This window comes from Cajanus cajan, chromosome 6 (genome assembly GCF_000230855.2).
Source record: "Cajanus cajan strain Asha chromosome 6, NIPB_CcT2T_4, whole genome shotgun sequence".
NCBI lineage: Eukaryota > Viridiplantae > Streptophyta > Magnoliopsida > Fabales > Fabaceae > Cajanus > Cajanus cajan.
This window is the reverse complement of record NC_138522.1, coordinates 11115103-11187191: the sequence shown is the minus strand read 5'-3', so window position 1 is coordinate 11187191 and position 72089 is coordinate 11115103. Positions and strand designations below refer to the sequence as shown.

Genomic DNA, 72089 nt, shown 5'->3' with positions numbered 1-72089 from the left:
TGAGATCATCATAGTCCATATCATGGAAATATAAGGGTTAGCACATATAAAACCAATCATAGTATAAAATATCATTAAACAAATATTTATCCATAGTATTTATCCAGACCCCCAAGTTATTTCCAAGCTAAATATAAACCCATCAAAAATATAATGTATACACTTCCATGCCAATGCATACATATTTAATAAAGAATCCATAACCAATGTATACAATCCATAACATATGTATACATATTACACATCCAAAACAAAGTCACACCATTGTATAATCCATGATGTAACCAACACATCCAAACCAAATGTTGGCCTCAACACCATCCAAACCAAGTGTTGATACGGTGAAACATGTCAGCAACCCATGTCGCACACCTAACCTCTCATGGAAAGTATACAGTTGGATTACGTCATCACGTAACCCTGGTGGGGTCACCTTATCCATCGATATGACTCGGCCTAGACCCATACTGGTAGCAAATAGAATACTTAGAGGAGTACTTCAGAATCCACCTAACATCTGAAGTGGTTTATTATATAATCCTTGGAAAAGTTCCATATTGGAACCTCACCATAGGATTCCCAAATTCCATATTTTTCCAAAGATTATATCCTGATCACACCAAGAGGTCTCCCAATCTATAAGATAACCTTACTCCTCTAAGTCCTATTTACTTTTCCAAACCACATACATATAGTATATTTCATAATTATGTATAAACATAACCATAACCATGCCAAATTATCAATATAATAATATAAATAATTAAATATCCAATACAACCATCAACTTAAATAAATAACAATCTTCATATATAAACAAAATAGCATATTAAAAACTATACTACCCCTATCATGCTCATACATACTAGATTTAGTCTTATAAGTACTACCCTTACTTGGATAAACCTGAACCAAAACTGAGGCAGAACCTCCTCCTCTCTCTTCCTTAAATAAGAACCGAAACTCAGGTAGAACCTCCTCCTCCTCTCTCTCTTTTTTTCTCTCTCCTGGCAGAACCTCTTCTACTGGATTCCTCTTCCTCTCTTTCCTCTTTTCTTTCCCCTCTCTCCCTTTCTTTCTCTCTCTCTTCTTTCTCTCTCTAGAAATTCCTATCTCTCAAGTTGTGATTTTTCCTTAACCCCAAGCCCCTATTTATAGCATTCTGGCCGACCTAACTCAGAATGGCCGTTCCAAAAAGCAAAACGCCTGTTCTGGGCCAGAAAAATATACACAAAGATCTCAATTGGAACGGCCCATTCCAAAACTGGAATGGCCCGTTCTGGCTTATCAAGAACAACCCATTCTCCTTCCGGAACGACCGTTCTCCCTCCGGAACGGCCGTTCTCCCTCCGGAACGGCCCATTCCAAAATCAAAATATCTCGTTCTCCTTGTTGGAACTGCCCGTTTTGTACCTGTTCCCAACTTAAAATTTAGTTTAATTTTGGGGCTTGGAACGACCCGTTTCGCTTTTAGAACAACCCATTCCAAGTTACAAAAACACCCATCAAACTTTAACAAAATTGCGAAAATACCATTAATAATAATTTACAAATATACTCTTTTAAAAAAATGATTGTTACAGTTCCAAATCTACAATGGCCCATTCCAAAAACCAGCAGAACGGCTCGTTCTTCTTCTAGAATGGCCCGTTCTGCTTGTTCTCCAAACTAGAATGGCCCATTATGGGCAATCAAACTTAACACATTTAATAATCCAGAACTGCCCGTTCTAATTTTAAAATGGTCTTTTCTGGGCTACTTAAATATAATTTTTTTTCCAGGATGTTACAATTCTTCCCTCCTTTATGAAATTTTATCCCCGAAGTTTTTGCAATGGTACACTCCTCGTTTCTTACTTTCTAATTCTTATGCAACCTCACTACTTTATTCATGCGCAACTCTATCAATTTCATCAAAGGATATCTAAAGGTAAGACAAGTAAACTCGGGGAGCCTATTCACAAATAGAATCAATCTCTTAAGTGTCTCAGACAAACTTACAATTAAGGTTTATCTAATCACCATCTGACTTCCAAAATGGGATGTCTAAGTGCTACAAAATTCCAAAAGATCCCTAGCATACTAAACATGAGTATACAATTTCTCTACTTCTCTCTTCACTTTAGGTCACTACACTTCCGCTGCGCCACTCTGATACATCTTAGTAGCTCTTAAATGAATGTCAAGAGTACTCTTGTGTTCCTTCTCTAAAATCATCTTTCTTAATTCAATGTTACTAAGCACCTAAATTTGTTCTTGCACCTTAAAATAACATCGATTTCTACTCAGAAAAGGTTACCTATACTGTTACTAATCTTTTCCACTTGATTCCTTAAGAAAAAATCTAACTTCTAGGCTTCTCTAATCTCATCCGTTAATTCACTAGTCACTTTCAACATAATCAATTCAATGCTCCTAAGGATAATTTCACACACCAAGCATAAGTCTCTAAATTCTTAAATCAAATCCAACCTTTAAATCATCAAAAATGATATATTATAGGTCATCATAATCAAGGCATCTGCCATAATATTGGTTTTACTTCTGTGGCCTTTCCAAAGATCAAAACACAAACCAAAGATTAAATACTTAAGCCTAAGTTTACTAGGTACACATACCAGATCTTTAATTTCACCATTCTATCTACACCCAAGTCAAACTCTTATCCATCATCTTATCTTATAGCCTCATATTTTGTCACTAATTTGAATCAATTAATCAATCTATTTGTTACTCAAGTCATACTTAGTTTCACACTACTAAGGATAAGCTTATAAGCTAAACTTAAATCTCTAATTTGAGCTAAAAGATCCATCTCTCTAATCATAAGGAAAGGAAAATATAAAGGTCTCATACTTAAAGCATCAGTCACCAAAGTAGCTTTACTCAGATAACAACTAAGTTTGAAATACTAGTCCTCCAGAAATTTAAACTAGCTCTTTTTTCTTATAATTTAATTCCTTCAGTCAGTAGATAGTTAAGGCTGCAATGATCAATAAATACCTCAAGCTTAGAATCATATAAGTAGTGTCTCTAAATATTAATGCTAACTTAAAATCATAGGTAAGGTAATTCCTCTAATGAGTTTTCAATTTCCTAGAATTCCAAGCTACTACCTTTCCTTCCTGCGTCAACACTCCACCCAAACCTATCTTAGAAACATCAACCTATACCACAAAACGCTTACTAAGATCGGTCAATGCTTACACTAGTGCACTAGTCTATCTTTCCTTAAGGATTTGGAAACTACTCTCACACTTACTATCTCATACAAAAATAACACTCTTCTTAGTCAATCCATTCAAAGGTAATGCTATCTTAGGAAGTTACTCAACAAATATCCAACAACAACGAGCTAATCTAATAAAATTCTTAACCTCACTAACTAACTAAGTTATCTCCCACTTAAGCACAACTTCTACCTTAAATAGATCTATATAATACTTTAACTAGAAATTATAAGACCTATAAAAATCACTTCATGCAATCAAAAAATCATACTAATATAACTTAGCCTAAAGTTGTCTTGGATATATCTTCACCCTTAATTCTAATATGATGATTTCACATCCTAAGATAAATCTCCCTAAGCACGCAAACATTTACTAATTGATTCATAAGGTCATCTATCTTCTTATCAACATACATGCATATCAAATCATATTAGAAATACCTATTTAAACATTCATATATACCATTCCTGAGCATGTATGAATGAATCACCATTTACACCATATTGCATGTACATGAACCAACCTTACCACATAGCATCATACCATCTTAAACAACCTCTCAATGACAACACCTCAGAACATCATATCCAAATCAGTTTCTATCCTTGTTATGCCTAACAACTCCTGACACCATACGTATGCCTTCAATAATTGCCAAAGAGAATGATCCCTAGAGAGTTATACTCATCCACATTATCTCAAACGTATTTTAAAAGAAAGCTAAGAGAATAAGCTACAACCCTTATGAAGACATGGGATTCAGAAAAGATCATCTTCTTGGCTAAAAATTTCAAAAACCACAACAAATATACTCAGGGTTAACAAATATACTTCTAATCAGCAAAGTAACTATAATTGTAGTTTTGAACCTTCATTTTACCTGATTCTAGTGCCATTAGGAAGATAACATCTAAGGCTATAACTTTTATGAAGACCACCAGTCTAATTTATTATTATGATACTCATATTGGCACAACAGAACTGCAGCAAAAACATCCTTTACACTATACAAGAACATTATATCAACATCTAAAACCACGAAAATACCCCAATCCTTTCTGAACCCATTCATTTCCACCTCAAACTCATACCCAAGCATCTCACTACAATCCTAAACCAAAACAACTTACATATCCATCACAAAAGACTTAAAAAATAAAAGTCACATGTTACCTATACCATAAAAGGTAAACATGCAAGCATCAAACTCCAGAAATCATTAACACTTCAATCTTTCCTTAGAATACCAAAACTCCAATTCTCAACATACAACCTCCTTGTATTCAATTGCTACAACTATAGATTTCAAAAACTCCACTAATCTTAAACTCTTAATACACTCAACAAATGACTATGTCACCCGCATCCAAGGTTTTAATAGTTCTAGTTGTTAGCACAAGGCTTCGTCCATAACTATTGACACCTATACTCGCAACACAAGCGATACCACCAACCTCTACTTCTTGTGTAAGTTAAGAAGTATCAACACCAATGAGTAATCATCAACTAAGCTATATCTTGTCTTTCAGCCAAATTCTGAGAAAATAATACACAAGTAAGCACGACACTAACAACACAAGGGAAACATCATCATCATTATCATCATCCTCATCATAAAGCAAAACATTATTAGAGGACACATAAACAACAAATATAATTGTTCATCACTAGCACATCAATTAGTTCCACAATTCATTTCATCATTCATCTACCAACTAGCATAGTAGACTCATAACTCATGGTCGATTGGATTGACCTGCTCTGATACCACTAAATGTGACACCCTTACTACCCCCAACACATATATTGAAATTTTACAAATAAATATTTCTTTTTTTTGGTAAAAGGGTTCATAAGAGAAACATCAAAAATCTTTCTTCAATAACGACAATAAATATTTAAAAAATGAAACATAAGAGTTTACAAGTTATTTTTAAAATAATATTTACAATCCTGAATCTATATAAAAATTTTGTCCAAGAAATCCTCTGCCCCGATGTCACAATATCAAAGCATACCCCCAATTTAACTATTGGCATTCTAGATTCCACTTGCAGCTAGATATTCCTCACCTAAAACATCCAAAAATGGTACAGTGAGAAAAGAAAATATTTATATGTAAAGCACATACAAACACATAACAATGTAATCTCATTACAACTCAATACTTAACAAAATATTCATAAACATTTTAATATATCATAACTTTATCAATAGTACATCATCATCTCGTCAAAATCACACTAATCCATCGCAATCCACACAAATCTTATAATTAACACTATGCCATGGTCACGCCACCTTTGATACGTGTTAATTGTCTCACTCATCCAAGAGCATTTCAAGGGTACACTCATCCTTGAAATATCACCTACCTAGGGTTCGTATCATCCCTGTTCATACAAGAGTACGCTCATCCCTGAAGCATCACCTACCTAGGATTCTTATCATCCTTGATCATCCAGAAGTACACTGGTCCCTGAAGCATCACCTACCCAGGGTTCGTATCATCCTTGATCATCCTAGAGTGCACTCGTCCCTGAAGCATCACCTACCCAGGGTTCGTATCATCCCTGATCATTCAGGAGTACGCTCGTTGATCGAAGTCGTATCCGGTCAAATAAAAACAATGAAATGTAGTACTAGGAAGTTGTCCTAGGTCGTCTCTCAAGGACCATTTTTCTCTGTCAAAGGCTTAAACACACAAAGTGGGGGGGGAAGGTTTGGTTGTTCAGATTTTAAGTTTATAACACAATAAAATGCATATAACACAGTAAGTAAAATAGATTGGCTCCTTGTTCGGATTGTAACTCTCTTATCCTTGGTTCTCAATGAGATTACTCTATTAACCACTTAATCCTTGTTCCATCCGAGTTAACCAACTAAGCGAAGATTAACTCAAGATTTCTCTACATGAATTAAGCAAACTTATACAACATCAACCTCTTCATAGATTAAGCAACTGTGTCATTGAGCACAGCCCATTAAGCATGGACATATTGATATAGAGGTTAAACGAAGAAGAACAAAGCATAACAGAGATATACAAACATACCCAACCTTAAACAGAGATTACAATCCATAACAAGAAGCCAACCCAAGGGTTTTAGCCTTCCATTAAAATAGAAATGGAAATGAAAATGCAAGGAAAATGAAAATGCATTAAATCAAGTTAAAGAGTATTACAATCTAGCCTTCCATGGAGGAGGCAAAGAACAGAACTAAAATGCATACAAAAGGAAAGGATAGTAAAACATAAACTGCAACTACAAGAGAGAAAATAAACTTAAAGAAAACAAAGAGAAAGGAGGTAGAAGAACACCCAAGAGTAACTTATTTGAAGGTGTTTTTGGGATGGTTTACAATGGAGAAGTGAAGGCCTATTTATAGCCTTCATCTAACACAAAAGAAATATAAAATAATAGAAAAATGCTAAGACAAAACGAAATGGGATGAGTTGGTGTTGTTGGTGGGATAAGTTGGATGCCATATTCTTTTCCGCACCAATTTTTGACCATCAAATTTGACCTTCTAGATGAACGAATTTGCCAACGGCTCCTTCTGCAAATATTTAGGTCTGTCTCAGATTTCCAGGGCCACCGAGTTTGCACCATTTGGATCACCACAACCCAAGTTATGCCCTGAAAACCGAGACATGTTCATCAGCCTAAAAATAGCGAAAATTTATAATAATAATTCCCAACTATCCAATTAGGCCCAACAACACACATATCTATCTAAGTCCTATAATTAACTATGGATGGAATGTAAAATAGCTAAATTGAAGGAAAAGATAAATATCAAATTATGATTTATCAAATACCCCCACACTTAGCTTTTTGCACTCCTAGGCAAAATCAAGAAAGTAAAGCAAAGAACAATTCCAAAGATATCAAAGAAAGTGACAAAATAGGAAGAAACAGAGACAACAATACACACAAGAAAACAAACAGATTTACACAATCCTCAATGAATCCTGGGAAAAGAAAAGGAGTAGACAACATTCAACACATTAAGAGTCAGAGAAACCAGATACTTATGGAAATCATCCAAGCATTTCAAAACATAGCAAGACAATCGATTAGCTCAAGAGGTGATTCAAAAGCAACAAAACCTCACAAGATGCACTGTATCACTGTATCTCTCAAGTGTCTGGGCAACTGTATACTCTCAAAGTACTCATGAAAAACAAGCAACAGATAGACTTGTAGACCCCTAAAATTGTCCGGGTCGGAAATAAAGCTTGAAGACTCTCGAAGACTGAAGGATAACCAGCCAGAAGGACTCCTCGAAGACCCTAGGAGGGTTCTCTGTAGGTCTAGAGGTCTTAGAATAGCTCAAAATAAGAAAATGGAGGGAATGAAGCCCAATACGGCCGTACTGGACTTAATACGGCCGTATTGAAGTGTCAATACGGCCGCAGTGAACTCAATACGGCGTATTGAAGTTTCTGAAACTTCAATACGGCCGGACTGAAGTCAATACGCCCGTATTGACACTTCAATACACCCGCAGTGAACTCAATACAGGCGCATTGAAATTTCTGAACTTCAATACGGCCGTATTGAACTCAATACGACCGTATTGAAGTTCAAAAATTTCAATACGGCCGTATTGCTCCTGTAGGCCGTATTGCGCCTATTCCCTATAAATATGACGTCAATTGGACGTCATTCCACACTTTTCAACATAGTTTGAACCCTCTCCTTGAGTATTCTGGGGTTTTTGAGCAGTGTTCTGCCCTAGAAATCACTCGGAGAGTTGATCCGACGAAGTTCTTGAGCCCCGAGCCATTTTGCTTGAGGATCGAACCTAGTCGAGGGGAAATCTTTTTGATTCCCTTAGTTAAAATTTTGTTCTAGGAGAGCGAGGAGCGGGCTTGTAGAGCGAGGGAACGCCAAAACGCTTCCCAGTTCATTTTTTATAAAAAGCACGCTTCAAGAGGTTTCCCTTCAATCCTTCCTTTTACTGCTTTCTGTGTGCATATTTAAACTGTCATCATGTAGATAGTCAATTCATAATTGTTTAGAATAAATAGGGGTAATTTAGTAATTTCGCACTATTGTTTTTTAGAAAATAATCTGTCATAGGGAACCCGAAAGGGGCGTTGTGGGGTGCTAACACCTTCCTCACGCGTAACCGACTCCCTTGCCCAACTCTGGTTGTAATGACCAAAGTTGATTTTTAAATCAATTGCCTTATCCCTTTTTCCAATGTTTTGAGTAAAACATTGGTGGCGACTCCACAAACCCTCCTTTTATGAAAACCACTAATCCATGGAGGGTCCCGCTTGGGATTAATATGGATTAGTGAGCCTTTTAATAAAATTGCTCGTTTGACGAGGTCTCAGTTTGAGAATAAGTCATTCTAGCAATCCACATTTTTAAACAAATAATCGAGTCCAACCATCCTTCGCGAATGCCGAGAGCCCGTTTCGGGCCGGTGGCGACAGATGGCGACTCCACTGGGGAAGCCTCGAGAGTCAGTCCCATTTAGTGGCAGATTATTTTTAACAAATAATAGTTAAAATTACTTCATTACCCCTTGCTTGTATGATAACATGTTTATCTATTTGGCTTTAAATAACTGTTGTTTGTTTAAATTTCCGCAAATTGTTTGGAGTAAATTGCACACAAACCTTTGCACACAACAGTTCCCTCTATACCCGGGGGCATGAGTGGTAATCCATAGGGAGTGGATGTTAGTACGGCCGATTGATGGGTTTATAGGAGCCTATGAGACCGTTGTCGAAAAGCATCACTCAAGGTGATAACCATGAACTTGAGTCCGACGGTGCGTTGGAGCTTTCCATCGACCTACGACGAGAGGAATTGGGTCCCTATAATGGGGGCACCTTGGGGGCCTTTGACCAAGTGAGAACAGTTAGATCCTCCTTGAATATGCACTTTTCTGCAGGAGACCCCTACCTCGTAATTCGCTCGTGACTGTTCGTGGATGAGTGAATTGTCTGTGCATTGACTATGTGACATTGTATGAGCATACATTTGCATTCTTTAAACATACAACATCCCTAGTAAAATAAAAATAAATAGAAATAAGGATCTTCTAGTGCATGGTGTTAACATCTACCCTCATCACATTCATGTAGGTAGTTTCCCTTTTCACCCAAAAAATACAAAAATACAAAAAATGATATTTACCCAAACCAAGCAATATCGTGCATCATGTTAGGAAAATCCCAAGAAACATGATAATGCTTAGTTAAATAAACACTATGCATGCATATTCATCTCCATCATCTCATATCATGCATTTTACTGTAGATCATGGAGGGATCTAGGGGAGTGCAAGGGCAATTGAAGAAAGTGGACTTCTTATTATACCGTGCCGAGAGGTTGGATCACCTCTGTACCTTGATGCCACGAGAGGCTCGTTTGGAGTTTGAAAAATCCTATGGACGAGTTCTCGACTTGATGAAGATTTGTGTAGATCCATCCTTTCTGAGAGCATTGGTCCACTTTTGGAGTCTCGATCTACATTGTTTCGAGTTCCCCCAGTTTGACCTAGTTCCTACTCTTGAGGAATATGAGCTCATGCTACGATGGCCCAAATCAGCTGGGGTCTATATCTTTCATGATAACCATGTGGCCGTGGAGAGAGTTGCCACTCAGGTCAAGTTACCATCACGATCGGCTGCCTTGGTGGGGAACGGCAATATTAAAGGTTGGAAGCTTGCTATGATTGAAGACCATCTTTCTTCCTTGGCTGGTGAGGGAGATTGGTTAGCTTTCAACAAGACTCTAGCATTAGCTGTATTTGGGATGATCCTTTTCCCCTTCTACGCTAACACAGTGGACCATGCTGCAATGGACGCTTTCTTCGCTTGGGACGTACACATGAAGAGTCCCGTGCCTGCCATTCTTGCCGACACCTTGCTCTCTGTTCATTTGTCTCAACAGAAGCAAGGGAAAACCATTCGATGCTGCACCTCCTTGCTGTATGTATGGGGCATCACACACTTTTATGCCTCTAGTCATATGGGGACTTTGCCCGATCCTGTGAGAAGTTTTTCGAAGATCCCCGTACGCCGCCGGTATGCTTCCGAGTGGAAGGAAGAGATGGAACAATGGAGTATTGAGCACTTCACGTGGGTTTGTCCTTGGTTCCGTCCAAACAATGTATTGACAAGATGCGGCAATTATCCGAGTATACCATTAATGGGCCTCAGAGGTTGCATAGCTTATTCACCTAGATTGGCTATGAGGCAACTCATGAGGACTCAAATTGTTCCTACCAAAGAGGAGCTTGGAGGGTTGTGTTTCTCCTTTGATTCCGAACATCAGAGGGACATGCACGCAGTCATTAGAGCGTGGGAGAAACCAATCTATGAGGGAGATCGAGAGCTTGGAAAGCCTCGGGTATCCGCCTCCACCGACTACGAGATATGGAGGAGCGAGAGAGGGGTGTCTCAACCATCCACCTCTTGCGTAACCGCAGCGACAAGGAAGGCATTGCAAGAACAAGTCGACGCCTTGACCAAAAAGCTGGAAATTATCGGAGCTCAAATGAGAGTTCTTGAAGAGAAGAATGAAGAATCCAGTTTTACTATTGATGGTCTTCAAAGGCAATGCAAGAAGAAAGACCACGAGATAGAGCGGCTCAAGGATGAGTGTGCTAACCTCAATGAGGAGACTACTCAGGTATCCAAAATGCCAAAATTTGAACCGAGTAGTCAACTCCAAGAAGTCAACGCAAAGATAGCACACTTGGAAGCCGAACATGCAAGGCAGGCACAGTTGATCAAGAACATGCAAGAAGATCTGCTCTTGACTCGATCCGACGCACAAAAATGGCGGGAAGTTGCTCAACAACAAACCGCAAACCTTTCCGATTTCCGCAAAAAGGAAAGGGAGGGACTAGCACAAATAGCTAGACTCCGAGAAGAGAAGGATCGAGCCGAAGACGAGCTTAACGAGTTGCAGGCCATGATCAACTATTACACTCAAAAGGCGAAGGATGCTCAGAAAAGTAGTGACGATATGAGCCAAGCCGTCCATTTGCAAGTTGAAGCAATAGCACGCCATGTGGAGGAAGCCGAAGACGAATGGAGAAGAAAAATGAACCCGCCTGTGGGTTTTTACCGGCTTTTCTTATATTGTAAAAAATTGCTTCAAAGCATTGTATGATAAGTTGTACACTTTCTATGATCAATGAAATCAAGTGTTGTGATTTATGAAATCTCTCAATTGCCTTTGCATTTCATAGTCATTCATTTGCATTTATCTCTCCCGGTAATTTAATAATAAATGTTAATAAAAAGAAAGAAATAATCGATGCGTATGTTCAGAATGGATCGCACGCCATTGGTCATTAAATGCAAACCAACAACTGCACCAAGCAAGCACACGGCGACTCCGTTGTTGGTAATCAAGACAGACGAAAGGGAAGGTCCGACACCGTTAAGGATCATCGCTCCGAGGCCTTTCCCCTACAAAACAAATAAGGCTGTGCCATGGATATACGACGTCCATTCTTCTGCCGACAGCGATATCTCCAGCATCGCTGGACTTGGGGGCATGACTAGGAGTGGCAGGATCTACACTCCCGAAGATCTGCACGATAAAGCTCCCAAGAATAAAGGAAAAGAAAAGGAGAAAACCGAGGAAGATAGAGAATCCGAGGAGGAGACTGATGAGTTGTTAAAATTCATCAAACAAAGCGAGTACTCCATTGTGGATCAACTTCACAAGACACCAGCAAAGATCACTTTGTTGTCATTGATCCTAAGCTCCGAACCGCATCGGCAAGCTCTGTTGAGGGTCTTGAACGAGGCATATGTGTCGCACACCATCTCCCAAGACAAGTTTGAGGGAATTGTTAGCCACATCACGGCTAATGATCACCTCACTTTCACCGATGAAGAAATCCCCGCCGAGGGACCTAATCACAACAAGCCCTTGCACATCTCTGTAAAGTGCAAGGAGTACCACATCGCAAAAGTCTTGGTGGATAACGGATCTTCCTTGAATGTGATGCCCAAAAGAACTCTTGATCAAGTGGCAATCAAGGGAGTCCAAATGCGCCCGAGCAACATGATCGTTCGAGCTTTCGACGGTTCTAAAAGAGAAGTGGTGGGAGAAGTCAATCTTCCGATCCAAATTGGACCTACCATCTTCAACGTCGAATTCCAAGTGATGGATATTACTCCTGCATACAGCTGTCTCCTAGGCCGACCTTGGATTCATGATGCGAAAGCTGTACCCTCTACGCTCCACCAAAAAGTCAAATTCATTGTGGGTGACAAACTGGTGACCGTGCAAGCTGAAGACGACATACTCATCAGTAAGCCATCCAACATACCTTATGTGGATGCAGCAGAGGAAGCTTTGGAAACCGCCTTCCAAGCATTGGAAATTGCCAATGTTGAAACGTTTCCCCGAGAAATGAAGAAGGTAGCCCATATGCTCACAAAGAACGGATACTTGCCAGGACAAGGATTGGGCAAGTACTCCCAAGGAATCCCGGAGCTACCTATTATCAAGGACAATCCGGGGAAACAAGGATTAGGATACAACCATGTTAAAGATCAAAGAACGAAAAGGAATCAAGATCCTTCTCGACGTTCTTTAAGCCAGATCTTTAGGAAGGCTGGTTCACAAATGTCAAGGCCAGCTGTTGTCATCAAGTGTCCTTCTCCTTCCGATAGGGATGTATAGACTCAGTGACTATTAGAGATCACTCCTCGGGGACAGCCCGACCCCCGAGCCTCGATAGGGCACATGTTTCCATTATGACTATAATAAAATCATCCTTCATTATTTCTTATTGCTTCTTTTCTTGCTCGCAATAAAATTCTAGACCGCATTATTTAACCCTGTTTGAATAAACATGAATGAGGTTAAAATCGTCTTAATAATCAATAAACCCGCATCATTTTTATGTGGAAGTGTGCATGACAGCTTGGAGCACCTTTTCTTGGCATCAATAAGTGCCATCATGGATAAAGAAATACTAAAGATAATAAGCTCGGCAGGAAACCCAAAAAGGGGACTGCGCAAAAATAAGAGCAAAAGACCCGTTAGGAATCCCACAAAAGGGTGACCTAGGCAAAAATTAGGGTTACAAAATAATGAACAAAAACAAAAGCCCGCTAAGACATCACAAATGGGTGTTTTAGGCAAAAGTTAGGGCCGTCCAAAAAGGAACAAAATAAATCCATGATGGTACCATCAATTGAATTCAACAAGGGGCTCAAGAAAAGCTATCCAAGTTGTCAAAGCACAATTATTAATAACAAAGATGTGCTTAACTTCATAAGTGTTTAATCAAACAAACCTAAACACAATAAGCCTACCATTGGCCAGCCATTCTTACAAAATCCATTTTTCAAAAATAAAATAATCCCCTCTAAAACACAAACTTTTGAAAAATATATCTTTTCCTTCTTTTCTCTCTTGTCCCAACGATTTTTGAATAATCTAGTGGAAACATGGAGATATAGTGGTCAATAAGAGGGTTGACACATCTTCTAAAGGAAGGGAGAATCATTTGGTTGATAACACCAAAAATCAAATACGCATCGTTCCTCGGTTACAGAAATCGGCAAAGCACAGTCTGTCTGGAGGAATGGCAAGATCCAAACAAAGAACGCATCGATTAATTCTTTTGAAAAACTGAATCAAATAGAATTAGGTGCATCATATACTGCATACATGCATACAGATGACAGGTGTACTGGAATATCACTTATTCTCTGTTTATAAAAAAAAAAAAAAAAAAAAAAAAAAATCAATGCGCCCGTATTGAGTTTAATACGGGCGTATTAAAGTAAACGTTGAGGCAACTTTTCGTATTCAATACGGCGTATTAAACACAATACGGGTGTATTGACGCTCAATACGGCCGTATTAATTTCAATACGGGCCGTATTGATCGACACATTTGTACAACAACGGGAAAGCCAATACGGCCGTATTATATTCAATACGGCCGTACTGGCGAAAACTTGCCTATAAATAAGCCTTCCCCCCTCTCATTTTTTCATACCAATCTTCATTCCCCGCATATTTTGTTTGTGAGTGCACCCTATATAGCTTCTGAGAAATGGCAGAATCATCCCGAAAAAGGCAGAGAGCCCCAGCTCGACGTGAGATGACAGACCGACACAGGCAACGGCTGGAGCTCATAGAGACGTTCAACTTCGAGCCGTCAAGGGTGCTTGACTTTGACCTTCTCCGAGCAGTGGGCTTGGAAGATGACGTCAGGGGTTACTTCGGCAGCATAGGATGGGGATTTCTCCTTGATCCCCCTTCGCAGCTGTACTTGACAGCCACGAAGGAGTTCCTGGCCTCCGTCGGTGTTACTGAGTCGACGAATAGTTATGGGGAAGATGTCTGCTCGGTTGATTTCTGGATGAATCAGGGGTACCGCTCTTTGACTTTGGACGAGTTCAATGTCCAGGCGGGATTTTTCAGCCGCACTGATCAGCTGGAATTTCGTGATGCCATATGCGAGTGGCCAGATCAGTGGACTCCGGTTGACATGTGGAGGTTGCTCACTGGCCGAGAGGATTACCATTCAGGGGTAAAAGGCTCCCGGCTTCCGACCGCTCTTCGGATCTGCCACAAGATCCTTACTAGTACTATCCACGGCAGGTCCAAGAGCCCCGAGTCGATTACTCGTCCGGACCTGCTGGCATTATATTGCATGGCCACCGGACGGAAGGCCAACCCGGGATATTTCTTCCTCGAGCATGTGAAGAAGCTGGGAGCACGAGAGGGAGGAGAATCTAGACAGGGGTATATCTTGGTCGCCCCACTCCTCTCACAGCTGGCGGAGACATGGGGATGCCCCGACGGCGAAGAGCCAAGGGCGCTGGCGCCAAAGCTGATCGGTGCTACCACTTTGATTAGTATGAGGATCATTACTAGATCAGCTGGAGGGTTTGTACGAGTAGATGGCCCCGATGCCTATGCCGACATCCTCAATGACCTCGACTTTGAGGGCGATGGCAGCCCACAGCCAGAGACCGGCACTTCGCAGTCGGATAGGGCCTACTTTGATGCCCGCTTTGACGCTTTACAGCAAAGCATCGATACTCGATTCGATGCTTTTCAGCATAGCATCGGCACATGGCAGCAGAGTACAGATGCTCGACTAGATACCTTGGTGCAGGGGTTCGACAACCTCTCCGTCTGGATGCATCACCGCTTCCCGGACCCGCCACAGGACCCGCCAGCAGAGGAGTGAAGACCGGCTCCTGCTTTACTGCTTTTTCATGTATTAGTTTGGTTGGGCTTAGCCCCATTTCTCAAAATTTTCTTGTACAAATTCATATTTTAGTAATGAAATTTGCCGCTTTTGAATTCAAAATTCTCTAGTAATTTAAATTCTGTACAGCAAAAGCCAAAAGCATAAAAAAAAAGGCAAAACACAGAAAAAGCCAAAAAAATAAAAAAGGCAAGGATACAGAAAATCCAACAAACAGTTTGTACAGAATAACTAAGCCTGAAGAGGCTTACCAAAATAATACTCCACATCCTCCACAGTATGCAGAATAACTGAGCCTGGAGAGGCTCGCAGAAATAATACTCCCCAGAGGGAACCTCAACTCATACCCTTGGATTCAAAAATCCCCAGCAAGAGTTATCAAACAAGATCGTCAAAATCCCCAATGGAAGTACGATCTCCCAAGCAGAATATCCAAGTCAAAGGACTTAAACTTCCTCAGTGAAAATAGCTCTCCAACTCAAGTGTCGAGTGAGGCTAAGCCTGTAGAGGCTTCCCAAAATAATACTCTGGGATACATAAGACCCCCAAATCCTCAGTCGCCTACTCAAGAGGCATCCCTGCAAAAGAAAAAAAAAAAAGAAAAAAAATCAATAATCATTCCCCAAGTGGAATCTGGCTCTCAGCCAATCATTGAACGTCAAGCTGATATGCCTAACAGAAGAGGCTAATCAAAATCAACGACAAAATCCCCCAGTGGATAACAGCCTACACAGAGGCAGCAAAATCAGAAAACCAAAAGAGAATCCCGAACAAGGATAACCGGGATACTCCACCAACGTCGAAAGGACGTCAGCCAATCATAAGGCGCCGCTCACATCAGAAAGAGCATCTTTGTGTTTGCACCCCAAAGGAATCAGAAATTCCCCAATGGGCACCAACTACGCAATGGAAAGTTGGGGCACAAGAACCTATGAGTAACTGCACATCCCCTAGATGGATCCCTGCGTTATCCAGCCCCTAGTGGCACAAAATTGAAAAACAACCGTCGAAGCAGCATCGTGGACTGTGGAGACAAAATCATCACAAATCCCTGGAAAGGAGATATTCACGCTACCCCGTCGTCACAAACACGGAGGTATGCAGCTTCCGGCTCGGGCAATGAGCGAAGCTATCTCCGGAAAAGGGGTACTCACCGCTTACCGTTGTCGCAAAGGTACTTAGCTCCCGGCTCAAACAAAGAGTGAAGCTAAGCCTGGAGAGACGGTACTTACAGCTTCCAGCTTGGGCAACAAGCAAAGCAAGACCTGGAGAGGCAAAACTCACACTACTCACCGTCGTCACAAAGGTGCTTGGTTTCCGGCTCGAACAAAGAGCGAGACTAAGCCTGGAGAGGCGAAACTCACACTACCACCGTCGTCACAAGGATACTTAGCTTCCGGCTCGAACAAAGAGTGAAGCTAAGCCTGGAGAGACGGTACTCAACCATCAGCGTCATCAGAGGCGCATTGATGTCCGACTTCCGGCTCGAGCGTCGAGTGAAGTTGACCCTGGAGAGGGTAAACTCAGCTACCGAGGATGTCAGGAGCGCCGAGGTATGCACCCACCTGGAGAGGCTACTCAACAATTTTCCACCGGAAGACGCTACAAGTCAGAAGGTCGGCACAACTGTCGCCACCGGCCCGAAACGGGCTTTCGGCATTCGCGAGGGATGGTTGGACTCTTTTATTTGTTTAAAAATATGGATTGCTAGAATGACTTATTCTCAAACTGAGACCTCATCAAACGAGCAATTTTATTAAATGATTCACCAATCCATATTAATCCCAAGCGGGACCCTCCATGGATTAGTGGTTTTCGCAAAAGGAGGGTTCGTGGAGTCGCCACCAATGTTTTACTCAAAACATTGGAAAAAGGGATAAGGCAATTGATTTTATAAATCAACTTCGGCCATTACAACCAGAGTTGGGTAAGGGAGTCGGTTACGCGTGGGGAAGGTGTTAGCACCCCACAGCGCCCCTTTCGGGTTCCCTATGACAGATTATTTCTAAAATAACAGTGTAAAATTACTAAATTACCCCTATTTATTATAAGCAATTATAAATTAACTATCTACATGATGACAGTTAAATATACACACAGAAAGCAGTAAAAGGAAGGACTTAAGAAGAAACCTTTGAAGCGTGCTTTTATATTCAAGTAAAACTGGGAAGCTTTTTGGCGTTCCCTCGCTCTACAAGCCTGCTCACTCCTCCCTAGAAAATTTTAACTATGGAAATCCGGAGGATTTCCCTTCTACTAAGTCCGATCCTCAAGCAAAATGGCTCGGGGCTCAAGAACTTCGCCGGATCGACTCCCAGAGAGATTTCTAGGGCAGAACACTGCTCAAAAACCCCAGAATACTTAAGGAGGGAGTCAAAACCGTGTGTAGAAGTGTGGTAGGACATCCAAATGGCCTCCTATTTATAGGAATGGGGCTCAATACGGCCCCTGGGTTCAATACGGCCCGTATTGCATTTTTGCACTTCAATACGGCCGTATTGAATTCAGTACGGCCGTATTGAAGCACCGACACTTCAATACGGCCGTATTGAATTCAGTACGGCCGTATTGAAGCACCGACACTTCAATGCGGCCGTATTGATTCAATACAGCCCGTATTGTAGTGCAAAACATGCAATACGGCCGTATTGAACTCAAGGGAGGCCGTATTGAGCTCCAATACGGCCGTATTGGTTTCAGTACGGCCGTATTGTAGTATAAAATGTGCAGTACGGCCGTACTGAACTCCAAGGAGGCCGTATTGAGCTCTAAACCTCCCACTTTCTTATTTTTTGCTACTCTAAGACCTCTAAACCTACAGATAGTCATCCTATGGTCTTCTGGGAGTCCTTCTGGCTGACTTTCCTTTGATCTTTGAGAGTCTTCGAGTCTTATTTCTGACCCGGACAATTTTAGGGGTCTACAGCTGCCCCCCCTTTACTTAGTCGGACGGCCTTTTTGTGTACCGGCTGACAAGTAAAGGAGTTGACCCAATTGTCCGGGTGATGTGCCGACCTTCTGACTTGTAATGTCTTCCGGTGGAAAATTGTTGAGTAGCCTCTCCAGGTGAGTGCATACCTCGGCGCTTCTGACATCCTCGGTAGCTGAGTTTACCCTCTCCAGGGTCAACTTCACTCGACGCCCGAGCCGGAAGTTGAACACCGACGTGCCTCTGGCGACGCTGGTGATTGAGTACCGTCTCTCCAGACCTAGCCTCACTCGACGCCCGAGCCGGTAGCTAGACACCAATGTGTTAGCATCACACTGATGATTAAGTATTGCCTCTCCAGGCCCAACCTCACTCGCCGCCCGAGCCGGAAGTTGGACACCAACGCACCTCTGATGACGCTGATGGTTGAGTACCGTCTCTCCAGACTCTGAGTACCGTCTCTCCAGACTTTCTTTGAGTACTGTCTCTCCAGACTTTGTTTGAGTACTGTCTCTCCAGACTTTTTTTGAGTACTGTCTCTCCAGACCTAGCTTCACTAGACGCCCTAGCCGGAAGCTGCGAGTACGGTCTCTCCAGATACAACTTCACTCGACGCCCGAGCCGGAAGTTGCATACCTCCATGTTTTCTGAACACTTCGGTACTTGAGTTTGCCCTCTCCAGGGTTAGCTTCACTAGACGCCCTAGCCGGAAGCTGCGAGTACGGTCTCTCCAGATACAACTTCACTCGACGCCCGAGCCGGAAGTTGCATACCTCCATGTTTTCTGAACACTTCGGTACTTGAGTTTGCCCTCTCCAGGGTTAGCTTCACTAGACGCCCTAGCCGGAAGCTGCGAGTACGGTCTCTCCAGATACAACTTCACTCGACGCCCGAGCCGGAAGTTGCATACCTCCATGTTTTCTGAACACTTCGGTACTTGAGTTTGCCCTCTCCAGGGTTAGCTTCACTAGACGCCCTAGCCGGAAGCTGCGAGTACGGTCTCTCCAGACACAACTTCACTCGACGCCCGAGCCGGAAGTTGCACACCTCCATGTTTTCTGAACACTTCGGTGATTGAGTTTGCCCTCTCCAGGGTCTGCGTCCGTGTCTTCTGATCACTTCGGCAATGCGAGTTTACCCTCTCCAGGGTCTTGAGATGATTTTTGTCTCCACAGTCCACTATGCTGCTTCGACAGTTTTTCCTGATTTTGTGCCGCTGAGGGCTGGATAACGCAGGGATCCGTCTAGGGGATGTGCAGTCATTCATAGGTTCCTGTGCCCCAATCTTGCATTGCATTGTTGGTACCCTTGCGGAATTTCTGACTCCTTGGGGTATAGACACAGATGCTCTTTCTTTGAGTTGAGCGATGCCTTATGTTTGGCTGACGTCCTTTGACGTTGGTGGAGTATCCCGGTTTATCCTTATTCGGGTGACTCTTTTCAATTTTTTGATTTTGTAGCCTCTGTGTAGGCTGTTATCCACTAGGGAATTTGATTTTGTCTCCACAGTCCACGATGCTGTTTCGACGATTGTTTTTGATTTTTTGTGCCACTGAGGGCTGGATAACGCAGGGATCCGTCTAGGGGATGTGCAGTCATTCACAGGTTCCTGTGCCCCAACTTGCATTGCATTGTTGGTACCCTTGGGGAATTTCTGACTCCTTAGGGTATAGACACAGATGCTCTTTCTCTCTGAGTTGAGCGATGCCTTATGTTTGGCTGACGTCCTTTGACGTTGGTGGAGTATCCCGGTTTATCCTTATTCGGGTAACTCTTTTTTGATTTTCTGGTCTTGTTGCCTCTGTGTAGGCTGTTATCCGCTGGGGGATTCTGCTGTGATGATTTTGATTGGCCTCTTCTGTTAGGCGGATCATCTTGACGTTCAATGATCGGCTGAATGCCAAATTCCGCTTGGGGAATGATTATTTGATCTTTTTTGGATTTTCTCTTTTTGAGGGGGTGCCTCTTGAGTAGGCGACTGGGGATTTGGGGATCTTATGTATCCCAGAGTATTATTTAGGAAGCCTCTGCAGGCTTAGCCTCACTCAGCGCTTGAGTCAGAGAGCTATCTTCCACTGAGGAAGTTTCAAGTCCTTTGACTGAATATTTTGCTTTGGATGATCGCGCTTCCATTGGGAATCTTGTCGATCTTGCTTTGATAGCTCTCGCTGGGGATTTTGAATCCAAGAGCATGAGTTGAGGTTCCCTCTGGGGAGTATTATTTCTGCAAGCCTCTCCAGGCTCATTTACTCTGTACAGTTGGGGGAGTATTATTTCTGCAAGCCTCTCCAGGCTCAGTTATTCTGAAAGATGTGAAATCTTTGTCTTTTTTGTCGTCTTTTGACTTTTTCTGTATGTTTGCCTTTTTTGTCATTTTTTTGGCTTTTTCTGTATTTTTGCCTTTTTTGTCATTTTTGGCTTTTTCTGTATTTTTGCCTTTTCTATTGTTCTTCGGCTTTTTCTGTACAGAAATGTCTCAGTTATTATGAGAGAGTATTATTTCGGCGAGCCTCTCCAGGCTCAATTATTTTGAGGGAGTATTATTTCGGCGAGCCTCTCCAGGCTCAATTATTCTGAGAGTATTCTTTCGGCAAGCCTCTCCAGGCTCAATTATTCTGTATGACGCCGTTGATTTTCTGAATATTTGCATTTTGTTTGCTGCTGTCATACACAAGCAATTTTTCTATTTTTTGTATTTTATGCAATTGCCTCATGACGAGGTCTTTGAAAATTTCTTTATGGCCAATACGGCCGTATCCATTTCAGTATGCCCGTATTGAATTGAAAATTTGTTCATAACCCCAATTTTAGTACGGGTGTACTGAACATGGTACGGGCGTATTGTTTTTCTGAAGTTTATATTTTTTGTTTTGTTTTTTTTTCAATAAACAGAGAATAAGTGATCTTCCAGTACACCTATCATCTGTATGCATGTATGCAGTATGATGCACCTAATTCTATTTGATTCTTTTTTTCAAAAGAATTAACCGATGCGTGTTTGGATTTTGCCATTCCTCCAGACGGGCTGTGCGCTGCCGATTTCTGTAACCGAGGAATGATGCGTATTATTTTGGTGTCATCAACCAAGTGATTTTTCCCTTCCTTTAAAAGATATGTCAACCCTCCTATTGACTACTATATCTCCATGTTTCCACTAGATTATTCAAAAATCGTTGGGACAAGAGAGAAAAGAAGGAAAGGGTATATTTTTCAAAAGTTTGTGTTTTAGAGGGGATTATTTTATTTTTTTTGAAAAATGGATTTTGTAAGAATGGCTTGGCCATTGGTAGGCTTATTGTGTTTAGGCTTGTTCGATTAAACACTTATGAGGTTAAGCACATCTTTGTTATTAATGATTGTGCTTTGACAACTTGGATAACTTCCCTTGAACCTTTCTTTTTGAATTCGGTTCATGGTACCATCATGGATTTCTTTTGTTTTTTGATTGTCCTTATTTTTGCCTAAAACACCCTTTTGTGGCGTTTTAGCGGACCTTTGTTTTTGTTTATTTTTGTAACCCTAACTTTTGCCTAGGTCACCCTTTCGTGGGATTCCTAGCGGGTCTTTTGCTCTTATTTTTGCGCAGTCCCCTTTTTGGGTTTCCTGCCGAGCTTCTTTTATTTCGAAAGATTTCTTTTTACCCATGATGGCACTTGTCGAGGCCAAGGGAAGGTGCTCCAAGTTGTCACACACACCTCCACATAAAAATGATGTGGGTTTATTATCATTAAGATGATTTTAACCTCATTCATGTTTATTCAAACAGGGTTAAAAATAATGTGGTTTAGAATTTTATTATAAGCAAGAAAAGAAGCAATGAAGAATGATTTTATCATAATCTAGAGGAAACATGTGCCCTATCGACGCTCGGGGGTCGGGCTGTTCCCGAGGAGTAATCTCTAATAGTCATCAGGTCTATACATCCCTATCGGAAGGAGAAGAGCACTTGATGACGACGACCGGCCTTGATGCTTGTGAACCGGCCTTCCTAAAGATCTGGCTTAAAGAACGTCGAGAAGGATCTTGATTCCTCTTCGTTCTTTGATCTTTAACAGGGTTGTATCCTAACCCTTGTTTCCTCGGATTATCCTTGATAATGGGTAGCTCCGGGATTCCTTGGGAGTACTTGCCTAATCCTTGTCCTGGCAAGTATCCATTCTTTGTGAGCATATGAGCTACCTTCTTCATTTCTCGGGGAAACGTTTCAACATTGGCAATTTCCAATGCTTGGAAGGCGGTTTCCAAAGCTTCCTCTGCTGCATCCACATAGGGTATGTTGGATGGCTTACTGATGAGTATGTCATCTTCAGCTTGTACAGTCACCAGTTTGTCACCCACTATGAACTTGACTTTCTGGTGGAGCGTAGAGGGTACAGCTTTTGCATCATGAATCCAAGGCCGGCCAAGGAGACAGCTGTATGCCGGAGTAATGTCCATCACTTGAAATTCGACGTTGAAGATGGTGGGTCCAATTTGGATTGGAAGATTGATCTCTCCCACCACTCCTCTCTTAGAACCGTCGAAAGCTCGAACGATCATGTTGCTCGGGCGCATTTGGACTCCCTTGATTGCCACTTGATCGAGAGTTCTTTTAGGCATCACATTCAAGGAAGATCCATTATCTACCAAGACTTTAGCGATGTGATACTCCTTGCACTTTACAGAGATGTGCAAGGGCTTGTTGTGGTTTGGTCCCTCAGCGGGGATCTCTTCATCGGTGAAAGAGAGGTGATCATTAGCCGTAATGTGACTAACAATCGCCTCAAACTTGTCTTGGGAGATAGTGTGCGACACATATGCCTCGTTCAAGACTTTCAACAGAGCTTGCCGATGCGGTTCGGAGCTTAGGATCAACGACAACAGCGTAATCTTTGCTGGCGTCCTATGAAGTTGATCCACGATGGAGTACTCGCTCTGTCGGATATACTTTAACAGCTCATCTGTCTCCTCCTCGGATTCTTTTTCCTCGGTTTTCTCCTTTTCTTTTCTTTTATTCTTGGGAGCTTTATCATGAAGATCTTCGGGAGTGTAGATCCTGCCACTCCTAGTCATGCCCCCAAGTCCAGCGATGTTAGAGATATCGCTGTCGGCAGAAGAATGGATGTCGTATATCCATGGCACAGCCTTATTCGATTCGTAGGGAAAAGGCCTTGGAGCGATGATCCTTAACGGTGTTGGACCTTCCCCTTTGTTCGTCTTGATTACCAACAACGGAGTTGATGTGCGCTCGCTTGGCGCGGTTGTTGGCTTACACTTGATAACGAATGGCGTGCGATCCATCTTGAACATACGCATCGATTATTTCTTTCTTTTATTAATATTTATTAATGGAATACTAGGAGGGATGTATGAAATGAATGACTCCTAGATCCCTCCATGATCTATATGCATGATATGAGATGATGACGTTGAATATGCATGCATTGTGTTTATTCAACTAAGCATTATCATGTTTTTAGGATTTTCCTGAGATGATGCATGATATTGCTTGGTTTGGATAAATAACCTTTTTTTTTTTTGAATATATATTTTTTTGTATTTTTCTTTGGTGAAAATGGAAACTACCTACATGAATGTGATGAGGGTAGATGTTAACACCAAGCAAAGGAAGATTCTTATTCCTATTTATTTTTTATTTTTAAAAAGGAATGTTGTATGTTTAAATAATGCAATGTATGCTCATACAATGTCACATAAACAATGCACACACAATTCACTCATCCACGAACAGTCACGAGCGAATCACGAGGTAGGGGTCTCCTGCAGAAATGGTGCATATTCAAGGTAGGTTCTAACTGTTCTCACCAGTCCAAGGCCCCCAAGGTGCCCCCATTATAGGGACCCAATTCCTCTCGTCGTAGGTCGATGGAAAGTTCCAACGCACCGTCGGACTTAAGTTCATGGTTATCACCTTGAGTGATGTTTTCCGACAACGGTCTGCGGGCACCTATAGACCCATTCGACAACCGGCCGTACTAACATCCACTCCCTATGGTTAATCACTCATGCCCCCGGGTATAGAGGGAACTGTTGTGTGCAAAGGTTTGTGTACAGTTTGTATTTCAAACAATTGCGAAAATTTAAACATACAACAGTTATTTAAAGCCAAATAAATAAAGCATGTTATCATACAAACAAGGGGTAATAGAGTAATTTTAACTATTATTTGTTAAAAATAATCTGTCACTAAATGGGACTGACTCTCGAGGCTTCCCCAGCGGAGTCGCCATCTGTCGCCACCGGCCCGAAACGGGCTTTCGGCATTCGCGAGGGATGGTTGGACTCTTTTATTTGTTTAAAAATATGGATTGCTAGAATGACTTATTCTCAAACTGAGACCTCATCAAACGAGCAATTTTATTAAATGATTCACCAATCCATATTAATCCCAAGCGGGACCCTCCATGGATTAGTGGTTTTCGCAAAAGGAGGGTTCGTGGAGTCGCCACCAATGTTTTACTCAAAACATTGGAAAAAGGGATAAGGCAATTGATTTTATAAATCAACTTCGGCCATTACAACCAGAGTTGGGTAAGGGAGTCGGTTACGCGTGGGGAAGGTGTTAGCACCCCACAGCGCCCCTTTCGGGTTCCCTATGACAGATTATTTCTAAAATAACAGTGTAAAATTACTAAATTACCCCTATTTATTATAAGCAATTATAAATTAACTATCTACATGATGACAGTTAAATATACACACAGAAAGCAGTAAAAGGAAGGACTTAAGAAGAAACCTTTGAAGCGTGCTTTTATATTCAAGTAAAACTGGGAAGCTTTTTGGCGTTCCCTCGCTCTACAAGCCTGCTCACTCCTCCCTAGAAAATTTTAACTATGGAAATCCGGAGGATTTCCCTTCTACTAAGTCCGATCCTCAAGCAAAATGGCTCGGGGCTCAAGAACTTCGCCGGATCGACTCCCAGAGAGATTTCTAGGGCAGAACACTGCTCAAAAACCCCAGAATACTTAAGGAGGGAGTCAAAACCGTGTGTAGAAGTGTGGTAGGACGTCCAAATGGCCTCCTATTTATAGGAATGGGGCTCAATACGGCCCCTGGGTTCAATACGGCCCGTATTGCATTTTTGCACTTCAATACGGCCGTATTGAATTCAGTACGGCCGTATTGAAGCACCGACACTTCAATGCGGCCGTATTGATTCAATACAGCCCGTATTGTAGTGCAAAACATTCAATACGGCCGTATTGAACTCAAGGGAGGCCGTATTGAGCTCCAATACGGCCGTATTGGTTTCAGTACGGCCGTATTGTAGTATAAAATGTGCAGTACGGCCGTACTGAACTCCAAGGAGGCCGTATTGAGCTCTAAATCTCCCACTTTCTTATTTTTTGCTACTCTAAGACCTCTAAACCTACAGATAGTCATCCTATGGTCTTCTGGGAGTCCTTCTGGCTGACTTTCCTTTGATCTTTGAGAGTCTTCGAGTCTTATTTCTGACCCGGACAATTTTAGGGGTCTACAACAACACCCGGACAATTGGGTCAACTCCTTTACTTGTCAGCCGATACACCAAAAGGCCGTCCGACTAAGTAAAGGGGGGGCAGCTGTAGACCCCTAAAATTGTCCGGGTCGGAAATAAAGCTTGAAGACTCTCGAAGACTGAAGGATAACCAGCCAGAAGGACTCCTCGAAGACCCTAGGAGGGTTCTCTGTAGGTCTAGAGGTCTTAGAATAGCTCAAAATAAGAAAATGGAGGGAATGAAGCCCAATACGGCCGTACTGGACTTAATACGGCCGTATTGAAGTGTCAATACGGCCGCAGTGAACTCAATACGGCGTATTGAAGTTTCTGAAACTTCAATACGGCCGGACTGAAGTCAATACGCCCGTATTGACACTTCAATACACCCGCAGTGAACTCAATACGGGCGCATTGAAATTTCTGAACTTCAATACGGCCGTATTGAACTCAATACGACCGTATTGAAGTTCAAAAATTTCAATACGGCCGTATTGCTCCTGTAGGCCGTATTGCGCCTATTCCCTATAAATATGACGTCAATTGGACGTCATTCCACACTTTTCAACATAGTTTGAACCCTCTCCTTGAGTATTCTGGGGTTTTTGAGCAGTGTTCTGCCCTAGAAATCACTCGGAGAGTTGATCCGACGAAGTTCTTGAGCCCCGAGCCATTTTGCTTGAGGATCGAACCTAGTCGAGGGGAAATCTTTTTGATTCCCTTAGTTAAAATTTTGTTCTAGGAGAGCGAGGAGCGGGCTTGTAGAGCGAGGGAACGCCAAAACGCTTCCCAGTTCATTTTTTATAAAAAGCACGCTTCAAGAGGTTTCCCTTCAATCCTTCCTTTTACTGCTTTCTGTGTGCATATTTAAACTGTCATCATGTAGATAGTCAATTCATAATTGTTTAGAATAAATAGGGGTAATTTAGTAATTTCGCACTATTGTTTTTTAGAAAATAATCTGTCATAGGGAACCCGAAAGGGGCGTTGTGGGGTGCTAACACCTTCCTCACGCGTAACCGACTCCCTTGCCCAACTCTGGTTGTAATGACCAAAGTTGATTTTTAAATCAATTGCCTTATCCCTTTTTCCAATGTTTTGAGTAAAACATTGGTGGCGACTCCACGAACCCTCCTTTTATGAAAACCACTAATCCATGGAGGGTCCCGCTTGGGATTAATATGGATTAGTGAGCCTTTTAATAAAATTGCTCGTTTGACGAGGTCTCAGTTTGAGAATAAGTCATTCTAGCAATCCACATTTTTAAACAAATAATCGAGTCCAACCATCCTTCGCGAATGCCGAAAGCCCGTTTCGGGCCGGTGGCGACAAGACTTGGCAAGCCTCTAAAATCAACACCCAATAAACATGCACATAAGGATTGAAAGGTCTTTTTAAGGTTGTAATGAGGCCAAGGATAGGGTAGAGGATAATATATGGGATAAGTAACTGCAAACTAGAGGAACTAGAGGAGCAATGGGGAATAAGTCAAGAATACACACAAGAAACAAACCCAGAAACCTCTAATGACCTCTATAATGATCAATCCTCTTTCTCTTGCCTCAAACAACTTTTTTTTTTTTGATTTTTTTTTGAATAAATAGTAAGTAGCGAACAGGACACACGAAAATTTTAAATGAGATAAGATAACATGCAAAGAAGTAAAATGTACAACATAAGGAATCAACAAGCCAATATACATCATCCAATGAAACATACACATACCCCCACATTTATTCAACAACTTATTCCCAAAACAATTCCAAAGCTCCAAAACTCCCTAAGGTTAAGGTAATCATGTTTTTTTTTAAGGCTTGTAATTAGCTTGAAACAAAGAAAGGAAAATAGGTTCAGCAGGGGTTATCAGAGGATTTAATTCAAGGTAGGCTTATTTGGCTAGAGGCTTATGAGAATCAAAATGCCTTAATCATATCCAAACATGCATGTGAATCAAGAAGTATCAAACAGAGTCAAGACAAGGCAACTGTGCAAGTAATCAAGAGACATAACACACAAGAAAGAATAGAGAGTGGCTCAAATCCTCACACAGGGTATATCTATCACATTCAATTCAACTTCTTAAACCTCATAATCAACTTGCCAAGCAGAGAAAGATAAGGATTTCAATCCATATAGTATCAAGAAACTCTTACCCAAGAATGAAGTAAGTGCCTACAAACTATCAAAACCCAGAAATCACAGAGAAACATGCAAAGCTGTATAGAACACATAAACACAAAACCTAAAATAACGAATAAACCCTAAAAGCATGTAAACAAAATAGAACAGTTTCCCCCCCCCCCCCCACACTTAAATCACACATTGTCCCAATGTGGCCCAAACAGAAGATTAGAGCAATTAGAACAATCAATAAATCTGGACAAGTGTAATAAAAGTAAAGAAGGAGAAGGGAAAGAAAACTCCCTAAGTCATGGTGGGAGATTAGCAGGGTCAAGCAGAGACGTATCGTCTATAACAACATCCAACAAAGATGGATTGCTAAGGAATGGCTTTAGCCGGTGCCCATTAACTTTGAAGCTCTTGTCTGCGGATTCATTTTTGACCTCAACTGTACCATAAGGAAAAACATTAGTAATAACAAAAGGTCCAATCCACTTAGAACGTAACTTACCACCCATGAGTCTGAGCCGAGAATTGTACAAGAGAACTTTCTGGCCAACCACGAAGTCCTTCCTAGCTATCAAGCTGTCATGGAACTTCTTGGTTTTCTCCTTGTAGAACTTAGAGTTCTCATAGGCTTCAAGGCAGATCTCATCAAGCTCACTCAGTTGCAACTTTCTTTCCTTTCTAGCCTGATTAATAGAGAAGTTGCAGGTCTTCACAGCCCAGTAGGCTCGGTGCTCAATCTCCACATGTAAATGACATGCCTTACCGAACACAACCCGATAAGGAGACATCCCTATAAGTGCTTTGTAGGCAGTCCTATGCGCCTAGAGAGCATCCTTTAGCCTATTGCTCCAATCTTTCCTGTTGAGCTAGACAATCTTCTCTAAGATCCTCTTGATCTCTCTATATGAAATCTCTGCTTGCCCATTAGTCTGGGGATGGTAGGGTGTGGAAATTTTGTGCACTACCCCATACTTCTTGAGCAAAGCCTGCATGGATTTGTTACAAAAATGGGTGCCATGATCACTAACAATAGCTCTGGGTACTCCAAACATACAGAATATGTTAGATCTGAAAAAATCCACAATAACTCGAGCATTATTAGTTCTGGTGGGTTTGGCTTCCACCCATTTTGAAACATAATCAACAACTAGGAGAATGTAAGAAAAAGCAAAAGAAACAAGAAAGGGACCCATGAAATCAATACCCCAGACATCAAACACCTCATAGAATAGCATGGGTTGTTGAGGCATCTGTTGTCTCCAAGAAAGGGCTCCTCCTGCTCTCTGACACTGCTCACAAGTGCTGCAAATCTTCCACGCATCCTTGAAGATGGTGGGCCAGTAAAAACCACAGTCAAGCACCTTGCGAGCTATCCTCTAAATGCCAAGATGACCACCAGATGCAGAAGAATGACAAAATTGCAGGACGAAGTCAATCTCATGGTCCGGCAAGCAACTCCTGATTATCTGATCACTACAAAACTTCCACAAATAGGGGTCATCCCAAACATAATGTTTAGCATCACTCTTAAGTTTATCAATCTGAGCTCTAGATGCTAAAGGAGGATAAACAAAAGCAACTAAATAATTGACAATGTTCGCAAACCAAGGGGTGGGGGAAGGAACAGAAACAGAAGAAACAATCAACAAATTTTCATCAGGAAAGTTATCCTGGATGGGTAAGACATCAACACTGTTCTTAGCTCTCTCAATCCTGCTGAGATGGTCTACCACCAAGTTTTGTGCTCCGCTCCTGTCACGGATGTCCAAGTCAAACTCTTGAAGCCAGAACATCCATCTGATCAACCTATGCTTTGAGTCAGCCTTCTTCAATAAGTACTTTAGAGATGCATGATCTGTAAAAATAACGACACGAGAACAAAGCAAATATGACCAAAATTTATCAAGTGCAAAAATAATAGCAAAAAGTTCCTTTTCTGTGGTCTTGTAATTTGCTTGAGCAGCATCCAATGTCCTGGAAGCGTAGTATATCACCCTAGGTGATTTGTCAACCCTCTGTGCTAAGACAACCCCAAGTGCATAATTTGAAGCATCACACATCAGTTCAAAGGGAACTGTCCAGTCTGGTTCCTGAATGATAAGAGTGGTAGTCAAGGCTGTCTTGAGGCAATCAAACGCCTCCTTGCACCTATCATCAAAATCAAATTCAATATCCTTCTGAAGCAAGCTGGATAGTGGAAGGGCTTTCTTACTGGAGTCCTTAATGAAACGCCTGTAGAAACCTGCATGGCCAAGAAAAGATCGCACCTCTCGCATGCAAGAGGGGTAAGGCAATTGTGCAATGACAGATATCTTTGTAGGATCAACCTCAATGCCCCGACTAGAAATGATATTCCCTAAAACTATACCCTGCTCTACCATGAAATGACATTTCTCAAAATTAAGAACAAGGTTAGTCTCAATGCATCTATTCAGAACTCTATCCAAACTATCCAAACATGCATCAAAAGAGGATCCATAAATAGTAAAATCATCCATAAACACCTCTATGCAATTTTCCATAAAATCACTAAAAATGTTAAGCATGCACCGTTGGAATGTGCCAGGTGCATTGCATAGGCCAAAAGGCATCCTCCTATAGGCAAAAGTACCAAAAGGGCAGGTGAATGTGGTCTTCTCCTGATCCTCAGGAGCAATATGAATCTGAAAATAACCAGAGAATCCATCAAGAAAACAATAATGAGATTTACCTACCAAACGCTCAAGCATCTGATCAATGAAGGGTAAAGGAAAATGATCCTTCCTTGTTGCTTGGTTGAGCTTCCAGTAGTCAATAAAAACCCTCCAACAATTTTGCACTCTAGTGGGGATGAGCTCATCCCTCTCATTTTTCACAACAGTGAGGCCTGTCTTCTTGGGGACCACCTAGACCGGACTCACCCACTGACTGTCAGAAATGGGATAGATGATCCTAGCTTGTAGAAGCTTGGTCACCTCTTTCTTCACAACTTCCAAAATGACAAGGTTGAGTTGCCTTAGGGGCTGTCTCACTGGTTTAGCTCCATCCTCCAATAATATCCTGTGCATGCATGTGGATGGGCTAATGCCAGGAATGTCTGCCAAGGTCCAACCAATTGCCTTCTTATGCTTTTTCAGAACCTGCAACAATTTCTCCTCTTGAACAACATCAAGGGAGGTGGAAATGATTACTGTCAGCTTTTCATCATCCTCCAAGTAAGCAAACTTGAGGTTCCCTGGAAGAGGCTTCAACTCTGGTGTGGGTGTTGGCTGAACATCAGAAGAAACCAAAGAAGGGAAAAGGGGCTCCGCAGCCTGTACCTTAACCTGTAAGTCAGATTCTTTTATACTTCCTGCAACATAGTTAGTGCATTCTGACTGTATAAAATCAAGAGCAAGAGGTACAACACCCAAAGTGTTAAATTCAGATGCCTCATAATTAGTTTCACATTTAGATTGATATTCAGATTCAGATTTAGACTCAATGCATGGAAAAGAGCTATACAAATCAAATGAAAATGAATGCTTCTTAGCATGAGAAGAATCAAAATCACGAATGTGCTCATCACCTAGATCATCAATCAATTCAGCATGAAAAATAGAATGAGCTTTAGAAGTGTAGACCCCTAAAATTGTCCGGGTCGGAAATAAGACTCGAAGACTCTCAAAGATCAAAGGAAAGTCAGCCAGAAGGACTCCTAGAAGACCATAGGATGACTATCTGTAGGTTTAGAGGTCTTAGAGTAGCAAAAAATAAGAAAATAGGAGGAGTTGAACTCAATACGGCCCCTTTGGAGCTCAGTACGGCCCGTATTGCAATTTTGAACTGCAATACGGCCGTACTGAAATCAATACAGCCGTATTGAATTCAATACGGCCGTATTGAAGTTCAAAACTTCAATACGGGCCGTATTGACCCCAGAGGCCGTACTGCGCCTCACCCCTATAAATAAGACGTCATTTGGACGTCATTCCTGACTTTTGGACTCTTGTTGGACTCTTTTCTTGAGTATTCTGGGGTTTTTGAGCAGTGTTCTGCCCTAGGAAACTCTCTGAGAGCCAAAACCGATTAAATTCTTGAGTTCTGAGCAATTAGCTTGAGTCTCGGATTTAGTCGAAGGGAAATCTTTGGATTTCCATAGTAAAAATTTTATTTTAGGAAGGAGCGAGCGAGCTTGTAGAGAGAGGGAGCGCCAAAAAGCCTCCTAGACTTCATTGATATATAAAAAGCACGCTTCAAGAGGTTTCTTTTCTAAAATCCCTTCTTTTACTGCTTTCTGATTGTTGCATATTTAAATTCTTCATCATGTAGATATTTAATTTATAATCGCTTATAATAAATAGGGGTAATTTAGTAATTTTACGCTGTTATTTAATAAATAATCCATCATAGGGAACCCTAATGGGGCGTTGTGGGGGTGCTAACACCTTCCCCACACGTAACCGACTCCCTTACCTAACTCTGGTTGTAATGGCCAAAGTTGATTTATAAAAATCAATTGCCTTATCCCTTTTTCCAATGTTTTGAGTAAAATATTGGTGGCGACTCCAAGAACCCTATCTTTTGTGAAAACCACTAATCCGTGGAGGGTCCCGCTTGGGATTAACATGGATTGGTGAATCATTTAATAAAATTGCTAGCTCGACAAGGTCTCAGTTTGAGAATAAGTCGTCCTAACAATGCACCACTTTCAAATTCAAAACGAGTCCAACCATCGTCGCGAATGCCAAGGTCCGTTTCGGCCGGTGGCGACAGATGGCGACTCCACTGGGGAAGCCTCGAGAGTCAGTCCCATTTAGTGATGGATTATTTTTAAAATAATAGTTTAAAATTACTTTATTACCCCTTACTTGTATGATAACATGTTTTATTTATTTGGCTTTAATAACTGTTGTTTGTTTAAATTTCCGCAATTGTTTGAAATACAAATTGCACACGAACCTTTGCACACAACAGTTCCCTCTATACTCGGGGGCATGAGTGGCAAGCCATAGGGAGTGGATGTTAGTACGGTCGGTTGTCGAATGGGTCTATAGGTGCCCGTAGACCGTTGTCGGAAAGCATCACTCAAGGTGATAACCATGAACTCGAGTCCGACAGTGCGCTGGAGCTTTCCATCGGATTACGACAAGAGGAATTGGGTCCCTATAATGGGGGCACCTTGGGGGCCTCAGACCGGTGAGAACAGTTAGAACCACCTTGAATATGCACTTTTCTGTAGGATACCCCTACCTCGTGATTCGCTCGTGACTGTTCGTGGATGAGTGAATTGTTTGTGCATTGCTTATGTGAAATTGTTTGAGCATACATTTGCATTCTTTAAACATACAACATTCCTTCTTAAAAATAAGAATAAATAGAAATAAGAATCTTCCATTACATGGTGTTAACATCTACCTCCATCACATTCATATAGGTAGTTTCCCTTTTCACCCAAAAAAATACAAAAAAAAACAAAATATTCAAAAATAATAATAAAAGAAATATTTATCCCAAACCAAGCAATATCATGCATCATCTTAGGAGAATCCCGAAAACATGATAATGCTTAGTTGAATAAACACTATGCATGCATATTCACCACCATCATCTCATATCATGCATTCCCATCGAAGATCATGGAGAGATCTAGGTGCATCTCATACATCTCTCCTAGTAATTCATTAATAATAGTAATAAAAAGAAAGGATCAATCGATGCGTATGTTCAGAATGGATCGCATGCCATTGGTAATTAAATGCAAACCAACAACCGCGCCAAGCGAGCATACGTCAACTCCGTTGTTGGTAATCAAGACAAACAAAAGGGAAGGTCCGACGCCGTTAAGGATCATCGCTCCAAGGCCTTTTCCTTACGAATCGAATAAAGCTGTGCCATGGATATACGACATCCATTCTTCTGCCGACAGCGATATTTCCAACATCGCTGGACTTGGGGGCATGACTAGGAGTGGCAGGATCTACACTCCCGAAGATCTTTATGACAAAGCTCCCAAGAATAAAGGAAAAGAAACGGAGAAAACCGAGGAAAATAAGGAATCCGAGGAGGAGACGGACGAGCTATTAAAGTTTATCCGACAGAGCGAGTACTCCATCGTGGATCAACTTCATAAGACGCCAGCAAAGATCACTCTGTTGTCGTTGATCCTAAGCTCCGAACCGCATCGGCAAGCTCTGTTGAAAGTCTTGAATGAGGCATACGTGTCGCATACCATCTCCCAAGACAAGTTTGAGGGGATTGTTAGTCACATCACGGCTAATGATCACCTCACTTTCACCGATGAAGAGATTCCCGCTGAGGGACCAAATCACAACAAGCCCTTGCACATCTCTGTAAAGTACAAGGAATATCACATCGAAAAAGTCTTGGTGGATAATGGATCTTCCTTGAATGTGATGCCAAAAAGAACTCTTGATCAAGTGGCAATCAAGGGAATCCAAATGCACCCGAGCAACATGATCGTTCGAGCCTTCGACGGTTCTAAAAGAGAAGTGGTGGGAGAGATCAATCTTCCAATCCAAATTGGACCCACTATCTTTAATGTCGAATTCCAAGTGATGGACATTACTCCTGCATACAGCTGTCTCCTCGGCCGACCTTGGATTCATGATGCGAAAGCTGTTCCTTCTACACTCCACCAGAAAGTCAAGTTCATAGTGGGTGACAAGCTGGTGACTGTACAAGCTGAAGATGACATACTCATCAGCAAGCCATCCGCCATACCTTATGTGGATGCAGCGGAGGAAGCTTTAGAAACCGCCTTCCAAGCATTGGAGATTGCCAATGTTGAAACGTTTCCCCGAGAAATGAAAAAGGTAGCTCACATGCTCACCAAGAACGGATACTTGCCCGGACAAGGACTTGGCAAGGATTCCCAAGGGGTCCCCGAACTGCCTATTATCAAAGACAACCAGGGGAAACAAGGGTTAGGATATGACCCTAATAAAGATCAAAGAATGAAGAGAAACAAAGATCCTTCTCGACGTTCTTTAAGCCAGATCTTTAGGAAGGCTGGTTCACAAGCGTCAAGGCCGGTCGTCGTCATCAAGTGTTCTTCTCCTTTCGATAGGGATGTATAGACCTGATGACTATTAGAGATTACTCCTCGGGGACAGCCCGACCCCCGAGCCTCGATAGGGCACATGTTTCCATTATGATTATAATAAAATCATTCTTTATTCATTTCTTATTGCTTCTTTTCTTGCTTACAATAAAACTTCTAGGCCACATTATTTAACCCTGTTTGAATAAGCATAAATGAAGTTAAAATTGACTTAATAATAATAAACCCGCATCATTTTTATGTGGAAGTGTGTGACAGCTTAGAGCACCTTTCCTTGGTCTCGACAAGTACCATCATGGATAAAAAGAAAGAAGAAATCCTAAAAACAAAAGCTCGGCAGGAAGCCCAAAAGAGGGACTGCGCAAAAATAAGAGCAAAGATCCCGCTAGGAATCCCACAAAAGGGTGACCTAGGCAAAAATTAGGGTTGCAAAAATAAACAAAATCAAAAGTCCGCTAAAACGCCGCAAAGAGGTGTTTTAGGCAAAAATAAGGACAAGCAAAAGAAATCCATGATGGTACCATGAACATAACTCAAAAAGAAAAAGTTCAAGGAAAGCTATCTAAGTTGTCAAATCACAACGTCAATAACAAGATTTGATTAACTTCATGAGTGCTTAAACAAACAAGCCTAAACACGCAAGCCTACCTTGGCCAGCCATTCTTACAAAAACCATTTTTCAAAATAAATAAATCCCCTCTAAAACACAAACTTTTGATTAAAAATATACCTTTCCCTTCTTTTCTCTCTTGTCCCTAACGATTTTGGAATAATCTAGTGGAAACATGGAGATATAGTGGTCAATAGGAGGGTTGACATATCTTCTAAAGGAAGGGAGGAATTACTTGGTTGATGACGCCAAATCTTAATATAACATGTATCATTCCTCGGTTATAGAAGTCGGCAGCGCACAGTCCGTCTTGAGGAATGGCAAAATCCAAACAAAAGCGCATCGGTTAATTCTTTTGAAAGATAAATCAAATAGAATTAGGTGCATCATACATCGCATACATGCATACAGATGATAGGTGTAATGGAAGATCACTTATTCTCTGTTTATATTGAAAAAAAAAAAAATTTCAATACGGGCCGTATTCCTTTCAGTACGGGCGTATTGAAGCTAGGGTTAAGGCAACCCTTTATCTTCAATACGGGCGTATTGAGCCCAATACGCCCGTATTGACCGAAACGGTCACACTAATACGGGCGTATTGAGCTCAATACGGCCCGTATTGGTTCCCAGATTTGCATAATAACGACTATGTCAGTACGGGCCGTATTGGATTCAATACGGGCCGTACTGACGTAAATACTTCTATAAATAGCCCATTTTCCCCTCATTTCTGCACAGCATTCTTCATTCCTCTGTCTATATTCTCTGTGAGTGAGTTCAAGGTCTTCCAAAGTTCAAAGAAATGGTCGAATCATCGAGGAAGAGGCAAAGGGTCCCCGCCCAACAAGAGATGACCGCGAAGCATCTAGAGGGGCTGGAGCTCTTCGAGACTTTTGTTTTCAAGTCGTCGAGAGTGCTAGACTTGAACATCCTCCAAGCAATGGAGTGGGATGTCGAGGTCCTAGGCTTCATCAACGCCATAGGATGGGGGTTCCTCCTTAACCCTCATTCCAAGATCTTCCCGACAGCAACAAAGGAGTTCTTGGCTACCGTCGGCGTCACTGAGTCGACAAACAGCTTCGGAGAGACAGTCTACTCGGTAGACTTCTGGATGAACGGGGGTACCGTTCTTTGTCATTGGACAAGTTCAATGTCCAAGCCAGCTTCTTCTCGCGACAAGATCAGTTGGAGTATAGGTATGCCATTTGCGAGTGTCCAGATGGTCTGACCCCGAATGAAATGTGGAAGGAAGTTACGGGTCAGTCGGATTACCACGCTGGAGTGAAGGGCACTCGGCTCCCTGCTGCACTCCGAATCTGCCATAAGCTAATCACCGGCTCCATTCATGCACGACAGAAGAGCCCAGAGTCGGTTACACGGCAGGACCTGCTGGCTCTATATTGTATGGCCACTGGACAGAAGGCCAACCCCGGATTCTTCTTCCTTGAGCACATAAAGAATCTGGGGGTAAGAGAGGGAGGCGAAGCCCGGCGAGGTTACATCCTGGTCTCAACGCTTATTTCGACACTCGCCGAGGCTTGGGGATGTCCCGACGGCACAAATGCGGGGGATTTGGCGCCTAAGTCCATTGGTGCTCCCACCTTAATCAACATGAAGATGATTGCCAAGGTGGGAAGGCAATATGTGCGGGCCACCGACGAGTTCAGTGAGCTCTTCGCAGACATTGAGCTCCCAGGAGACGAGGACCCGCAGCACGAGGCCGGCACCTCACAGCATGACAGGGCCTACTTCGATGCCCACTTCGATGCCTTACAGCAGAGCATCGACAGTCGATTTGATGCCACTCAGCATAGCATCAGCGCCTTGCAGCAGAGTTTCGATGCTCGCTTTGATGCTCATCAGCAGGGTATTGAGGCCCTCAGACAGGAGTTTGATAGCCTGTCCGTCTGGATGCATCGTCGCTTCCCGGACCCGCCACAGGACCCGCCGGCAGAGGAGTGAAGACCGGCTACTTTTTTCTTGCTTTTCGTGCATTTGTTTGATTGGGCTTAGCCCCATTTCTTAATTTTCTTTGTACAAATTCATTTTTTAGTAATGAAATTTGCCACTTTTGAATTCAAATTCTTTAGCATTTTAATTTCTGTACAGCAAAAGCCAAAATCAACAAAAAAGGCAAAACACAGAAAAAAGCCAAAATCAATAAAAAAGGCAAAATACAGAAAAAGCCCAAAAAACGAGAAAAGGTAAATCCACAAAATTGTACAGAATAACTGAGCCTGGAGAGGCCTGCCGAAATAATACTCTCTCAGAATAATTGAGCCTGGAGAGGCTTGCCGAAATAATACTTTCAAGCAGAATAACCGAGCTTGGAGAGGCTTGCTGAAATAATACTCTCGCAGGATAACTGAGCCTGGAGAGGCTTGCCGAAATAATACTCTCTCAAAATAACTGAGCCTGGAGAGGCTTGCCGAAATAATACTCCCCAGAGATATTTTAGCTTACACTCATGGGCCAAATTCCCCAGTGAAAACTATCAGAATACGATCAGCAAAATTCCCCAAGGGAAGCTCGATCATCCCAACAGAATATCTGAGTCAAAGGACTCATACTTCCCCAGTGGAAGATAGCTTTCCAATTCAAGCGATGAGTAAAGCTAAGCCTGAAGAGGCTTTCTAAATAATACTCTGGGATATAAGAACTCCAAATCCCCAGTCGCCTACTAAGAGGCATCCCTAAGAAAAGCAAAAATCCAAAAGATCAATAATTATTCCCCAAGTGGAATCCGGCTCTCAACCAAACATTGAACATCAAGATGATACGCCTAACAGAAGAGGCTAATAAGAATCAACAACCAAAATCCCCCAGCGGATAACAGCCTACACAGAGGCAACAAAATCAGAAAATCAAAAAGAGTCACCCGAATAAGGATAACCGGGATACTCCACCAACGTCGAAAGGACGTCAGCCAAACATAAGGCACCGCTCATCTCAGAAAGAGCATCTTCGTGTCTACACCCCAAGGAAACAGAAATTACTCAATGGGAACCAACTACGCAATGCAAAGTTGGGACACAACAACCTATGAGTAACTGCACATCCCCTAGACGGATCCCTGTGTTATCCAGCCCTCAGCGGCATCAAAATCAAAAACAAACTATCGAAGCAGCATCGTGGACTGTGGAGACAAAACCATCACAAATCCCTGGAGAGGGCAAACTCACACTGCCTAGGTTGTCAGAAACACCGAAGCAGAGCCTGGAGAGGCGGTACTCACAGCTTCCAGCTTGGGCGGCAAGCGAAGCTAAGCCTGGAGAGGCGATACTCACAACTTCCAGCTCGGGCGTCGAGTGAAGTTGGGCCTGGAGAGGCGGTACTCACGCTACCAAAGTGTTCAGAAGCACGGAGGTATGCAGCTTCCGGCTCGGGCGGCGAGCGAAGCAAACCCTGGAGAGGGCAAACTCAACTGCCTAGGTTGTCAGAAGCACCGAAGCAGAGCCTGGAGAGGTGGTACTCACAGCTTCCAGCTTGGGCGGCAAGCGAAGCTAAGCCTGGAGAGGCGGTACTCACAACTTCCAGCTCGGGCGTCGAGTGAAGTTGAGCCTGGAGAGGCGGTACTCACGCTACCAAAGTGTTCAGAAGCACGGAGGTATGCAGCTTCCGGCTTGGGCGGCGAGCGAAGCAAAACCTAGAGAGGCTACTCAGCAATTTTCCACCGGAAGACACTACAAGTCGGAAGGATGGCCTTATTCCCCGGACAATTGGGTCAACTCCTTTACTTGTCAACCGGTACACTAAAAGGCCGTTTGACTAAGTAAAGGGGGGGCAGCTGTAGACCCCTAAAATTGTCCGGGTCGGAAATAAGACTCGAAGACTCTCAAAGATCAAAGGAAAGTCAGCCAGAAGGACTCCTAGAAGAACATAGGATGACTATCTGTAGGTTTAGAGGTCTTAGAGTAGCAAAAAATAAGAAAATAGGAGGAGTTGAGCTCAATACGGCCCCTTTGGAGCTCAGTACGGCCCGTATTGCAATTTTGAACTGCAATACGGCCGTACTAAAATCAATACGGCCGTATTGAAGCTTTTGAACCTCAATACGGCCGTATTGAATTCAATACGGCCGTATTGAATTCAATACGGCTGTATTGAAGTTCAAAACTTCAATACGGGCCGTATTGACCCCAGAGGCCGTACTGCGCCCACCCCTATAAATAAGACGTCATTTGGACGTCATTCCTGACTTTTGGACTCTTCTTGGACTCTCTTCTTGAGTATTCTGGGGTTTTTGAGCAGTGTTCTGCCCTAGGAAACTCTCTGAGAGCCAAAACCGATTAAATTCTTGAGTTCTGAGCAATTAGCTTGAGTCTCGGATTTAGTCGAAGGGAAATCTTTGGATTTCCATAGTAAAAATTTTATTTTAGGAAGGAGCGAGCGAGCTTGTAGAGAGAGGGAGCGCCAAAAAGCCTCCTAGACTTCATTGATATATAAAAAGCACGCTTCAAGAGGTTTCTTTTCTAAAATCCCTTCTTTTACTGCTTTCTGATTGTTGCATATTTAAATTCTTCATCATGTAGATATTTAATTTATAATCGCTTATAATAAATAGGGGTAATTTAGTAATTTTACGTTGTTATTTAATAAATAATCCATCATAGGGAACCCTAATGGGGCGTTGTGGGGGTGCTAACACCTTCCCCACACGTAACCGACTCCCTTACCTAACTTTAGTTGTAATGGCCAAAGTTGATTTATAAAAATCAATTGCCTTATCCCTTTTTCCAATGTTTTGAGTAAAATATTGGTGGCGACTCCAAGAACCCTATCTTTTGTGAAAACCACTAATCCGTGGAGGGTCCCGCTTGGGATTAACATGGATTGGTGAATCATTTAATAAAATTGCTAGCTCGACAAGGTCTCAGTTTGAGAATAAGTCGTCCTAACAATCCACCACTTTTCAAATTCAAAACGAGTCCAACCATCGTCGCGAATGCCAAGGTCCGTTTCGGCCGGGTGGCGACAAGAAGGAAATTTCATGGCATCCAAAATATTAAAATGAACAACAATATCACCAAACTCCATAGACAGGGGGCTAGCATAAACATCAATCTTGGTTCGGGCTGTTTTCAAAAATGGTCTGCCTAAAATGATTGGGGCAGAACCATGGGAGAATCCGTCCTCCATATCAAGAACATTAAAATCAGTAGGAAAAATTAGTTCACCAACCCTAACCAAGACATCCTCTACAAAACCTGTGGGGTGGGTAACATTCCTATTGGCCAACTGAATGACCACACCCATAGGTTGGAAAAGTACCAAGAGACAAGGAATTAAAAATAGACAGAGGCATGACAATAATTGAAGCTCGTAAATTAAGCATGGCATTTTCAAATTTATTGTTACCAATAATGCAAGGTACACAAAATGTACCTGGGTCCTTACACTTCTCAGGAATGTGTGGAACAAGTTCACTTATGAGTGCTGAGACATTTCTGCCTATGCTGATTCGCTCATTGCCTTTCAGCTTCCTCTTGTGGGTGCACAAGTCTTTCAAGAACTTAGCATATCTGGGAATTTGCTTGATGGCATCCAGTAGAGGTATGTTCACCTCCACCTTCCTGAAGGTCTCCAATATCTCCTTATCCACCTCTTCCATCTTTTTGCTTGGAATTGATTTTGGTGGAAATGGAAGAGGGATAGGAGGTTGATGTAGATCATCATTTGTGCATTAGAAGGTCCACCTGCATGAAAATTTTTGCTACTACCTGTAGGGTCCACTTTCTGAATTGTAGGCTTAGGTAGGGGTACAACAACTGTAGGTGCTAGTATGTCAATTTGTTTGCCAGACCTCAAGGTGATAGCACTTACATTCTTCAGATTTTGCACAATCTGTGAAGGTAGCTTGTCTGAATTTTGGGACTGTGCTTGATTGAGCTGAGTTTCCATCTGACCCATTCGATTTGTCAAACTTTAAATAGAAGCTCTGGTCTCTTTATGGAACTGCATGTCTTAGGGAGTCATCTGCCTGACCAGCTCTTCCAATGAAGGTTCAGAAGTAGAAGGTTGAGGTTGAGGAGCTGGTGGTGCAGGAGCTTCGTGTTGTCTCTGCTGCTGCTGTTGGATAGGAGGAGGTACACATCTACTAGGACCAGCATTGTTTTGGAAGGGAGGGTTTGGCTGTTGTTGCTGCTGCTGGTTAGAGCATCTGAGATTAGGATGATTTCTCCAACCTGGATTGTACCTATTGCTGGAGAGGTCATAACTTTGTTGTTGTTGTTGTTGTGCTGGTCTGTTATTGTAGATATTTGTAGCATAGGCTTGTGGGGCATCAGGACCTGTAGAAGAGTCTTGCAAGGAGGGACAAGCATCTGTTGGATGACTAATTGAAGTGCAGATGGCACATACCTTTGCTGGTGATGGAGCTGATTTTTGATTTGTAGCCAGTTGTGAAACCAAGGTGGTGAGAGCATCAATCTTACTCTCTAGCTTTTTGTATTCACTGGAATCTGAGGCTACCATATCATGTGTAACACCATGGAAAATACCATGTTATTTAGTATATATGGATGTATATATATGTTATTTATATGGATTTGGATTGGATTATGAGGATATGGATTTGGAATGTACTTACTTCTGTGCATGTTGTATGTTAATGTGGTATTGATTAGTTATTTAAGCATGATAGTGATTTTGTAGTATGAATGAGAGGTTTATATAGGCAGGTGTGTGCATGAATTTGGTGAATGATGCATTGTAAACCATTATACTGAACTAGTACTAAGAGGGAAGAAGACTGATCACCTTCCTTCTCATCTTGGTTAAGTGAAGTATTATGGCATGCAACTCATTATTCTAAGCATATGTATCTGAAAGTGATGTTTGTTTATGTGTTGATACATGTTGCATTTCATATGATGACGAGTTATGAGTATTTCATGGAAAGGGATAGGATGGATAGGAGATTAAGGATAAAAACATAAGATAAATCTGATCTTTCTGAGTGAATTTGAGGTTGTTTTAGAGCTTATTGAGTTGAAATATTTCTAGAAATAAGGATATTTAAGGTGAATAGGTGCTAAGAGTGAAATTTGGAAATTTTGGAAAATGGCTATATATAGGGACTTAGGACCGGAGGATTTCATTTGTCAGACAGAAACAGTTTTAGAGAGAGAAAGTAGAGAGAGAGACTCTGGTCCGAAGGGAAGCTGAGGACATATTTGGGAAGCTTATCAAGCCAGGATCAATCTTCACAACTGGAGTTTTAGGAGATTTGGCCTCTAAAGCCTTGAAAAGTAAGATTGAAGTTTGAATTGGGAATTTGAGGATTTGTCCAAATCTTGCATTTTTGAAGTTTCTGAGGTAAGGGTAGTACTTATAAGACTTAATCTAGTATGTATGGAGTTGAAATATCACATTGATTTCATGTTTTATGCATGATTGAGGTTGGATTTGAGATGGAAACGGTTTGGTTAGATTTCTTCATGATTTGGTTAATACTTGTTTTTATCACTTAATATGTTGTTTTTGGATAGTGTTTATACTCTATAATGGTTCAAAATTGTATAAATTTGGTTTGGGATTCATTTGGGATGGATTTTGGGGGTGAAAATTGGAGTTTTTGAACTTCTGGTGCGCTGTCTGATGCATGCGTGCTGAGCGCCCTAGACAACGCGCTGAGCACCCTGAAGAACAGAGCTTTCTGTCTAGAGCGCGTTGAGCGCCTGAGACAATGCGCAGAGCTCATTTTGAAATGGGCTGAGCGCGCTGGTCTACGCGCTGAGTGGGCTATTTTCAGTGACTCTCAGTCTCAAGCACGCTGAGCGAGCTAGTCTACGCACTGAGCGCATATGGTCATGGGCTAAGCGCACAGGGTAGCGCCCTGAGCGGGCAAAGCCTGATGGGCTCCCAGTTTTAGCTGCACTAGGCGCAAATACCACTGCGCTGGGCGCGTGATCCCTTTGAGGAAAACCTTTTATAATTGAGTTTTTGTGAAACTTTTAAATATTGAATCATATCATCTTTAATGTTATATATTTGGTAAGGAATGTGGTATGATTTTGGAAATGATTGCATATAAATATGGAATATGCTATGGGTGTTTGGTTTGGAAAAGCTAATAGGACTTAGAGGAGTAAGGTTATGGTATGGCTTGGGAGATCTCTTGGTGAGATCAGGATATAATCTTTGGAAAACTATAAAATTTGTGAATCCCATGGTGAAGATTCCAATAAGGAAGTTTTCCAAGGATTATATAATACACCACTTCAGATGTTAAGTGGATTTTGAAGTACTCCTCTAAGTACTCTATTTGCTACCGGTATGGGTCTGAGCCGAGTCATACCGATGGATGAGGTGGCTCCACCAGGGTTACATGACGACGTAATCCATATGTATATTTTCCATGAGAGGTCAGGCATGAGACATGGGTTGCTGACATGTTTCACCGTATCGACACTTGGTTTGGATGTGTTGGTTACATCATGGATTATACAGTGGTGTGACTTTGTTTCTGGATGTGGAATATGTATACATATGGTATGGATTGTATACATTGGTTATGGATTCTTTACTAAATATGTATGCATTGGCATGGATGTGTATACATTGGATTTTGGATTGGTCTATGTTTGACATGGAAATAACTATTTATAATGTTTATTTCCTTAGTGTGGATATATATTGTGGATAACTATCTGTTTAATGATATTTCATTTTATTGTACTATGGTTGGTTTATATGTGCTAACCCTTGCATGTTTCCATGTGGTTTGGACTGTGATGATCTCACTATGTGGGAGAGCAGATCAAGTGTGAGGCTTGGGATAGCAAGAAGTCTTTTGGTAGCTACTTTGAGAAGTAGCTAGGCTTAGAGTTTGACCAGCACCTAGGGTGTCTATCTTATATTTTCATGATGTTAGCTTTTTGGATTACTGTATAACCTTACAGAGGATGTTGACTCTGCTATAAAAAAATGACATATATTTTGGAAAACAATGTATATATTATTGTATATTTACACTCTAGTATAGTTGACTTTTGCTCTATTTTCTTTATTTTATATTATTTTATTTTGGTTGGTTATTGTTGTGACGGCCTAGGGTAGGTCGTTACATCATGCACACCTTTCACAACTATGGAATCACTCCTCATATTGAATTGTTGTGAGTTGGATGCCATTTTTTCAATTAGCCCTCTAGCAGAAGCAGGTGTCATATCTCCTAAAGCTCCTCCACTAGCTGCATCAATCATGCTTCTATCCATCATGTTCAACCCCTCGTAGAAATACTGCAATAATAGCTGCTCAGAAATTTGATGGTGAGGGCAGCTAGCACATAGCCTCTTGAATCTTTCCCAGCACTCGTATAAGTTGTCCCCCATGAGTTGCCTAATTCCATATATGTCTTTTCGGATTGCAGTGGTCCTGGATGTAGGGAAAATTTTTTCAAGGAACACTCTCTTTAAGTCATCCCAGCCTGTTATTGAACCAGGAGCCATATAGTACAACCAGTCCTTGGCAAGATCCTCTAATGAAAAAGGGAATGCCTTCAGGTAAATGTGATCTTCAGGGACATTAGGTGGCCTCATGGTGGAACAAACTATGTGGAACTCCTTGAGATGCTTGTGTGGGTCCTCACCTGCACGACCATGAAACTTAGGCAACAAATAGATTAGTCCATTTTTAAGCACAAAAGGAACATCTTCCTCGGGGTATTGAATGCACAAACTCTCATAAGTAAAATCAGGTGCAACCATCTCCCTAAGAGTCCTTTCACGGGGTCCAGGTTGGTCAGCCATACTTTCAGTTGAGTCAATTTCAGATGCTACACTCACACTATGGGTATCACTTTCAGGTGGGACTATATGCTCTCTAACTAATCTATGATATGTTCTATCTATTTCAAGATCAAATGAATGCAAAGTGTGTGGATTATTCCTAGTCATGCACTACATGCATATTAAAACTGATATATTCAAAACATAAAAATTTATAGAGACTCTAAAACATAAAACTCAAAACACACAACAGAACACAATAAAAACAAATAACACACATTCACACAACCTTTTACAGAAACCGATGGTCCCCGGCAACTGCGCCAAATTTGATCGAAGTCATATCTGGTCAAATAAAAACAATTAAATGTAGTACTAGGAAGTTGTCCTAGGTCGTCTCTCAAGGACCATTTTTCTCTATCAAAGGCTTAAACACACGAAGTGGGGGGGGGAAGGTTTGGTTGTTTTTTAAGTTTATAACACAATAAAATGCAGATAACACAATAAGTAAAATAGATTGGCTCCTTTTTCGGATTGTAACTCTCTTATCATTGGTTCATAATGAGATTACTCTATTAATCACTTAATCCTTATTCCATTCGAGTTAACCAACTAAGTGAAGATTAACTCAAGATTTCCCTACACGAATTAAGCAAACGTATACAACATCAACCTCTTCACAAATTAAGCAATTGTGTCATTGAGCACAACCCATTAAGCATGGACATATTGATATAGAGGTTACATGAAGAAGAACAAAGCAAAACAGAGATATACAAACATACCCAACCTCAAACAGAGATTACAATCCATAACAAGAAGCCAACCCAAGGGTTTTAGCCTTCCACTAAAATAGAAATGGAAATGAAAATGCAAGGAAGATGAAAATGCATTAAATCAAGTTAAAGAGTATTACAATCTAGCCTTCCATGGAGGAGGCAAAGAACAGAACTAAAATGCATACAAAAGGAAAGGATAGTAAAACATAAACTGCAACCACAAGAGAGAAAATAAACTTAAAGAAAACAAAGAGAAAGGAGGTAGAAGAACACCCAAGAGTAGCTTATTTGAAGGTGTTTTTGGGATGGTTTACAATGGAGAAGTAAAGGCCTATTTATAGCCTTCATCTAACACAAAATAAATATAAAATAATGGGAAAAAGCTAAGACAAAACGAAATGGGATGAGTTGGTGTTGTTGGTGGGATGAGTTGGATGCCATATTCTTTTCCGCACCAATTTTTGACCACCAAATTTGACCTTCTATATGAACGAATTTGCCAATGGCTCCTTCTGTAAAGATTTAGGTCTTTGTCTCAGATTTCTAGGGCCACCGAGTTTGCACCATTTGGATCAGCACAGCCCAAGTTATGCCCTGAAAACCGAGACATGTTCATCAGTCCAAAAATAGCGAAAATTTATAATAATAATTCCCAACTATCCAATTAGGCCCAACAACACACATATCTATCTAAATCCTATAATTAACTATGGATGGAATGTAAAATAGCTAAATTGAAGGAAAAGATAAATATCAAATTATGAATTATCCATGAAGCATCACCTACCTAGGGTTAGTATTATCCCTGATCATCCAGGAGTACACTCGTCCCTAAAGCATCACATACCTAGGGTTCGTATCATCCCTGATTATACAGGAGTACGCTCGTCCCTGAAGCATAAGTGAGAGGAATCACCATTACAGTCACACTCTCAATCACATGCACGTTCACATCCACATCCATATCTCAATTTTACAATACATACATAATCCACATAAAATAGTGATTTACATACCCCTCAAGTAATTCATTACGAATCATCATCTAAAATCTTATCTCATAGCTCACTTCCACATCCCATATACAATTCTATATCACACACACAATAGTTAAGTCCAACAAAATATGAGTTTACACCCCTTCAAGTAATTCACATATAAATCATCAATTTTTACAATTTAGCATATTTATAAACCTCAATACATATACATTCTAATGGGATCATTAATTTCTCAAATAGAAGTAATTATAAAATTACTTATAATCCTAAGAGATTCTTCCTCTACCTAATTTCCTCATGTAACTACACATAAATAATCCCTTTTTCCCCGTACCTGGATCAACAACAGTCAAAACTTAAATAGAGATATCTTTGTCTCCTCCTTAAGTACTCCCAGTCTTCAGAGATAATGAGAGGGAAGAAGAACATAAGAGAGAAGGAAGAGAAGGTGTGAGAGAATGAGAGTTAGGGGTCCCTATTTATAGGGATTCTGGCTCACCTACTCAGAACGGCCTGTTCTAATTCAAATCTATGCAAGTTTTTCAACTGGAATGGCTCGTTCCAAAACCAGAAAGGCCCATTCCAAAAACTAGCAGAACGGCCCGTTCCTCTTCTAGAACAGCCCGTTCTCTAAACCATAATGGCCCATTCTCTAATTAGAACAGCTTGTTCTGTGCAATCAAACTTAGCACATTTAGTAATCCAGAACGGCCTGTTCCAATTTTGGAATTTCCCGTTCTAGGCTACTTAAATATATTTTTTTTTTCAGGATGTTACATGATTGACATGCATTTTGTGCATAAATGTTTTTAAGGGTATGATATGGAATACACCACCAGAGAAGGCCCCCTAGTGTAAAAGCTTTGGGGATTACTCCTTGGGGATAGCTCGAGTTGGAAGTCCCAGTCTCGCCCATTGTGTGCATAGGATGTATCTTGCGCATCTTAGCTATCCCGACGAGACTCTGGTCATATGTCCTTCTAGTGAGAGTGCACAGAGACCCGACATGTACTCCTAGACTACTCATTATGTATTGCTAGCAACAATATTGCATTTTTAATGTTATATGATAAATTGATATTTTTATGTCTTGGATGAGTGAGATGTAATGTTGTTGTTAATGCATCTATGCTATATACCTGTCTTGTTTGTGTTTGGCTATCTGGTATGTATTTCTACACTGAGCTAGAGTGAGATGTTTCTCACTCGCTTTTCTCTTGTATTATTTTCTTTGACTGTCATACAGGTTATTATCAGCATAAGGCTGAGGATGTTGGTGATGAAGCTTAGGCTTCTATGTTGGGATTTGCTCTGATAGGACATGTGACATTAGGGCATAGATAGGATTAGATTGGGATGTTGTTTTTATTAAATTATTTTGGAAACTCTAGTTTTATTTCTTTGTAATTTTTTCTGATTTTGTTAAGTTATGGATGTGGTACTCTCTATCTAAACACGTTTGATATTTTAACACTACAAGAAAAACCCAAATTTCTGACAGATTTGGATCTGTCGGAAAAAAAAATTTTCCGAAGGAAAATTTCTGATAGATAAAAATCCATCAGAAAATGTATATTTTCGATAAAAAATTTCTGACGGATATAAATCTGTCAGAAATTTCGACGGATTTATATCTGTCAGAAATTCTGTCGAAAATCCTAAATGCGCTATTTAATATTTTCTTTATTATATGGATGTTTTCAAAATATAAATATATTATTTGTAATGAATAACATAAATACAATGAGTAAGTGAGGTATGCCTAATTACCTATATATAATTATATCTTTATTAGACTATTATAAATTATAAACTAATTATCATTAATTTATTTTAGAAAAATGTCACACATGACGTCTAAATTTAATTAACATATCTTTTCTTTAATTTTTAAAAATCACTCATCTTTCATAATATCATTATTAATTAAAATAAAGGAGGAAAAAGTTAATTTATGTTAAGCAAATTAATCATATGCGTCTATTATTTTTTTCTAAATTACATCCAATATGTAACACCCTAGTTTTCAAAATGATTATTATTATTATTATTATTATTATTATTATTATTATTATTATTATTATTATTATTATTATACAGTATTTGGTCATAATTTGTTGTTGATCTTTACTTCAATTGTAGCTAATTCACACTTCATTTATGCTTTAGAAAGATATGTGTGTTGTTGGGCCTAATTAGATAGTTGTGAATTTTTTTGTTAAAACCGTTTCTCGTTGGGCTGATTGACAAGTCTCAGTTTTTGGAGCATAACTTGGGCTGTGGTTATCTAAATGATGCAAACTCAGTGTCAATGGAAAGATACGAAAAAAACCTACAACTTTGCAGAAATAGCCATTTGCAAATTCGGTCGTCTATAAGGTCCAAATCGGAATTTGATTTGTTACAATCGTTTCTCACTAGGCTGATTGGCAAGCCTCGATTTTTGGGGCATAATCTGGGCTGTGGTTCTCCAAATGATGCAAAATCGGTGGCAATGGAAAGATAAGATAAAACTAGACAACTTTCATGAAACCGCCATTTGCCAATTCGGCCGTTTAGAGGGTTCAAATTGGCATGCAAAAGAACGTATCCACTAATTCATCCCACCAACTCCACTAATTCATCCCACCAACTCCACCAAGCCTAATTTCTTTATATTTTAATGTGTTATGAAGGCTATAAATAGCCCTTCAATCTTCCATTTCAATTCATCCCAAGAAACATTTCTCATTCTCATTCTCTCTTCTCTTATACTCTCTCTTCTTTCTCTCTTGTTCTCTCTGAAGACCAAGGGAAATCTAGAGGAGGAGGTTTTGTCCTAGTTTTAGCTCCGGTTCCTATTTTAGACGGAAGGAGCCTTGGGGTGGCAGCTGTGCTATAGTCTCAGTTTCTGCTGATCCAGGTAAGGGGGAAAATAGGATTATTTATATGTAGAGTACATGAGGGAATTGGGTAGAGGAAGAATTCCTTAGGATTATGATCAATTTTTATAATTATTTATTTGGAGAAGTATTAGTTCCATTAAATTATCTGTGTTGAGGCTTATAAATATGCCTAGGTGTAAGAATGATGATCTGGGAGGAAGAATAAATTCTAAGGAAAATGCGGTGAGCTAGATTATGGAATAATTAGGGTTTTACTGTGTATATTAAATTAATTATTCTATTGATTATTATGTTATTGAAGGTTATTGCTATATTACTTGTTAAGAATGAATGATATTGATGTAAATTGCTTGAGGGGTATGTAAACCCTACTTTGTTGAGCTTATCTGTTATGTATGTGATATTGAATTGCATACGTGATATGAATTTGAGTTATGAGATGAGATATTGTATGGATATGATAATGATTGTGATTCTGATGCCTCACATCGATTATTAGGAATGGCACAGTCCCTGGGTAAGTGGTGCTACCCTAGTATGGTGTGGGATGAGTAAGACAATTAACACCACCACTTATGTCGCTTATGGCAGCCCTGACATAGGGTTAATTGCAAGAGATTGTATTAATTGTAATATGATTGTGGTTCCTCACACCAAATATCTAGGGATGGCATGACCCCAGGGTAAGTGATGCCACAGGGAGGGCGTGACCCTAATCGGGTGTTGTAACATCCTAGTTTTCAAACTAGTTATTACTATTATTATCATTATTATTATTACATGGTATTTGGTCATAATTTGGTGGATATCTCTATTTCAATTGTAGCTAATTCACACTCATTTTATGCTTTAGAAAGATATGTGTGTTGTTGGGCTTAATTAGATAGTTGTGAATTTTGTTAAAACCATTTCTCGCTGGGCTGGTTGACAAGCCTCGGTGTTTGGGGCATAACTTGGTCTTTCGATGTACAAATGATGCAAACTTTGTGGCCGTGGAAAGCTAAGAGAAACCCCTACAACTTTCATGAAGAAGCCAGTTTCAAATTCGGTCGTCTAGAAGGTCAAAATCGGAATTTTATTTGTTAAAATCGTTTCTCGCTGGGCTGTTTGACAAGTCTCGCTTTTTGGGGCATAACTTGGTCTGTGGTTGTCCAAATGATGCAAACTCGGTGGCTATGGAAAGATAAGAGAAAACCCTAAAACTTTCATGAATTAGCCATTCGCAAATTCTGCCGTATAGAAGGTCAAAGTCGGTGGTCAATAATCGGTGCGGAAAAGAATATGGCATCCAACTCATCCCACTAACAACACCAACTCATCCCATTTCGTTTTGTCTAAGATTTTTCCATTATTTTCCATTTTTTATGTGTTATATGAAGGCTATAAATAGGCCTTCACTTCTCCATTGCAAACCATCCCAAGAAACACTTCTCATTCTCTTCTCTTATGCTCTCTTCTTTCCATCTTCTTCTCTTTGAAGACCAAGGGAAATCCAGAGAAGAAGGTTTTGTCCTAGTTTTAGCTCCGGTTCCTGTTTAGACGGAAGAAGCCTTAGGGAGGCAGCTGTGCTATAGTCTCAATTTTTGCTTATCCAGGTACGGGGGAATAGGGGATTATTTATATGTAGAGTACATGAGGGAACCAAGTGGAGAGGATTGGTAGAGGTATAAATAACCAAGTGGAGAGGATTGGTAGAGGTATAAATAACCCTTTATGAGTAGAAGTTGATGGCGTTTTGGGGTTCAATGATAAGATCTATGGCCTAGTAATCTTAAATTTAGGAAGATGATCTTAAAGGGAGGACACAAGAGTACTCTTAACATCCATTTAGGAGCTACTAAGGTGTATCAGAGTGGTGCAGCGGAAGCGTGGTGGCCTTAAGTGAAGAGAGGAATAGAGGATGTTATGTACTCATATTTAGTATAGTATAAGTCTGAGACAGAACATCAGAAGCCTTTTAGGACTTTTGTAGCCTTTAGATGTTCCTGTTTGGAAATGAGATAATGTGTCTAGACTTTGTTGTGGGATTTCCTAGGAAGTTTAGGAAGAATCTTGAACGTGACATAGTTAAACCTCTTCGTTTCGGAAATTCGAGGACGAATTTCTTAAAAGGAGGGAAGTATTGTAACATCCCAGTTTTCAAAATAGTTATTACTATTATTATTATTATTATTATTATCACATGGTATTTGGTCATAATTTGGTGGATATCTCTATTTCAATTGTATCTAATTCACACTCCATTTATGCTTTAGAAAGATATGTGTGTTGTTGGGCTTAATTAGATAGTTGTGAATTTCGTTAAAACCGTTTCTCACTGGGCTGGTTGACAAGCCTCGGTGTTTGGGGCATAACTTGGTCTATTGATGAACAAATGATGCAAACTTTGTGGCCGTAGAAAGCTAAGATAAAAGCCTACAACTTTCATGAAGAAGCCATTTCAAATTCGGTCGTCTAGAAGGTCAAAATCGGAATTTTATTTGTTAAAATCGTTTCTCTCTGGGCTGTTTGACAAGTCTCGGTTTTTGGGGCATAACTTGGGCTGTGGTTGTCCAAATGATGAAAACTCAATGGCTATGGAAAGATAAGAGAAAACCCTACAAGTTTTATGAAGTAGATATTCGCAAATATGGCCGTCGAGAAGGTCAAATTTGGTGGTCAAAAATCGGTGCGGAAAAGAATATGGCATCCAACTCATCCCACTAACAACACCAACTCATCCCATTTCGTTTTGTCTAAGATTTTTCCATTATTTTCCATTTTTTATGTGTTATATGAAGGCTATAAATAGGCCTTCACTTCTCCATTGCAAACCATCCCAAGAAACACTTCTCATTCTCTTCTCTTATGCTCTCTTCTTTCCATCTTCTTCTCTTTGAAGACCAAGGGAAATCCAGAGAAGAAGGTTTTGTCCTAGTTTTAGCTCCGGTTCCTGTTTAGACGGAAGAAGCCTTAGGGAGGCAGCTGTGCTATAGTCTCAATTTTTGCTTATCCAGGTACGGGGGAATAGGGGATTATTTATATGTAGAGTACATGAGGGAATTGGGTAGAGGAAGAATTTATTAGGATTACGATTTTATAATTATTTTATTTGGAGAATCATTAGTTCTATTAAAATTATGTGTTGAGGTTTATAGATATGCCAAATTGTAGGAATAATGATCAGGGAAGAAAGAAGAAATTATAAATGCTGTGAACTAGATTTTGGAATAATTATGAGTTTCACTGTTATATTAAATTGATTATTTTATTGATTATTATAATTTATGAATATTATTGCTATATTACTCGTTAAGAATGGATGATCTTGATGTGAATTGCTTGAGGGGTCTATAAATCCTCATTTTGTTGGGCTTATCTGTTGTGTATGTGATGTGTATGTGATGTGGAATTGTGTACGTGATGTGAATTTGAGTTATGAAATGAGAAGTGTGGAATGTGAATGAGATGTGAATGAGATGTGATTGTGGTATTGATATGATACATACATATATATATAACTCAACAGTTAAAATTCTGGGAATGCTCTGATAGTGTGACATCTAGGATGCCAACAGTTAAAATTCTGGGAATGCTCTGATAGTGTGACATCGGGGCAGAGGATTTCTAGGATGAAATATTTATGTGTATTTGGTACTGTAATATTGTTTTGAAAACAATTTGTAAAACTCTTGTGTTTTATGTTTTATACCTCTATTAATGTGATTGTCAAATTTTATGTGAACCCTTTTACCAACTTAGAAAATTAAATCTTCTTAAATTTATTATAATTTTTCAATATATGTGTTGGGGTAGTAAGGGTGTCATAGGTGTGGGTTGAGTGAGGCAATTAACCTGTATCACTTGTGTCAGATGTGGCGAGGTCTTGGCATAGTGTTAATTGTGAAACTATGAGATAAGCATGAACGATGGACATGAAAATGATATTATTAATTGTGAGATTGGCATGAACGATGGATGTGAAAATGATATTATTAATTGTGAGATTGATATGAATTATGGATGTGGTAATGATGTGTAAATTGTATGATTAGTGTGGATTACGATGGATTGAGATATGTATGTGAATTGAGATATGTGAAATGTGAATTGATATGTGAAGATGATAAATGATTGATATATATATATATATATATATATATATATATATTAAATAATAAATTATGATAAGATTATATTATGATGTGTTTGTATGTACTTTGCATATAGATATTTTCTTTTCTCACCGTATAAATTGTGGATATTTTAGGTGAAGAAGATCCAACTGCAAGTGGCATCTAGAATGCCAATAGTTATATCATGCGGATGTTTTCTCAATCCCTTTTTCTTTGTGTTGTTCTTCTCTAACCGTTATACAGGTGATTATCAGCATGAGGTTGAGGATGTTGGTGGTGAAGCTTAGGCTTCTATATGGGCTTTGCTCTGATAGGACATGTGACGTTGGGGCATAGATAAGATTAGATTAGGGTGTTATTGTTATTTAAAATTATTTTGAAAACTTTAAGATTTATTTGTAATTTTCGCTGATTATGTTTGTTAAATGTGATACTCTCTAAACATGTTTGATCATAAAATGTTATATTATTTAAATTTATTGAGTTATGATATGCGGGATAGAGGGTGTCACATTTAGTGTATCAGAGCAGGTCGATCTAATCGACCGTGAGTTATGAGTCTACTATGCTTGTTTGGTAAATGAATGATGAATTGATTGAGAAATTTATCAATATGCTAGTATGATTTTGTTGGTTGTTATTTAATTGTGTGTACTCTAACAATGTTTTGTATTATGAGATGGATAATGATAATGTTTCCCTTGTGTTGTTAGTGTTGTGCTTACACTTATATTATTTTTTCAAAATATGGCTGAAATACATGATATAGCTTAGTTAATGTTATGATTGTGTATTTGTTTGATACTTCTTACTTACTTAAGAAGTAGTGATTGAGTGGTATCACTAGTATTGTGAGCGTATATACCAGTAGCATGAGAATTTTATTCTCTAAGTCCTTTATCCTGATTATGTTTTGATTTAGGATTGTAGTGAGATGCTTGGATATGAGTTTAAGGTGGAAAGGAGTGAATTTGGAATAGTTGAGGTATTTTGTGAAATGTTAGTACACTATTGTTGTATGGTATATGGGATATTTTGTTGCAGTATTGGTTGTGCTAGTACCGTATTGATAGATTTAGATTTTATGGTCTTCATAAAAGTTGTAGGCTTGGACGTTATATTTATAATGGAGCTAGAATCAGGTAAAATAGAAGTCTAGAACTTCAGTTATAATTGCTTGGGTGTTCAAGAAGACTAGTGTTGAATATATCTGTGGTGGTTTTTGAATTTTTTCAGCTAAGAAGATGATCTTTTTCTCATGTCTCCATAAGTATTGTAGCTTATTCTCTTAGCTTTCTTTTGAGATAGGTTTGAGATCATTTGGATAAGTATAACTCTCTAGGTATCATTCTCTTTGGAAATTATTGAAGGCATACGTATGGTGTCATGATGTTTTGAGTTATTAGGCATAGCAAGGATAAAAATATATTTCGATATGATGTTTTGAGGATTTGTCATTAAGAGATTGATTAAAATGAAATCATGTTATGTTATACGGTGTAAACAATGATCAATTCATACATGTTTAGGGATGGTATATGTGAAGGAAGTATTCTAATATGATTTGATATGCAAGTATGTGACCTTATGGATCAATTAGTGGATGTTTGTCTGTTAATGAGATGAACCTTAGGATGTGATATCATCATATTAAAGTTAAGTGTGAAGATATATCCAATATAGATTTAGGCTAGATTATCTAAGTATGATTGTATAGGGTGAGTGTTCTAGGCCATGTAATTTCTTGTGGAGGTATAACGTAGATCTACCTATAGTAGAAGTTGTGCTTAAGTGGGAGATACCTTAGTTAGTTAGTGAGATTAAGAGTTTTATTAGATTAGCTCGTTGTTGTTGAATATTTATTGAGTAACTTCCTAAGATAGCATTACCTTTAATCAGATTGTCTATGAAGAGTATTGTTTTTGTGTGAGATAGCAAGTGTGAGAGTAGATTCCAAATTCTTAAGGAATGATCAAATAGTGCACTAGTGTGAGCAATGATAGGTTTGGGTGGAGTATTGATGCAGGAAGGAAAGATAGTAGTTTATGTTTCTCGGAAATGGAAAATTCATGAGAGAATTTATCTTACCTATGACCTTGAGTTAGTAGTTATGATATTTACACTAAGATTTGAAGACACTACCTGTATGGTTTTAAGCTTGAGGTATTTAGTGATCATAAGAGCCTTTGACCAAAGGAGTTGAATATGAGACAAAAAAAAAGATAATTGGAATTTCTTAAGGACTAGAATTTTGATCTTAGTTGTCTTTCAGGCAAAGCCAGTATAGTGGTCGATGCTTTGAGTAGAAGATCTCTAGATATATCTTCCCTTATAGTTAGAGAGACGGATCTTTTGGCTCGGTGTAAGGATTTAAGTTTGGCTTATGAGGTTACCCTTAGTAATGTGAGACTAGGTATGACTCGAGTAACGAGTAGATTGTTGAAGGAAATTGGAGAAGCATAATTAGTTGATTCATTTTAGTGATAAGATATGAGGTTATAGGATAAGGTGATGGATAAGAGTTTAACTTAGGTGTAGATAAAGTGGTAAAATAAGAGATCTGATATGTATATCTAGTGAACTTACGCTTAGGCGATTGATCTTTGGAGAGGGTCGTAGAAATAAAGCTATTATTCTGGCAGATACCTTGAGTAGGATGATCTTTCACTTACCATATTTGATGATTTAAGTGTTGGATTTGATTAAAAGAACTTAGAGACTTAAGCGTGATGTGTGAGCTCACCCTTAGGAGCATCGAATTTAGTATGTCGAAAGTGACTAATGAATTAATGGACGAGATTAGAGAAGCCTAGGAGTTAGATCCTTTCTTAGTGAACCAAGAGGAGAGGATTGGTAGGGGCATAAATAGCCCTTTACGAGTGGAAGTTGATGATGTTTTGGGGTTCAATGATAGGATCTACAGCCTAGTAATCTTGAATTTAGGAAGATAATCTAAGGGAGGACATAAGAGTACTCTTAACATCTATTTAAGAGCTACTAAGGTGTATCAGAGTGGCGCAGCAGAAGCGTGGCGGCCTTAAGTGAAGTGAGGAGTAGAGAATATTGTGTACTCATGTTTAGTATGGTATAAGTCTGAGACAGAACATCAGAAGCCTTTTATGACTTTTGTAGCCTTTAGATGTCCCTGTTTGGAAGTGAGATAATATGTCTAAACTTTGTTGTGGGTTTGCCTAGGAAGTTTAGGAAGAATATTGAGTTTAATTAATGAGTCATAGTTGAACCTCTTCGTTTTAGAAATTCGAGGACGAATTTCTTAAAAAGGGGGAAATATTGTAACACCCCAGTTTTCAAAATGGTTATTATTATTGTTGTTATTATTATTATTATTATTATTATTATTATTATTATTATTATTATTATTATTATTATTATATGGTATTTGGTCATAATTTGGTGGTTATCTTTACTTCAATTGTAGCTAATTCACACTCCATTTATGCTTTAGAAAGATATGTGTGTTGTTGGGCCTAATTAGATAGTTGTGAATTTTTTTGTTAAAATCGTTTCTCGCTGGGCTGATTGACAAGCCTCGGTTTTTGGGCATAACCTGGGTTGTGATTGTCCAAATGATGCAAACTCAGTGTCAATGGAAAGATACGAGAAAAACCTACAACTGTGCAGAAATAGCCATTCACAAATTTTGTCGTCTATAAGGTCCAAATCGGAATTTGATTTGTTACAATCGTTTCTCATTAGGCTGATTGGCAAGCCTCGGTGTTTGGGGCATAACTTGGGCTGTGGTTGTCCAAATGATGCAAAATTAGTGGAAATGGAAAGATAGGAGAAAACTCGACAACTTGTATAAAACAGCCATTTGCCAATTCGGCCGTTTAGAGGGTCAAAATTGGCATGCAAAAGAACATATTCACTAATTCATCCCACCAACTATACTAATTCATCCCACCAACCCTACTAATTCATCCCACCAACTCCACTAATTCATCCCACCAACTCCACCAAGCCTAATTTCTTTATATTTTAGTGTGTTATGAAGGCTATAAATAGCCCTTCAATCTTCCATTTCAATTCATCCCAAGAAACACTTCTCATTCTCATTCTCTCTTCTCTTATACTCTCTCTTATTTCTCTCTTCTTCTCTCTAAAGGCCAAGGGAAATCTAGAGGAGGAGGTTTTGTCCTAGTTTTAGCTCCGGTCCTTATTTTAGATGGCAGGAGCCTTTGGGAGGCAGTTGTGCTATAGTCTCAGTTTCTGCTTATCCAGGTACGGGGGAGTGACAAATCTTGCTTTGGGTGTTAGATTGTATGCTGGGTAGTGGGATTGGCCCCCAATCCTGTGTTTGTTGTATGTCATATTTTTGTATGTTATAATTACTTGGTTAACGTGTGTATGAATATAAACTATGTTAAGACTATGATTGTGAAAGTTGTGAATGTGATGTGATAATATGAATGTGATGTTTTTGATGATGTGATGATAATGTGATATGATGTGATGATGAAATATGATGATGCGAAATGACCATGAGATATGAAATGTGATAAAGAGAAATGACCATGGAAAGTGATAAAGTGATATGAGAATGCATAGAGTCTTGTTTGACATGCATCATATGCGCATATTATTCTAGGTGTGCCGCTGAGGCTGCATACCTAATAAGGTGTACCTGAGAGTCACCAACAGTTGTGATATGCTAACAAGGTGTACCTGAGAGTCACCGACAGTTGTGATATGCTAACAAGGTGTACCTTAGGGTCACCGACAGTTGTAATAAGGTGTGCCTTTGGGTCACCGGTGATGATATGTGAAACTTCCTTATGGCGTCACATGCATGATAAAATGTAGTCTGTGTCCATACATGTGTCTTTTAATGTTATATGACAAATTGATATGCCTTGGATGAGTGAAATGTGATATTGTTATTAATCTATGTTATATATGTTTTGTTTGTGTTTGGCTATCTAGTGTATATTCCTACATTGTGAGCCGACTGAGATGTTTTCTCACTCCCTTTTTCTTTGTGTTGTTCTTCTCTGACCGTTATACAGGTGATTATTAGCATGAGGCTGAGGATGTTGGTAGTGAAGCTTAGGCTTCTATATGGGCTTTGCTCTAATAAAACATGTGACATCGGGGCATAGATAAGATTAGATTAGGGTGTTATTGTTATTTAAAATTATTTTGGAAACTTTAAGATTTATTTGTAATTTCCGCTGATTATGTTTGTTAAATATGATACTCTCTAAACATGTTTGATCATTAAATGTTATATTATTTAAATTTATTGAGTTATGATATGCGGGGTAGAGGGTGTCACACTATATATACTATGTCATTTTTATGAAAAATTTCATTCATCTTTGATTTTGAAAATAAGAATTTTTCAATTCATTTTTTAAAATTATTACTTAAAGTTGATATATATTTTAAATCATAGTATGCATGATATTTAATTTAAAATATATATACTTCATAAAAGTTGAAATGAAATAAGAGATAAAATCTATTAATATTTGTATTAATAATTTATTTTCTCTTAATATATAGTATATAAACAGTATTATTATCTTATCTATATAAGTAGTAATTGTATGTGCCACTATTAAATAAATAAATAAGAAAATCAATACTTACTTAAAAATTTGAGAATATATATAACAACATCATTTAGAAAAACTTCAAGTAGGGGTCAATGTAATTTTTTCCAAGCTAGATTAAATCTTCTTTATTTAAAAATTAAAACATTATATTTAAAAACAATTACACTAAAAAATTATTTTTGTTCCTAATAATTGATTGATTTAAAAAAATATCTCTCCAAGTTGTAATAATTTCTTAAATTTGCATTTTATTGATTTATGAATTTTATATTTAAGTAGTAAATCAGTAAAATATAAGTAACGAGTATAAATATATAAGTATTTAATGAATCTATATATAAAAATTATAAATAAGTAGATTGTTAATTATAAAGGTAAGTATATATATATATATATATATATATATATAAATATTAATTAAATATATATATTATTATTCATAATATAATTAATTATCGAGCGGTGTGTAATACTTAATAAAAGTTACACCCGGTACTGGTGTTAGTATAACATGTTTGTCTATATATATATATATATATATATATATATATATATATATATATATATATATATACAGAGAGAGAGAGAGAGAGAGAGAGAGACTGAGAAAATGAATGGAAGAAAAATAGTTAAATATGTAGTTGTTTGATTATTCTATATAGTAATATATAAAGGGAAATATATATACGCCATGTTGTAAATGATTTTTGTCTCCAAAATAATGAATAATTATACCCTCAATTCTTAAGAAATAAATAAATAATTTTAATTATTAATTTTACTTTTTATTAAAATATTTAAAGACACGAAGTGCATAATGGTACATGATAACCTAATTTAATTTATGAATAGGGATCCTTTTACTCGAATAGTAAGTTTATCTAGACTTACTCCATTCAATAACTCATGTCCAATATTAAATTTTAACGATGAAACTGTTTAATTTAAAATTCTTAATGCATAGATCAAATCTGCAAATTTTCAGAAAATTTGAAAATCATACTTCATTTAATTAATTCAAATTGACGGATAATTATAGAATTATTTTATACATTGATTAAAATTAATGAAATGAAGTATTAAATGATTTTCAAATTTTCTAACAATTTACATGTATGATCTATGCATTAAGAACTTTAAATTGAAAGGTTAGATCATTGAAATTGAGAAAGAAAATAAGTTATTGAATGGAGTAAGTCTATGTAACTCTTAGAGTAAAAAGATCCATCCTCTTTAATATATGTTTTTGTTTAAAAAGAACTTTTGTGTTTAATTTTCTCTTTATGCTTTTTTAGTTTATCAGTTGTCGTCCTACATGTGTTTGTTACCTTTTTCTTTAATTTGGATTTTATACAATGTAAGTTTTAATTAGAGATTCAACGAATCATATTAATATTAAAGATTTCAAAAAATTATATTACTATTAAACATTTGAAATAAGGATATTTTTTAAGAAATAACTTATTTAAGATATTATATAATAAGTTTTTATGTAATAAGATAAATGAATAATGATATGTTTTAAGAAATAACTTCTTTAAGATCTTATATAATAAGTTTTTATATGATAAGATCTTATAATATTATAAGTGTTTAAAATTTAATAAACTTTTGTATTTGAATATTTTAAAAAGTAATTATATAATTTTAAAGTGTTGAATGTATAATTATTTAAATATTTATAGGATGTTATTTCATTTTAAAAATAAATAAAAGTTATTATAATTAAATTTTGATTGATAGTAAAATAAAAATATAAAAGTAACTAAATAACTTTCAAAAAAATAATTAGAAAATTAACAAGTACATTAAAAAATAATATATATATATATATATATATATATAAGCATCACACATAAGTACTTAAAAAAATGTTAAAAAAATAAGAAAAAGTGTAATTAGAAATGAAGGTAAAATTTAGAGAAATAAGAAAGTTTATGCACGACAAAATTTTAAGTTGCCTTTTCACTTGCTGATAAAAAGTTTCCTTTGTTAATAAATTATTTTTAAAAATAAAAAATAAAAATAATATTAAAATTTTAATATTTTTATAAATACTATAGAGATTTTATTATAATTTGAGTTATAATTTTTATAATATTTTAATTTAATATTAAGTGAATAAAGTTGTCATGAATTATTGGGCTTGTGAGTTATTTTCACTTTTAGGCTCCTAAACCCATTATTAGAGATCAAGTCGTACTCAACTAGCTTAACAATTCAACAATTAAAACAACACATTTAAGTATTTCATTCTTTCCTCCGAAATTTAACAACAAAGCTTTCCACTCCTTCCGCCTCAACCCTCTCTCTCCCCACGCACCCTTCGCTCTTCCTCGCGCGGCCCTCCCACACTCGCCGCTCCTTCCTCGTCAAAGCCTCCTCTGTAACTAACCTTCTCATTTTACTCGCCCTTTTGTTTTGCCCATAATGTTTTATTGTTGTTGCTAAATTTTTGTTTTTTTTAATGAACAGAGTGAGCTTCCGCTTGTTGGAAATACTGCACCGGATTTTGAAGCCGAGGCTGTGTTTGATCAGGAGTTTATCAATGTAAAATTGTTTGCTTTTCATTGTCTTGTTGTTTCATTTTAAGCTAAAATAGGTTTTAGGTTTCTTAATTTTGGGTCAGAATTGGTCTTTGTCTTCGTCTTGATTCCTCTGCTTTAACTGTGCAAGCGCTAAGAAAGAGAATTGGTGAGTGAATTTTGTTACTCAATCTAGTAAGAGGGATGAAATTCACCCATTATAAAAAAAAATACAAGTTAAAAGGACTAGGACCAATTTTACGTGAAATTGAGGAACTAAAACACGTTATATTATACCTCTGGTTCAGTAGTAACATCTTCTTTTCTTATTTTATTGAGTTTTTAATTTTTTTTTTATGGTGTGTGATGAGTAGTTTGGTGTTGGGAAATGGACTTATTAGGTAATACTTCACGTTGGGTATTAATTGGAAGTTTGTTATTATAATGTTTGTTGATGGATTTTTGCCTAGGCTATATCATACATTTTATAGAGGATATCCATTTATATTCAGTTATTTTATTGGTAGTGTAAAATATTTTTACACTCTTATATGTAAGCTAATAAAAAATTATTATTAGTATTTTTTATATTTTTTTTAATAAAATAAAATTTATTGATTTTACCAAGTTTGGTTGGTTGGGTAGAATGTAATTGTTGTAAACCAGTTCGACTTTTATTGGAAAAAAAAAATTTATCAATTTTAGTATTATATTCCATTTTATCGAAATTTTTGAATAATATATACAAAGTTGAAAATTTATGACTGTTATTACACATTTTATTGATAAAAAAGAATATAGTATAATGAATAAATTATCATGTGACTTAAGCATATGAAAGATTCATCTTTAGATTCATATGTATTAGAAAAGAGTGCGTTGAAAGAAGTTAAGTCTTTAATAAAATTTAACTTAAAAAAGAATATTTTCTAGCTCTTATAGGGTTTATATTGACAGTATCACATTTTACAGTTTAACAAATAAATAAAGTTTTGTAATCATTTATCTTGATTGATTGGGGACAGATGGAACTTGGGGAGTTTCGTTTTGTAGGTTTGCTTGGCTATGCTTGTAGTTGTGTTATGATTTTCTTTTCAAAGTAGATGTTACTTGGGATGGCAGTTAATCTGCTTGCGGGGACCACTTTTTTTCTTCTTTTTTTTTTTAGATTATATGGATTTCTGTGAATGTACTGTCAGCGTGGTTAGGAAGTCTGTTTCGATTCAATCAATGCTTTGCCATGTGCAGTAAGTTTCTGTTGAAGTGAGTATGGCTAGTGCCAAAAAAGAAAATCGTAGATCTGGGATGTTTAGTTTTGAGAGGATTGAAATGCTTGCCAAACATTCTGTTAAACATTTATTTTTAACTTTTTTTCAATAATCGATAACAGGCTGAGTGTAAGGTGTGATTTAATGATAAACAGAAATTCACAGGTTAGTGGACTTTTTTTACCAGGGTATAATAATCAGGTTGAGATATATGTTTGTTTTGTTTGTCTGATTTAACTTATTTTAGAAAAACACGTTAAACCAGGGCCGCCGCATAACCTAAAATACTTATTTTGAACTCAAGGCACCAAAAATAGCATTTCTTTAATTTTAAGAGTTGGAACGTGAAAGGGTAATGATGTGCTTGTGTTATATTTTTGTCTCAACAAGAACAAACTTTGAATGTCAAGTAACATATTATAGAGGGGGTAGCATTTCTGTTTTACACTTGTTAATTCTTGACTGAACTAAGCGTGTTCATTTTTGTGATAAATGTTTTGATGCATTTTGTAATGTGTTCATTTTGTAATGTGTGTTTCTGAGATAAGTTATGGAGGCATTACTTGTTTGGGTCTAAATGTGAGGTATTTTAGTGATCATAAGAGCCTTAAGTACTTGTTTTACCAAAAGGAATTGAACATGAGGCAGGGGAGATGGTTAGAGTTTCTTAAGGATTATGATTTTCAGTTGAATTATCACCCTGGCAAGGCTAATGTTGTAGCTGATGCTTTGAGTAGGAAATCTTTGAGAGTGTCTTCTTTGATGATTAGGGAATTGCACATGATTGAAGAGTTTAGGAATATGAACTTAGGGTGTGAGTTAACTTCTAAGAGTATTAAGTTAGGAGCCTTGACAGTAAAAAATAGCTTGATAGATGAGGTTAGAGAAGGTCAGAAGATAAATCTTTTCTTATTGAATCAAGTTGAGAAGTTGAATCAATGTAAAGAGTGAGTTTATATTTGGAATGGATAGAGTGTTGAGATTTAAAGATAGATTGTGCATTCCTAGTGTGCCAGAGCTTAAGAGAGCAATCTTAGAAGAAGGTCATAAGATTAACCTTAGTATCCATCCAGGAGCCACTAAGATGTACCAAGACCTTAAAAAGATGTTTTGGTGGCCTAAGATGAAGAGGGAAGTGGAAGAATTTGTGTATGCCTGCCTAGTATGTCAGAAAGCTAAGGTAGAACATCAAAAACCTTTAGGTTTGATGCAACCTTTAGAAGTGCCTGTGTGGAAATGGGATAGCATCTCCATGGATTTTGTAGTTGGGTTACCTAAGACTGTGAAGAACTTGGATGCTATATGGGTCATTGTGGATAGATACCCTTTGGAGAGGTTAGCTAAGTTGTACATTAGTGAGATTGTGAGGTTGCATGAAATTCCTACTAGTATAGTGTCTGATAGAGATCCTAGGTTCACCTCTTGATTTTGGGAGAGCTTGCATAAGGCTTTAGGCACTAAGTTTAGATTAAGTTCAACCTATCATCCCCAAATAGATGGCCAAACTGAGAGAACTATACAATCTTTGGAAGACTTGTTGACGGCTTGCATCTTAGAACATGGGGGTAGTTGGGATAGTTTCTTACCTTTAATAGAGTTTACGTACAACAATAGCTACCATTCCAGTATTGGGATGACACCCTATGAGGCTTTGTATGGTAGGAGATGTAGAACACCTTTGTGTTGGGCAGAACTGGAGAGAATGCTATCTTAGGACCTGAGATAGTTCGACAAACTACTAAACAGGTTAAGTTAATTCAAGAAAGGATGAGAGCAGCCTAGAGTAGGCAGAAGAGTTACAATGATAAAAGGAGAAAGGACCTTGAGTTTAAAGAAGGTGATCATGTATTCCTTAAAGTTACTCCTTGGATAGGAATAGGCAGAGCATGCTCTGCGTTTCATTGGTCCTTATCAAGTTCTTAAAAGAATCGGTGAAGTAGCCTATCAAATTGTCTTACCTCCAACTCTTTCGAATCTTCATAATATCTTTCATGTTTCCCAACTCAGAAAATATGTCCATGATCCTTCTCATATTATTGAGTCCGATAACATTTAGTTGAAGGATAATCTCACCTATGAAATGGTCCCTTTAAGAATTGATGATACGAGGGTGAAATAACTGAGAGGAAAGGAAATTTCTTTGGTTAAGGTTGTTTGAGGAGGAAATTTTGAAGAAAGTGCTACATAAGAATTAGAAAGCAAGATGCATGAAGTTTATCCATTTCTATTTTCAGTTAAATTTTGAGGACGAAATTTCTTAAAGGAGGGGAGAATTGTAACACTTAATATTTTATTATTTTATTATTTTATTATTTTTTTTAGGGCCATTCCAAAAATGGAACGGGTTATTCTAAAAATGGAACGGGTCATTCCAAATGATAAAATATGTTATTTGGTGTTGTTTCAGAATGGGCCTTGGAACGAGCCATTCTCCAAGTAGAACGGGATGTTCTGCTTGTAGAACGGGTCTTTTCGCTTGTAGAACAGGTCGTTCCAGAGGGAGAACGGGCCATTCTGCTGGGTTTAGAATGGGCCATTTTGGTTTGGGAACGGGCAGTTCCAGTTCAAAAATTTACGTAGATTTTCAGGGTCCAGAAACCGTTTCACTTTTGGAACGGGCCGTTCTGAGTTAGGTCAGGTTGAAGGCTATAAATAGGGGGCTAGGGTTAGAAGGAAATCACAACTTAAGAAGAAGGAATTCTAGAGAGAGAGAAAGAGAGAGAAGGAGAAAGAAAGAGTGAAAGAAAGGAAGAGGAATCTAGAGGAGGAGATTCTACCCTAGTTTTCAATGAGATTCTGCTATAGTTCAACTTCTGCTTATCTATTTAAGGGGGAGTGGGAAACCTCGTTTGGGGGTGTAGGAATAATTATTAGATAGCATGATTGTTGGATTGACTCCCAATTCCTTGCCTGTTACTTGTTTCTTTGAATATGCAAAGTGTTTGTATTCTGCTTTATTTTTTGTTTGTTTTACTTTATCCCAATATTTGTGGTAATAAATAAATGTGTAATTAATGCTAAAAATGAATAAGTTTTAATATAAATAAATATACTCTCTGTGAATACTTATGCGGACATTATGAGGACCTTATTATGACATGACTATATGAAATATGTACCCATGACATGTGATCTAGGAATGGACCATTGGACTATTGGACTATTGGACCATTGAACCATTTGACTATTGGACTATTGGACCACTCAACTATTAGACTATTGGACTATTAAACTGTTGAACTATTGAGATAATCATTGATTATGAGAATATGAAAAATGATGATATGTTATATTGCATAAAGTTATGTAGATATTGAGTCATTAAATGTGTAACATGCATTATATGTATTTTAGGGTCACTAGTGATATAACAAGTTAACAAGGTGAACCTTAGGGTCACCAGTGATGAAATATGAAACTTCCGTATGACGCCACTTGCATACTTTTATGAGTTGAGTCCATGATATTATTGCATGATATATGAGAATATATATATATATATATATATATATATATATATATATATATATGATATTAATTATGCATGTATATTATTTATATGTAACTTATATTTATTGTGTGTGTGTGCTATTAACCTTTATTTCTTCATTTGGAACTAGGTGAGATGTTCCCACTCCCTTGTTATTCTTGTATATGTTTAAACTTATGTTGCAAGTGATCATCATCATAAGGATGTTGGTGATGAAGCCTAAAGGCTTCAGTGGGAAATGCTCTAATAGGATGTGACATCGGGCTTAGCTTGACTTGCTTTTAAGATATTATTATTTTTAAAGTCTTTTTAATTTTCTTTTCTTTTGTAATTTTGAATGTTTATGTTAAATGTCTAAAATGTGTATTTTTGTCATATTATTTTGATTTTAAAAAGATTATAAATTGATTCCTAATTAGGAGGCCTGCCACCTTTACTGGGATTAATCTATAATCTTTGTTTTATTATGATTTCTTAATGATTTGAGTCTTACAGTTGTCAATTATGAATGTGCATCTTCTGTCTGATAATATTTGTTGGCAATTGTTTTATACCAAACTATTAAAGTTTTTATAAAGATAATATATACCTATTGTGTATTTATGTTAGGGTAGAGGGTGTCACAATGTTGGTGGTGAAGCTTAGGCTTCTATATGGGTTTTGCTCTGATAAGACATGTGACATCGGGGCGTAGATAAGATTAAATTAGGGTGTTAATAAAAAAATTATTTTGGAAACTTTAAGTTTTTTTTTTTTAATTTTTGTTGATTATGTTATTTGTTAAGAAATGTGGTGCTCTCTAAACATGCTTTATTATGTAATGTTATATTATTGAGTTGTGATATGCAAGGTAGGGGGTGTCACAAAGATTCTCACGCTTAGTTATAATATTAGGATTTAGGGTTTACAAAAATATAAATTTCTTGGTTATATAAATATTTTTTACAAAAATATTCCTTACAAAAATTTAAATTTCCTCTTCCTTATAAGATGTAACATTGTCATAATCTAACATTAAATAATATATTATATTTAGTTTAAAATAACAAATCAATAATTTACATATGATTAATCTATACGCAAAAATTATTGTAAATCAAAGTGTAAAAAATAATTTTTATGATTTATCATAATAAAAAAAAATAAATTAACAATTAAAATTCAAATATAAGTAAACTAGAAAACAATGAAAAGCATATATAACGTTATTTTACTTAAATAATTTTTTAAAGTTAAGAAGCTAAAAATTGTGATAAGAAGTTAGTAATATAATTTTATAAATTTTAAATAATTATAAAAGATCATATCTTATAAAAATAATATAATTTTTCAATTTTTATTATTATATTAATGAGAAAAGTGATAAAAAAATATAAATGGTAATTCCTACCTAATAACAATAAATATTTTGTAATAAAAAACATAATAAATAATTAATTAAAATTTTATGCATGAGTTCAACCAGTTTTCTTTTTTGCTTAAAAAATATTATAATTAAAAGAGATAAAAAAATAATTTCTAATGAATTATTTAATTTAATTTATTTTTTAATTAGTTAAAATTAATGTATTTTTTGTATTTGTTGTTGAAGTGATAATGAATAAAAAAATATTAACTAGGTTTTTCTGTTTTAAAAAACGATATTTTAATTTTTTTATACATAAAACTTTTATCTTGTTCGGGAAAGTTGTATTCCAATCCCATTGAGAATGTTTTTCTAGAAAAGTGGAACAAAAATAGTTTCTGAAAAATTATATTACCTAAAAATCTTTTTTAAAATATTTATCAAGCATAGAGAACCAAAATTCCCGATTTAAGATTCTCATGATAGTAAAAAGATTTTGCATACCAAACACACTTTAAAGTAATATATATATATATATATATATATATATATATAGATATAGATATAGATATACTTTATATCAAAATTTACACATCAATACTAATAAAAATGATAAATGTTAAATAGAGAGAGTTTACAAGTCAGAAAGAAAAACACATTCTCATAATCTTTAATAGAGACAAATAAAGAAAAAATAATTTAATATTTTATAAAAAATTATAAAATATCTTATAAAATCTTCTAAATCATGTTTTATAATAAAGATCTGACAAAATATATATTTTTTTTAATATTGATAATTTATCATATGATTTGGATACTATAATTATTGACTTTTATTTATAATAAAATTTTACTCTCCAGAGTGAATCAATAGCATGAAAGTTTATAAGCTTTGCAACTTACAAAATAACTGCGGTTTCATTCAATATGTCGCCACCCCCTGAAGCATAATTCACCCCATTTTCCAATATAACATCTTCAATTAAAGATGGATCCAAGAATGTTGGAGGCCTAGGAAGGCCCAGTTTGTCACCTGAAAATTGGGATGGCAAATAAACCCGTACCCGTGGGTAATACCCGAACCCATCCCGACTTTGACGGTGAATACCCGCTTTGACCGGGTATGGGTACGGGTACGGGTAAAACCTGATAAAAGAAATTGGGTACGAGTATGGGGACGGGTATATACTTACCCGCCTCATCCTCATCCCCTTCCCCGGTTACATATTCGTCCCCGATTTATTTTATTTTTAAAAAATTAACATTTTGTTCTAAAATGTAAAGGGTCACGCACGCTGAATAAGAGCAACGCAAACACTTATTAGGGTTTCAATTTTCAAACCCCATTCGACAACCAAGCACTCCAGTGATGGAGCCACCGGACCAGCCACGGAGCCACTGCGCCATTTGCAGAGTCAGAGAACTTGCCGGTGAATTTGGAAATAACCTCTCCTTTAACAAGGTGTTCTTTCCGTTGCCTATTTCGTCCAATTTCGATTCATTCCCTGCCTTTTTCTATTCCTCCATTAATTTTCTTTGTGGCTTTTGCTTTTTCTAGATTCATCATTTTCTGGATTTAGGTTTAGATTAAAAAAATTGTAAAAGAAAAAAATTTAACGAGTACGGGTACAGGATACGGGTATACCCGATACCTGACAGGGACGGAGATGAGATAAAAATTCCATACCTTTCGGGTATGGGACGGGGACGAGGAGGGGTATGAGTTTTAGTCACGGGGACTGGGACGGGTATCACGAAACCCGTACCCGGCCTGCCTCGTTGCCATGCCTACCTGAAAATGTCAATACCACTTTCATTTCAGAGTGAAACAATAGAAAAAAATGCTTTTATTTCTAAATAATAAAACAAACTCTTATTTCATACACAAATGTTTTTATACAAATTTAATAGAATTTTTTATAACTTCTATATCCAAAAAAAAACCATAGAAAAATCTCTTTTAATCTTATATCTAAACATACTCATATTCACAAATTGCTAGGTACCAAAAACCCTTGACAAACATGCATCATCTTAGTCCTTGAATTTTCTTTAATGTCTAACATTATAAAACATTATTCACTCTAGTACTTAATGTAAAGACAAACATGAATTGGTTTTTGTAAAAGCAGGGACAAAAAGTGAAATTTCTTGGACTAATTTGTGGTATAATCATTAAATAAATTACCTATTATATCTGAAACCGTGCTACCATTGGAGAACCTTCCATTAGGTAGCCCATTACCCAAATCAATATCATACCATGGTAAACTTGCCTGAGCAAGGCTTTTAGAGAGGTACTTGTTGTTTCCAACATCAAAGAGTGAGTCTCTAAAAATGAACTACACAACCTCGCATTGGCACCCTTCAAGCCCAATTCCCAAAATAATGCCTATTATAACAACTAGTGCTAGATGCAACTTCATGTTTCTCTAGCAAGTGGTAATCTCTTCAAGTAAAGTTAGTTATGACTTGTATATCTTGGCTCATAAGGCTTTAATCACTTGGATTGGTTTTATATAATAATAAGTTTGAATTTTTTACATGTGAAATGGTGAGATTATGCTATGTTTGGTGGCGGTACTAAGAGAGGGAAGTAGATTGTTTGATGAACCAACTATTACTTATTCATGTTAGGTATCAGAGTAATAAAATTGTGCTCACACAACTAAAATAAGAGATGAGAAAAAAATAAATTATTGAACTATATCTCACACACAAGGGCAAGACCAAGAAAAATATTTTACTAGGTGGAAGAAATTCCAACACCCACTCTTAAATGTAAGGAGGATACAAAAAATGGGCACATATAAAACCTTCACCTTACACTTCTATTTATAAGAAAAGTAAGGGAAGGAGGTGTAGCCCACAACCGATGTGGGACTTCCTCTTCCTAACAATTCTCCCACTTGAAGATTTGATTGAATCAATCATATCTTCACAATATTATCCTTTCTTTTAGTTCCTTGCTTTCTATGTTTCTGATAGACCATAAGAGGATCTACTCCATACAAACTTATCAGTAATGACAGGTTTTGTCATAACATCTACTAGGTTATCTTTGGTAGAAATCTTTTTCATATCTACATTTCCTTTTTCTACTATTTCTCGAACAAAGTGATATTGAACTCCTATGTGCTTTGTCTTGGAATGAAAGGTTGGATTCCTTGCAATGTGCAAGGCACTCTGACTGTCACAATACACAGTAATTTTCTCCTGATTGTGCTCGAGTTCTTCCAATAACTTTTGAATCCAAATTGCTTCCTTGCATGCTTTAGTAGATGCCATGTATTCTATGACACCCTTACCCCGCATATTAAAACACAATAAATTTGAATAATATAACATTCAATAATCAAACATGTTTAAAGAGTATCACATTTTTAACAAACATAATCAGCGGAAATTACAAAGAAATAAATCTCAAAGTTTTCAAAGTAATTTTAAATAACAATAACACCCTAATCTAATCTTATCTACGCCCCAATGTCACTTGTCCTATCAGAGCATAGCCCATAAAGAAGCCTAAGCTTCACCACCAACATCCTCAGCCTCATGCTGATAATCACCTGTATAACGGTTAGAGAAGAACAACACAAAGAAAAAAGGGAGTGAGAAAACATCTCACTCGGCTCACAGTGTAGGAATATATACTAGATAGCCAAACACAAACAAAACATATATAACATAGATTAATAACAATATAACATCTTA

General features: G+C 38.3%; 1 protein-coding gene and 3 long non-coding RNA genes across 4 annotated transcripts in view; 2 read left to right on the top strand and 2 right to left on the bottom strand.

Moving 5' to 3' along the window:
* Window positions 1-40881: 40881 nt before the first annotated feature.
* Window positions 40882-45553, bottom strand: LOC109811202 (uncharacterized). The gene is made up of 4 exons (XM_083076058.1): window positions 44734-45553; window positions 41640-42121; window positions 41458-41555; window positions 40882-41176 (listed from the first exon to the last, which is right to left on the bottom strand). Exons 1-4 carry the CDS (start codon window positions 45551-45553, stop codon window positions 40882-40884), a joined length of 1695 nt encoding a protein of 564 aa, XP_082932184.1.
* A 7507-nt stretch (window positions 45554-53060) lies between these two features.
* On the top strand, window positions 53061-59545 carry LOC145958957 (uncharacterized). Its single transcript, XR_014434546.1, has 2 exons — window positions 53061-58407; window positions 59193-59545. It is a non-coding gene; the product is annotated as an uncharacterized LOC145958957 (long non-coding RNA).
* Window positions 59546-61778: 2233 nt separating this feature from the next.
* LOC114916966 (uncharacterized) lies at window positions 61779-67500 on the top strand. Its single transcript, XR_003805631.2, has 2 exons — window positions 61779-62130; window positions 62220-67500. It is a non-coding gene; the product is annotated as an uncharacterized LOC114916966 (long non-coding RNA).
* A 3549-nt stretch (window positions 67501-71049) lies between these two features.
* Window positions 71050-72089, bottom strand: part of LOC145958956 (uncharacterized) — a 2021-nt gene continuing 981 nt past the window's right edge. The window contains exon 2 of the long non-coding RNA XR_014434545.1: window positions 71050-71944. This is a non-coding gene — a long non-coding RNA (uncharacterized LOC145958956). The remainder of the gene's footprint in view (window positions 71945-72089) is intronic.

What these genes read in the sequence shown, in the direction of transcription:
- LOC109811202 (XM_083076058.1), bottom strand. Translation starts at nt 45,553, where the DNA reads ATGACTAGGAATAATCCACACACTTTGCATTCATTTGATCTTGAAATA. An exon ending in TGATTCCATAGTTGTGAAAG is followed by an intron (nt 42,122 to 44,733) that starts GTGTGCATGATG and finishes ATGATATGGTAG; the next exon opens with CCTCAGATTCCAGTGAATAC. An exon ending in GTAAGTGCTATCACCTTGAG is followed by an intron (nt 41,177 to 41,457) that starts GTCTGGCAAACA and finishes GCAAATTCCCAG; the next exon opens with ATATGCTAAGTTCTTGAAAG.